General features: G+C 46.5%; 1 pseudogene; it reads left to right on the top strand.

The window, feature by feature from the left end:
* The first annotated feature begins 21,584 nt into the window (after positions 1 to 21,584).
* On the top strand, positions 21,585 to 47,347 carry LOC121270363 (annotated as a pseudogene).
* The last annotated feature ends 24,742 nt before the right edge of the window (positions 47,348 to 72,089 follow it).

Here is a 72,089-nt window from a genome sequence, read left to right as displayed (position 1 = left end):
CAGTGCAATCACATCCTTCCTATAATGTGGCGACCAGAACTGCACACAGTACTCCAGCTGTGGCCTCATCAAGGTTCTATACAACTCCAACATGATCTCCCTACTTTTGTAATCAATGCCTCGATTGATGAAGGCAAGTGTCCCATATGCCATTTTCACCACCCCACTAACATGCCCCTCCACCTTCAGAGATCTATGGACACTCATGCCAAGTCCCTTTCTTCCTCAGAATTTCTTGGTGTCATGCCATTCATTGAATATTTCCTTGTCAAATTACTCCTTCCAAAATGTATCACCTCACACCTTTCAGGGTTAAATTCCATCTGCCACTTATCTGCCCATTTGACCATCCCGTCTAGATCTTCCTGTAGCCCAAGACACTCAACCTCACTGTTAACCACCCGGCCAATCTTTGTGTCATCCGCAAGCTTACTAATCCTAACTCCCACATAGTCATCTATGTCATTTATATAAATGACAAATAATAGGGGACCGAGCACAGATCCCTGTGGTACGCCACTCGACACTGGCTTCCAGTCACTGCAGCATCCTTCTGTCATCACCCTCTGTCTCCTACAACTAAGCCAATTTTGAATCCACCTTATCAAATTACCCTGTATCATATGTGCATTTGCCCTCTTTATAAGTCTCCCATGTGGGACCTTGTCAGAGGTTTTGCTGAAATCCATATAAACTACATCAACCACACTACCCTCATCTACACACCTGGTTACCTCCTCAAAAAATTCAATCAAATTTGTTAGGCGTGACCTCCCTCTGACAAAGCCATGCTGACTATCCCTGATCAAACCTTGCCTCTCCAAGTGGAGATAGATTCTCTCCTTCAAAATTTTCTCCAGTAGTTTCCCTGCCACTGATGTGAGACTCACTGCTCTGTAATTCCCTGGCTTATCTTGACAATCCTTCTTAAATAGCGAAACAACATTAGCTGTTCTCCAGTCCTCTGGCACCTCCCCTGTGGCCAGAGAGGAATTAAAAAATTGCCCCAGAAACAAGACTAATGAAACTTTGCTGCATTCTCTTGAAGGTTAGTGTATCCTTCCATGGGTAAGTTGTCCAGAACTACACACATTACGACAGAAGCTTTTAGAATATGATTTGGTGTTTTTTTCTAGTTTCCTCTCCTATTCTATTTTCTCTTTCTTCATCAATTACTTGGTCATCATTTCCTGAATATTAAAATCCACCCAATCATCAGGCTTACCATTCTAACATTATAAGCCTCTTCCATGAATCTCATACCATCCTCAAATTCCCTTGTAGGAATTCTTTCTTCATGGGTGTTTTTATTCTTTAATGGAATGTATATACGGTGCAAATTTGAATTAATTCTTGAAATGTTTGCCATTGCTTATTCTCCATCAAATTATTCAATTTATTTTCCCAATTTATCATTAAAATTATTTGGCCATTTCATCTCATTGCTGTGTGTGGGATCTTGCTGTGCAAAAGTGGTCTCCTGCCTTTCCTACATTGCAACAGTGACAACACTTCAAAAAGTGCTTCATTGGTTGTAGTGTACTTTGGGATGTCTCGAGTTTGTGAAAGGAGCTCTGTAAATACAGATTACCATCAGAGGAGAGGAACTTTGGCTCAATCTGTAAGTTGGAATCATAGAATCATAAAACCTTACAGCACAAGGAGGCCACTCAGCCCATTGTGCCTGTGCTGGCTCTGTGAAAGAGCAGTTGTGTTTAGTCCCACACTTCTGCTTTTTGTCTGTAACCCTCTAAGTTCTTCCTCCTCAGTTAGCTCTCAACTCCCTTTGAAAATTATTTATGGAATCAGCTTCCACCATCTTATCAGCCAGAGTTTTCCAGATCCCAACAACTCTCTGACTGAAAACAATTCTCTTCACCTCCCTTCTCGATCTTTTGCCAATGATTTTAAGTCATGTTATTGACCCACTCACTGAAGGGATTAGTTTGTCTCTGTCTATCCTATCAAAGCTGCAGGATTGGAAGTCCCTCCAACCGGGAAATTTATGGAATAGAAAAATCCAAACCCATGGACATGTTTTGACCTCATGTTTTGAACTATAACATACAAAACCCAAGCTGCAGCCAATAGCACAGAGCTGGGCAGCCAGCGGCTAATTCGGACATTTCCTAAAATACAGTGGCTCATCAAAAGGATTCAGACATTGACTGATTGCTATCTTGGGACAATAGTACCAGGGAAATGCCATTACCTGTCATTGGCTAATGCGATTAAGAGACTGATTACCCTATACAATGGTACAAGGAACATGCCATCCACATAATACAATTAAGGAATTGGAACACAACTAAGGCCGGCATCATAGACAACGATTCTGGAATCTGGCCATTGTAACTATGAGTGGTTCCTCTCGAGGAGAGGAATGGGACATTCTAACCTTCATCAACCTAGGTGCTGTTACTGTACTGCTTCAAAACAGCAGGAGAATTGTTTAAACAGTATGAGAGCTGATCATATTCATCTGGGCTATTTTTCTATGGAATGACTGTATTGTTTTAACCAGCATGAGCTGATCATATTCATCAGGACTTTGCGTGAAATAAACTGAGGTGTTAATTACCAGATATTGAAGCAGCATGAACAACAGGGAATATGTTTGAGTTGAATCATTATAAAAAGAAGAGCATAGCGGAGTTGGGGGCTGCAGGTGGAAGAAGGGTCAGGACTGGTCATCTTGACTCAGGACCAACAATCAACATTAGACAGTCCAGCCGTGTTGGGTCCTGTAAGTGTTTCAGCCAAATGGTAGTGATATTGGACTGAGGATTTGTAAGGTTTTGGGATAAAGGTGTAATGTTTTTCTCTGTATTTTGTCAGATTTTAACGAGTCGCAGTGACTTCGTTGGGGCTCAAGGGGGTCAGCGGTCAACTCGCAGGATGGTTCAGCTGGGAATTGAAGGTGCTCATTTCAGCTAGTCACAGGAGGACTTGAACTGGGGTATTTGCTTCAATTTTGGGGAACTTTTGTAGAACGACGAATTAAAAACAGAAAATGCTGGAAAATCTCAGCAGGGTTGACTGGATCTGTGGAGAGAGAAACAGAGTAAACGTTTTGAGTCCATATGACTCTTCTTCAGAGCTTTTATTTGCTTTCATTTTGTAGAAGGTCTGTTTATTTTTTATGAGCTTGGGGTCTGTCAGTCAAACCCCAGGGTGTTTTATACTGGGGACAGGTTGTTTATTTTTCTGTAGTGGGGGGGTGGTTTCTATGTCATTTCAACTGATCTTTGAGGTATCTGTACTGGGGATATTAGTGGGTAAAATAAAGCAACAAATTTATGGTTGAGCCAAACCCTGTGTCTGTCTACTTTTGTTCTTTATAAATTGTAAAGTCCAACAACTGTTTGTAAGCAATGGGGGAGGTCAGGGGACAGGTGGTCTTTCATAAAATTGTACACCATCTATTAGTTCACCTCTGAACATTCACTGTTCCAACAACAACAACAACTTGTACTTATACAGCACCTTTAACATCGTAAAACATTCCACGGTGCTTCACAGGAACATTATTAAACAAATTTTAACACCAAGCCACATAAAGAGATATTAGTGTAGATGACCAAATGCTTGTTCAAACAGTTTTATGATTGCAAAAGTGTCTTAAAGGAAGGGAGAGAAGTGGAAAGGTTTAAGGAGGCAATTCTGGAGCTTCCAAAGAGAACAGTCCTAGCATTTCACACTTCTCCTCATAACTGAAGTCCCTCATCCCTGGTAACATCCTGGTAAAAACATCCTCTGCACCCTTTCTAAGGTATTCACATCTTCCCTCAGGTCTGGTGCTCAGAATTGTGTTTCTAGCATCATTTGGTTTCTAGTTGAATGAAGAATCTTCTGTTTTCAAAATCCTCTCTTGGTGTCTGTGTTCTGTTCCTGAAAACTCTGCATCCAAAGACCTGCCCCTCTCAGAATGACCATTTAACACAATGATTTTTTAATTCATTCATGCTATGTGGGCTTCTCTGGCTTGTACAGCATTTATTGCCCATCCCTAGTTGACCTTGAGAAGGTGGTGGTGAACTGTCTTCTTGAACGGCTGCAGTCCCGTGTGGTTTGGTACACCAGCAGTGCTGTTAGGAAGGGAGTTCCAGGATTTTGACCCAGCGACAATGAGGAACAGAGATATATTTCCATGCCAGGATGGTGAGTGACTTGGAGGGGAACTTCCAGGCGGTGGTGTTCCCATGTATCTGCTGTCCTTGTGCTTCTAGATGGTAGTGCTCATTGGGTTTGGAAAGTGCAGCCTAAAGAGCCTTGGTCAGTTGCTGCAGTGCATCTTGTAGATGGTTGACACTGCTGCTACTGTGTGTCGGTGGTGGAGGGAGTGAATGTTTGTGGATCTGGTGTCATTCAAGTGGGGCTGCTTTGGCCTGGATGGTGTTGAGCTTCTCGAATGTTGTTGGAGCTGCATTCATCCAGGCAAGTGGGGATCATTCCATCACACTTCTGACTTGTGCCTTGTAGATGGTGGACAGGATTTGGGGTGTCAGGAGGTGAGTTACTCGTTGCAGGATTCTCAGCCTCTGAGCTGCTTTTGGAGCCATAGTATTTATATGTCTAGTCCAGTTCAGTTTCTGGCCAACGGTAATTCCCAGGACGTTGATAGTGGGGGGATTCAGTGATGGTAATGCCATCGAATGCCAAGGGGCGATGGTTGGATTCTCTCTTGTTGGCGATGGTCATTGCCTGGCATTTACATGAATGTTAGTTGCCACTTATCAACACAAGTCTGAATGCTGTCCTGGTCTTGCTGCATTTGGACATGGACTGCTTCAGTATCTGAGGAGTCGCGAATGGTGCTGAACATTGTCTAATCAAAAGTGAACATCCCCACTTCTGATCTTATGATGGAAGGAAGGTCATTGATGAAGCAGCTGAAGATGGTTGGGCAATTTTCCACGTAGCCGGGTAGATGCTAGTGTTGTAACTGTACTGGAACAGCTTGGCTAATGGCATGGCAAGTTCTGGAGCACAAGCCTCTAGTACTATTGCCGGAATATTTTCAGGGCCCATAGCCTTTGCACTATCCAAAGTGCCTTCAGCCCTTTCTTGATGTTAGAAAAGTAATCGCATTGGCTGAAGACTGGCATCTGTGGTGCCCGGGACCTCAGGAGGAGGCCGAGAAGGATCACCCTCTCGGCACATCTGGCTGAAGATGGTGAGAGGTGTCTTTCCCAATTCCCACACAAATGTAATGTTTATTGTCTTGACCCTGTGACAACTTGTGCTCAATTTATGACCCAACTTCCATCCAGTTACCTCTGTTTTTCATTCATTCTTGACATGTGGACGCCGCTGGCAATGCCAGCATTTATTGTAGCTTGGCTGATGATGGGAAGGGTCCTTCCCATCAACTCCTTCCCTGTATGAACAGAAGCTCATTGAATCAGCACACTGCCTGTGAGATGACTGTGGTGGGGGAGAGGCCATCTCCCACTGCATTTACCAAGTAGGTCTGGAAAGAGATGCTGTGCTTTGTGTCAAGATTTACCCTGAGCAGATCTGTAACACAGGACTCGGTGTTCTACAGGCTGATCCGAGGGACAGACAGTGGGATAAACATCAACTGCTGCAGGTGGGCCATCAACTCGGTGAAAGACACTCTTTGGTCTGTCTGAAACCTGCTGGTTTTCCAGTGCACAGATCTGTCCAGGACCGAGTATTGCAGACTGGGACGTTCAGACTACGTGCTGAAGGAGGCATTAAATCTTGGGACATCTGCCACAAAATCTCAGTGGGAAGGGCCACAGTCTAAGGCACATCAGGCATAGTTTACCAAGGAGCTGGAACCCATGTAAACCCCCTCAGGCTGTACGAACAAGAGACAATGTTTGACATGAAATGTAAATACGAATGTCGTGAGATAATTCATGTCCTGTATGGAAAGAAACTGGTATGTCTGGTGCTTTTGGTGACGTCATATTTAAACTGTTATTTAATGTACTTTTACCAAATTTATTAATAAAGTATATTTTAGTCTCATTATCTTTCTCTCTCAGGGAGATATCTGTACACTGAATGGTGTCCCTCAGTCCTCCTCTCTCAGGGAGTTTCACACTGACTGGTGACCCTCAGTCCTCCTCTCTCAGGGAGTTTTACACTGACTGGTGTCCCTCAGTCCTCCTCTCTCAGGGAGTTTCACACTGACTGCTGTCTCTCAGTCCTCCTCTCTCAGGGAGTTTCACACTGACTGGTGTCCCTCAGTCCTCCTCTCTCAGGGAGTTTCACACTGACTGCTGTCCCTCAGTCCCCCTCTCTCAGGGAGTTTCACACTGACTGCTGTCCCTCAGTCCTCCTCTCTCAGGGAGTTTCACACTGACTGCTGTCCCTCAGTCCTCCTCTCTCAGGGAGTTTCACACTGACTGCTGTCCCTCAGTCCCCCTATCTCAGGGAGTTTCACACTGACTGCTGTCCCTCAGTCCTCCTCTCTCAGGGAGTTTCACACTGACTGCTGTCCCTCAGTCCTCCTCTCTCAGGGAGTTTCACACTGACTGGTGTCCCTCAGTCCCCCTCTCTCAGGGAGTTTCACACTGACTGCTGTCCCTCAGTCCTCCTCTCTCAGGGAGTTTCACACTGACTGGTGTCCCTCAGTCCTCCTCTCTCAGGGAGTTTCACACTGACTGGTGTCTCTCAGTCCTCCTCTCTCAGGGAGTTTCACACTGACTGGTGTCCCTCAGTCCTCCTCTCTCAGGGAGTTTCACACTGACTGGTGTCTCTCAGTCCTCCTCTCTCAGGGAGTTTCACACTGACTGGTGTCCCTCAGTCCTCCTCTCTCAGGGAGTTTCACACTGACTGGTGTCCCTCAGTCCTCCTCTCTCAGGGAGTTTCACACTGACTGGTGTCCCTCAGTCCCCCTCTCTCAGGGAGTTTCACACTGACTGCTGTCCCTCAGTCCTCCTCTCTCAGGGAGTTTCACACTGACTGGTGTCCCTCAGTCCTCCTCTCTCAGGGAGTTTCACACTGAATGGTGTCCCTCAGTCCCCCTCTCTCAGGGAGTTTCACACTGACTGGTGTCCCTCAGTCCTCCTCTCTCAGGGAGTTTCACACTGACTGCTGTCCCTCAGTCCTCCTCTCTCAGGGAGTTTCACACTGACTGGTGTCCCTCAGTCCTCCTCTCTCAGGGAGTTTCACACTGACTGGTGTCCCTCAGTCCCCCTCTCTCAGGGAGTTTCACACTGACTGGTGTCCCTCAGTCCCCCTCTCTCAGGGAGTATCACACTGACTGGTGTCCCTCAGTCCTCCTCTCTCAGGGAGTTTCACACTGACTGGTGCACCTCAGTCCCCCTCTCTCAGGGAGTTTCACACTGACTGCTGTCCCTCAGTCCTCCTCTCTCAGGGAGTTTCACACTGACTGCTGTCCCTCAGTCCTCCTCTCTCAGGGAGTTTCACACTGACTGGTGTCTCTCAGTCCTCCTCTCTCAGGGAGTTTCACACTGACTGGTGTCCCTCAGTCCTCCTCTCTCAGGGAGTTTCACACTGACTGGTGTCCCTCAGTCCTCCTCTCTCAGGGAGTTTCACACTGACTGGTGTCCCTCAGTCCCCCTCTCTCAGGGAGTTTCACACTGACTGCTGTCCCTCAGTCCTCCTCTCTCAGGGAGTTTCACACTGACTGGTGTCCCTCAGTCCTCCTCTCTCAGGGAGTTTCACACTGAATGGTGTCCCTCAGTCCCCCTCTCTCAGGGAGTTTCACACTGACTGGTGTCCCTCAGTCCTCCTCTCTCAGGGAGTTTCACACTGACTGCTGTCCCTCAGTCCTCCTCTCTCAGGGAGTTTCACACTGACTGGTGTCCCTCAGTCCTCCTCTCTCAGGGAGTTTCACACTGACTGGTGTCCCTCAGTCCCCCTCTCTCAGGGAGTTTCACACTGACTGGTGTCCCTCAGTCCCCCTCTCTCAGGGAGTATCACACTGACTGGTGTCCCTCAGTCCTCCTCTCTCAGGGAGTTTCACACTGACTGGTGCACCTCAGTCCCCCTCTCTCAGGGAGTTTCACACTGACTGCTGTCCCTCAGTCCTCCTCTCTCAGGGAGTTTCACACTGACTGCTGTCCCTCAGTCCTCCTCTCTCAGGGAGTTTTACACTGACTGGTGTCCCTCAGTCCCCCTCTCTCAGGGAGTTTCACACTGACTGGTGTCCCTCAGTCCTCCTCTCTCAGGGAGTTTCACACTGCCTGGTGTCCCTCAGTCCTCCTCTCTCAGGGAGTTTCACACTGACTGGTGTCCCTCAGTCCCCCTCTCTCAGGGAGTTTCACACTGACTGGTGTCCCTCAGTCCCCCTCTCTCAGGGAGTTTCACACTGACTGCTGTCCCTCAGTCCTCCTCTCTCAGGGAGTTTCACACTGACTGGTGTCCCTCAGTCCTCCTCTCTCAGGGAGTTTCGCATTGACTGGTGTCCCTCAGTCCTCCTCTCTCAGGGAGTTTCACACTGACTGGTGTCCCTCAGTCCCCCTCTCTCAGGGAGTTTCACACTGAAATGCTGTCCCTCAGTCCTCCTACTCTCAGGGAGTTTCACACTGACTGGTGTCCCTCAGTCCTCCTCTCTCAGGGAGTTTCACACTGACTGGTGTCCCTCAGTCCCCCTCTCTCAGGGAGTTTCACACTGACTGCTGTCCCTCAGTCCCCCTCTCTCAGGGAGTTTCACACTGACTCCTGTCCCTCAGTCCCCCTCTCTCAGGGAGTTTCATACTGACTGGTGTCCCTCAGTCCCCCTCTCTCAGGGAGTTTCACACTGACTGCTGTCCCTCAGTCCCCCTCTCTCAGGGAGTTTCACACTGACTGCTGTCCCTCAGTCCTCCTCTCTCAGGGAGTTTCACACTGACTGGAGTCCCTCAGTCCCCCTCTCTCAGGGAGTTTCACACTGACTGGTGTCCCTCAGTCCTCCTCTCTCAGGGAGTTTCACACTGACTGCTGTCTCTCAGTCCTCCTCTCTCAGGGAGTTTCACACTGACTGGTGTCCCTCAGTCCTCCTCTCTCAGGGAGTTTCACACTGACTGCTGTCCCTCAGTCCCCCTCTCTCAGGGAGTTTCACACTGACTGCTGTCCCTCAGTCCTCCTCTCTCAGGGAGTTTCACACTGACTGCTGTCCCTCAGTCCTCCTCTCTCAGGGAGTTTCACACTGACTGCTGTCCCTCAGTCCCCCTATCTCAGGGAGTTTCACACTGACTGCTGTCCCTCAGTCCTCCTCTCTCAGGGAGTTTCACACTGACTGCTGTCCCTCAGTCCTCCTCTCTCAGGGAGTTTCACACTGACTGGTGTCCCTCAGTCCCCCTCTCTCAGGGAGTTTCACACTGACTGCTGTCCCTCAGTCCTCCTCTCTCAGGGAGTTTCACACTGACTGGTGTCCCTCAGTCCTCCTCTCTCAGGGAGTTTCACACTGACTGGTGTCTCTCAGTCCTCCTCTCTCAGGGAGTTTCACACTGACTGGTGTCCCTCAGTCCTCCTCTCTCAGGGAGTTTCACACTGACTGGTGTCTCTCAGTCCTCCTCTCTCAGGGAGTTTCACACTGACTGGTGTCCCTCAGTCCTCCTCTCTCAGGGAGTTTCACACTGACTGGTGTCCCTCAGTCCTCCTCTCTCAGGGAGTTTCACACTGACTGCTGTCCCTCAGTCCTCCTCTCTCAGGGAGTTTCACACTGACTGCTGTCCCTCAGTCCCCCTATCTCAGGGAGTTTCACACTGACTGGAGTCCCTCAGTCCTCCTCTCTCAGGGAGTTTCACACTGACTGCTGTCCCTCAGTCCTCCTCTCTCAGGGAGTTTCACACTGACTGCTGTCCCTCAGTCCCCCTCTCTCAGGGAGTTTCACACTGACTGGTGTTCCTCAGTCCTCCTCTCTCAGGGAGTTTCACACTGACTGGTGTCCCACAGTAATCCTCTCTCAGGGAGTTTCACACTGACTGCTGTCCCTCAGTCCCCCTCTCTCAGGGAGTATCACACTGACTGGTGTCTCTCAGTCCTCCTCTCTCAGGGAGTTTCACACTGACTGGTGTCCCTCAGTCCTCCTCTCTCAGGGAGTTTCACACTGACTGGTGTCCCTAAGTCCTCCTCTCTCAGGGAGTTTCACACTGACTGGTGTCCCTCAGTCCTCCTCTCTCAGGGAGTTTCACACTGAATGGTGTCCCTCAGTCCCCCTCTCTCAGGGAGTTTCACACTGACTGCTGTCCCTCAGTCCTCCTCTCTCAGGGATTTTCACACTGACTGGTGTCCCTCAGTCCTCCTCTCTCAGGGAGTTTCACACTGACTGGTGTCCCTCAGTCCTCCTCTCGGAGTTTCACACTGACTGGTGTCCCTCAGTCCTCCTCTCTCAGGGAGTTTCACACTGACTGGTTTCCCTCAGTCCTCCTCTCTCAGGGAGTTTCACACTGACTGGTGTCCCTCAGTCCCCCTCTCTCAGGGAGTTTCACACTGACTGGTGTCCCTCAGTACCCCTCTCTCAGGGAGTTTCACACTGACTGGAGTCCCTCAGTCCCCCTCTCTCAGGGAGTTTCACACTGACTGCTGTCCCTCAGTCCTCCTCTCTCAGGGAGTTTCACACTGACTGCTGTCCCTCAGTCCTCCTCTCTCTGGGAGTTTCACACTGACTGCTGTCCCTCAGTCCCCCTATCTCAGGGAGTTTCACACTGACTGGAGTCCCTCAGTCCTCCTCTCTCAGGGAGTTTCACACTGACTGCTGTCCCTCAGTCCTCCTCTCTCAGGGAGTTTCACACTGACTGCTGTCCCTCAGTCCCCCTCTCTCAGGGAGTTTCACACTGACTGGTGTCCCTCAGTCCTCCTCTCTCAGGGAGTTTCACACTGACTGGTGTCCCTCAGTCCTCCTCTCTCAGGGAGTTTCACACTGACTGCTGTCGCTCAGTCCTCCTCTCTCAGGGAGTTTCACACTGACTGCTGTCCCTCAGTCCCCCTCTCTCAGGGAGTTTCACACTGACTGGTGTCCCTCAGTCCCCCTCTCTCAGGGAGTTTCACACTGACTGCTGTCCCTCAGTCCCCCTCTCTCAGGGAGTTTCACACTGACTGCTGTCCCTCAGTCCCCTCTCTCAGGGAGTTTCACACTGACTGCTGTCCCTCAGTCCTCCTCTCTCAGGGAGTTTCACACTGACTGCTGTCCCTCAGTCCTCCTCTCTCAGGGAGTTTCACACTGACTGGTGTCCCTCAGTCCCCCTCTCTCAGGGAGTTTCACACTGACTGGTGTCCCTCAGTCCTCCTCTCTCAGGGAGTTTCACACTGACTGCTGTCCTCAGTCCTCCTCTCTCAGGGAGTTTCACACTGACTGCTGTCCCTCAGTCCCCCTCTCTCAGGGAGTTTCACACTGACTGGTGTCCCTCAGTCCCCCTCTCTCAGGGAGTTTCACACTGACTGCTGTCCCTCAGTCCTCCTCTCTCAGGGAGTTTCACACTGACTGCTGTCCCTCAGTCCTCCTCTCTCAGGGAGTTTCACACTGACTGCTGTCCCTCAGTCCTCCTCTCTCAGGGAGTTTCACACTGACTGGTGTCCCTTAGTCCCCCTCTCTCAGGGACTTGCACACTGACTGGTGTCCGCTGAGTCCTCCTCTCTGAGGGAGTTTCACACTGACTGCTGTCCCTCAGTCCTCCTCTCTCAGGGAGTTTCACACTGACTGCTGTCCCTCAGTCCTCCTCTCTCAGGGAGTTTCACACTGACTGCTGTCCCTCAGTCCTCCTCTCTCAGGGAGTTTCACACTGACTGCTGTCCCTCAGTCCTCCTCTCTCAGGGAGTTTCACACTGACTGCTGTCCATCAATCCCCCTCTCTCAGGGAATTTCACACTGACTGCTGTCCCTCAGTCCTCCTCTCTCAGGGAGTTTCACACTGACTGCTGTCCCTCAGTCCTCCTCTCTCAGGGAGTTTCACACTGACTGCTGTCCCTCAGTCCTCCTCTCTCAGGGAGTTTCACACTGACTGGTGTCCCTCAGTCCTCCTCTCTCAGGGAGTTTCACACTGACTGGTGTCCCTCAGTCGTCCTCTCTCAGGGAGTTTCACACTGACTACTGTCCCTCAGTCCTCCTCTCTCAGGGAGTTTCACACTGACTGGTGTCCCTCAGTCCTCCTCTCTCAGGGAGTTTCACACTGACTGGTGTCCCTCAGTCCTCCTCTCTCAGGGAGTTTCACACTGACTGGTGTCCCTCAGTCCGTCCTCTCTCAGGGAGTTTCACACTGACTACTGTCCCTCAGTCCTCCTCTCTCAGGGAGTTTCACACTGACTGGTGTCCCTCAGTCCTCCTCTCTCAGGGAGTTTCACACTGACTGCTGTCCCTCAGTCCTCCTCTCTCAGGGAGTTTCACACTGACTGCTGTCCCTCAGTCCTCCTCTCTCAGGGAGTTTCACACTGACTGCTGTCCCTCAGTCCTCCTCTCTCAGGGAGTTTCACACTGACTGCTGTCCCTCAGTCCTCCTCTCTCAGGGAGTTTCACACTGACTGCTGTCGCTCAGTCCTCCTCTCTCAGGGAGTTTCACACTGACTGCTGTCGCTCAGTCCTCCTCTCTCAGGGAGTTTCACACTGACTGGTGTCCCTCAGTCCGTCCTCTCTCAGGGAGTTTCACACTGACTGCTGTCCCTCAGTCCTCCTCTCTCAGGGAGTTTCACACTGACTGGTGTCCCACAGTCCTCCTCTCTCAGGGAGTTTCACAATGACTGCTGTCCCTCAGTCCTCCTCTCTCAGGGAGTTTCACACTGACTGGAGTCCCTCAGTCCCCTCTCTCAGGGAGTTTCACACTGACTGCTGTCCCTCAGTCCCCCTCTCTCAGGGAGTTTCACACTGACTGCTGTCCCTCAGTCCCCCTCTCTCAGGGAGTTTCACACTGACTGCTGTCCCTCAGTCCTCCTCTCTCAGGGAGTTTCACACTGACTGCTGTCCCTCAGTCCTCCTCTCTCAGGGAGTTTCACACTGACTGCTGTCCCTCAGTCCTCCTCTCTCAGGGAGTTTCACAGCTGACTGCTGTCCCTCAGTCCCCCTCTCTCAGGGAGTTTCACACTGACTGGTAACCCTCAGGCCTCCTCTCTCAGGGAGTTTCACACTGACTGCTGTCCCTCAGTCCCCCTCTCTCAGGGAGTTTCACACTGACTGCTGTCCCTCAGTCCTCCTCTCTCAGGGAGTTTCACACTGACTGCTGTCCCTCAGTCCTCCTCTCTCAGGGAGTTTCACACTGACTGCTGTCCCTCAGTCCTCCTCTCTCAGGGAGTTTCACACTGACTGGTGTCCCTCAGTCCTCCTCTCTCAGGGAGTTTCACGCTGACTGCTGTCCCTCAGTCCCCCTCTCTCAGGGAGTTTCACACTGACTGGTAACCCTCAGGCCTCCTCTCTCAGGGAGTTTCACACTGACTGCTGTCCCTCAGTCCCCCTCTCTCAGGGAGTTTCACACTGACTGCTGTCCCTCAGTCCTCCTCTCTCAGGGAGTTTCACACTGACTGCTGTCCCTCAGTCCTCCTCTCTCAGGGAGTTTCACACTGACTGGTGTCCCTCAGTCCTCCTCTCTCAGGGAGTTTCACACTGACTGGTGTCCCTCAGTCCTCCTCTCTCAGGGAGTTTCACACTGACTGGTGTCCCTCAGTCCTTCTCTCAGGGAGTTTCACACTGACTGCTGTCCCTCAGTCCTCCTCTCTCAGGGAGTTTCACACTGACTGCTGTCCCTCAGTCCTCCTCTCTCAGGGAGTTTCACACTGACTGCTGTCCCTCAGTCCCCCTATCTCAGGGAGTTTCACACTGACTGCTGTCCCTCAGTCCTCCTCTCTCAGGGAGTTTCACACTGACTGCTGTCCCTCAGTCCTCCTCTCTCAGGGAGTTTCACACTGACTGGTGTCCCTCAGTCCCCCTCTCTCAGGGAGTTTCACACTGACTGCTGTCCCTCAGTCCTCCTCTCTCAGGGAGTTTCACACTGACTGGTGTCCCTCAGTCCTCCTCTCTCAGGGAGTTTCACACTGACTGGTGTCTCTCAGTCCTCCTCTCTCAGGGAGTTTCACACTGACTGGTGTCCCTCAGTCCTCCTCTCTCAGGGAGTTTCACACTGACTGGTGTCTCTCAGTCCTCCTCTCTCAGGGAGTTTCACACTGACTGGTGTCCCTCAGTCCTCCTCTCTCAGGGAGTTTCACACTGACTGGTGTCCCTCAGTCCTCCTCTCTCAGGGAGTTTCACACTGACTGGTGTCCCTCAGTCCCCCTCTCTCAGGGAGTTTCACACTGACTGCTGTCCCTCAGTCCTCCTCTCTCAGGGAGTTTCACACTGACTGGTGTCCCTCAGTCCTCCTCTCTCAGGGAGTTTCACACTGAATGGTGTCCCTCAGTCCCCCTCTCTCAGGGAGTTTCACACTGACTGGTGTCCCTCAGTCCTCCTCTCTCAGGGAGTTTCACACTGACTGCTGTCCCTCAGTCCTCCTCTCTCAGGGAGTTTCACACTGACTGGTGTCCCTCAGTCCTCCTCTCTCAGGGAGTTTCACACTGACTGGTGTCCCTCAGTCCCCCTCTCTCAGGGAGTTTCACACTGACTGGTGTCCCTCAGTCCCCCTCTCTCAGGGAGTATCACACTGACTGGTGTCCCTCAGTCCTCCTCTCTCAGGGAGTTTCACACTGACTGGTGCACCTCAGTCCCCCTCTCTCAGGGAGTTTCACACTGACTGCTGTCCCTCAGTCCTCCTCTCTCAGGGAGTTTCACACTGACTGCTGTCCCTCAGTCCTCCTCTCTCAGGGAGTTTCACACTGACTGGTGTCTCTCAGTCCTCCTCTCTCAGGGAGTTTCACACTGACTGGTGTCCCTCAGTCCTCCTCTCTCAGGGAGTTTCACACTGACTGGTGTCCCTCAGTCCTCCTCTCTCAGGGAGTTTCACACTGACTGGTGTCCCTCAGTCCCCCTCTCTCAGGGAGTTTCACACTGACTGCTGTCCCTCAGTCCTCCTCTCTCAGGGAGTTTCACACTGACTGGTGTCCCTCAGTCCTCCTCTCTCAGGGAGTTTCACACTGAATGGTGTCCCTCAGTCCCCCTCTCTCAGGGAGTTTCACACTGACTGGTGTCCCTCAGTCCTCCTCTCTCAGGGAGTTTCACACTGACTGCTGTCCCTCAGTCCTCCTCTCTCAGGGAGTTTCACACTGACTGGTGTCCCTCAGTCCTCCTCTCTCAGGGAGTTTCACACTGACTGGTGTCCCTCAGTCCCCCTCTCTCAGGGAGTTTCACACTGACTGGTGTCCCTCAGTCCCCCTCTCTCAGGGAGTATCACACTGACTGGTGTCCCTCAGTCCTCCTCTCTCAGGGAGTTTCACACTGACTGGTGCACCTCAGTCCCCCTCTCTCAGGGAGTTTCACACTGACTGCTGTCCCTCAGTCCTCCTCTCTCAGGGAGTTTCACACTGACTGCTGTCCCTCAGTCCTCCTCTCTCAGGGAGTTTTACACTGACTGGTGTCCCTCAGTCCCCCTCTCTCAGGGAGTTTCACACTGACTGGTGTCCCTCAGTCCTCCTCTCTCAGGGAGTTTCACACTGCCTGGTGTCCCTCAGTCCTCCTCTCTCAGGGAGTTTCACACTGACTGGTGTCCCTCAGTCCCCCTCTCTCAGGGAGTTTCACACTGACTGGTGTCCCTCAGTCCCCCTCTCTCAGGGAGTTTCACACTGACTGCTGTCCCTCAGTCCTCCTCTCTCAGGGAGTTTCACACTGACTGGTGTCCCTCAGTCCTCCTCTCTCAGGGAGTTTCGCATTGACTGGTGTCCCTCAGTCCTCCTCTCTCAGGGAGTTTCACACTGACTGGTGTCCCTCAGTCCCCCTCTCTCAGGGAGTTTCACACTGAAATGCTGTCCCTCAGTCCTCCTACTCTCAGGGAGTTTCACACTGACTGGTGTCCCTCAGTCCTCCTCTCTCAGGGAGTTTCACACTGACTGGTGTCCCTCAGTCCCCCTCTCTCAGGGAGTTTCACACTGACTGCTGTCCCTCAGTCCCCCTCTCTCAGGGAGTTTCACACTGACTGCCTGTCCCTCAGTCCCCCTCTCTCAGGGAGTTTCATACTGACTGGTGTCCCTCAGTCCCCCTCTCTCAGGGAGTTTCACACTGACTGCTGTCCCTCAGTCCCCCTCTCTCAGGGAGTTTCACACTGACTGCTGTCCCTCAGTCCTCCTCTCTCAGGGAGTTTCACACTGACTGGAGTCCCTCAGTCCCCCTCTCTCAGGGAGTTTCACACTGACTGGTGTCCCTCAGTCCTCCTCTCTCAGGGAGTTTCACACTGACTGGTGTCCCTCAGTCCTCCTCTCTCAGGGAGTTTCACACTGACTGGTGACCCTCAGTCCTCCTCTCTCAGGGAGTTTCACACTGACTGCTGTCCCTCAGTCCCCCTCTCTCAGGGAGTTTCACACTGACTGCTGTCCCTCAGTCTTCCTCTCTCAGGGAGTTTCACACTGACTGCTGTCCCTCAGTCCCCCTCTCTCAGGGAGTTTCACACTGACTGGTGTCCCTCAGTCCCCCTATCTCAGGGAGTTTCACACTGACTGCTGTCCCTCAGTCCTCTTCTCTCAGGGAGTTTCACACTGACTGCTGTCCCTCAGTCCTCCTCTCTCAGGGAGTTTCACACTGACTGGTGTCCCTCAGTCCCCCTCTCTCAGGGAGTTTCACACTGACTGCTGTCCCTCAGTCCTCCTCTCTCAGGGAGTTTCACACTGACTGGTGTCCCTCAGTCCTCCTCTCTCAGGGAGTTTCACACTGACTGGTGTCTCTCAGTCCTCCTCTCTCAGGGAGTTTCACACTGACTGGTGTCCCTCAGTCCTCCTCTCTCAGGGAGTTTCACACTGACTGGTGTCTCTCAGTCCTCCTCTCTCAGGGAGTTTCACACTGACTGGTGTCCCTCAGTCCTCCTCTCTCAGGGAGTTTCACACTGACTGGTGTCCCTCAGTCCTCCTCTCTCAGGGAGTTTCACACTGACTGCTGTCCCTCAGTCCTCCTCTCTCAGGGAGTTTCACACTGACTGCTGTCCCTCAGTCCCCCTATCTCAGGGAGTTTCACACTGACTGGAGTCCCTCAGTCCTCCTCTCTCAGGGAGTTTCACACTGACTGCTGTCCCTCAGTCCTCCTCTCTCAGGGAGTTTCACACTGACTGCTGTCCCTCAGTCCCCCTCTCTCAGGGAGTTTCACACTGACTGGTGTTCCTCAGTCCTCCTCTCTCAGGGAGTTTCACACTGACTGGTGTCCCTCAGTAATCCTCTCTCAGGGAGTTTCACACTGACTGCTGTCCCTCAGTCCCCCTCTCTCAGGGAGTATCACACTGACTGGTGTCCCTCAGTCCTCCTCTCGGAGTTTCACACTGACTGGTGTCCCTCAGTCCTCCTCTCTCAGGGAGTTTCACACTGACTGGTTTCCCTCAGTCCTCCTCTCTCAGGGAGTTTCACACTGACTGGTGTCCCTCAGTCCCCCTCTCTCAGGGAGTTTCACACTGACTGGTGTCCCTCAGTACCCCTCTCTCAGGGAGTTTCACACTGACTGGAGTCCCTCAGTCCCCCTCTCTCAGGGAGTTTCACACTGACTGCTGTCCCTCAGTCCTCCTCTCTCAGGGAGTTTCACACTGACTGCTGTCCCTCAGTCCTCCTCTCTCTGGGAGTTTCACACTGACTGCTGTCCCTCAGTCCCCCTATCTCAGGGAGTTTCACACTGACTGGAGTCCCTCAGTCCTCCTCTCTCAGGGAGTTTCACACTGACTGCTGTCCCTCAGTCCTCCTCTCTCAGGGAGTTTCACACTGACTGCTGTCCCTCAGTCCCCCTCTCTCAGGGAGTTTCACACTGACTGGTGTCCCTCAGTCCTCCTCTCTCAGGGAGTTTCACACTGACTGGTGTCCCTCAGTCCTCCTCTCTCAGGGAGTTTCACACTGACTGCTGTCGCTCAGTCCTCCTCTCTCAGGGAGTTTCACACTGACTGCTGTCCCTCAGTCCCCCTCTCTCAGGGAGTTTCACACTGACTGGTGTCCCTCAGTCCCCCACTCTCAGGGAGTTTCACACTGACTGCTGTCCCTCAGTCCCCCTCTCTCAGGGAGTTTCACACTGACTGCTGTCCCTCAGACCCCTCTCTCTGGGAGTTTCACACTGACTGCTGTCCCTCAGTCCTCCTCTCTCAGGGAGTTTCACACTGACTGCTGTCCCTCAGTCCTCCTCTCTCAGGGAGTTTCACACTGACTGGTGTCCCTCAGTCCCCCTCTCTCAAAGAGTTTCACACTGACTGGTGTCCCTCAGTCCTCCTCTCTCAGGGAGTTTCACACTGACTGCTGTCGCTCAGTCCTCCTCTCTCAGGGAGTTTCAAACTGACTGCTGTCCCTCAGTCCCCCTCTCTCAGGGAGTTTCACACTGACTGGTGTCCCTCAGTCCCCCTCTCTCAGGGAGTTTCACACTGACTGCTGTCCCTCAGTCCTCCTCTCTCAGGGAGTTTCACACTGACTGCTGTCCCTCAGTCCTCCTCTCTCAGGGAGTTTCACACTGACTGCTGTCCCTCAGTCCTCCTCTCTCAGGGAGTTTCACACTGACTGGTGTCCCTTAGTCCTCCTCTCTCAGGGAGTTTCACACTGACTGGTGTCGCTGAGTCCTCCTCTCTGAGGGAGTTTCACACTGACTGCTGTCCCTCAGTCCTCCTCTCTCAGGGAGTTTCACACTGACTGCTGTCCCTCAGTCCTCCTCTCTCAGGGAGTTTCACACTGACTGCTGTCCCTCAGTCCTCCTCTCTCAGGGAGTTTCACACTGACTGCTGTCCCTCAGTCCTCCTCTCTCAGGGAGTTTCACACTGACTGCTGTCCATCAATCCCCCTCTCTCAGGGAATTTCACACTGACTGCTGTCCCTCAGTCCTCCTCTCTCAGGGAGTTTCACACTGACTGCTGTCCCTCAGTCCTCCTCTCTCAGGGAGTTTCACACTGACTGCTGTCCCTCAGTCCTCCTCTCTCAGGGAGTTTCACACTGACTGGTGTCCCTCAGTCCTCCTCTCTCAGGGAGTTTCACACTGACTGGTGTCCCTCAGTCGTCCTCTCTCAGGGAGTTTCACACTGACTACTGTCCCTCAGTCCTCCTCTCTCAGGGAGTTTCACACTGACTGGTGTCCCTCAGTCCTCCTCTCTCAGGGAGTTTCACACTGACTGGTGTCCCTCAGTCCTCCTCTCTCAGGGAGTTTCACACTGACTGGTGTCCCTCAGTCGTCCTCTCTCAGGGAGTTTCACACTGACTACTGTCCCTCAGTCCTCCTCTCTCAGGGAGTTTCACACTGACTGGTGTCCCTCAGTCCTCCTCTCTCAGGGAGTTTCACACTGACTGCTGTCCCTCAGTCCTCCTCTCTCAGGGAGTTTCACACTGACTGCTGTCCCTCAGTCCTCCTCTCTCAGGGAGTTTCACACTGACTGCTGTCCCTCAGTCCTCCTCTCTCAGGGAGTTTCACACTGACTGCTGTCCCTCAGTCCTCCTCTCTCAGGGAGTTTCACACTGACTGCTGTCGCTCAGTCCTCCTCTCTCAGGGAGTTTCACACTGACTGCTGTCGCTCAGTCCTCCTCTCTCAGGGAGTTTCACACTGACTGGTGTCCCTCAGTCGTCCTCTCTCAGGGAGTTTCACACTGACTGCTGTCCCTCAGTCCTCCTCTCTCAGGGAGTTTCACACTGACTGGTGTCCCACAGTCCTCCTCTCTCAGGGAGTTTCACAATGACTGCTGTCCCTCAGTCCTCCTCTCTCAGGGAGTTTCACACTGACTGGTGTCCCTCAGTCCCCCTCTCTCAGGGAGTTTCACACTGACTGCTGTCCCTCAGTCCCCCTCTCTCAGGGAGTTTCACACTGACTGCTGTCCCTCAGTCCCCCTCTCTCAGGGAGTTTCACACTGACTGCTGTCCCTCAGTCCTCCTCTCTCAGGGAGTTTCACACTGACTGCTGTCCCTCAGTCCTCCTCTCTCAGGGAGTTTCACACTGACTGCTGTCCCTCAGTCCTCCTCTCTCAGGGAGTTTCACGCTGACTGCTGTCCCTCAGTCCCCCTCTCTCAGGGAGTTTCACACTGACTGGTAACCCTCAGGCCTCCTCTCTCAGGGAGTTTCACACTGACTGCTGTCCCTCAGTCCCCCTCTCTCAGGGAGTTTCACACTGACTGCTGTCCCTCAGTCCTCCTCTCTCAGGGAGTTTCACACTGACTGCTGTCCCTCAGTCCTCCTCTCTCAGGGAGTTTCACACTGACTGCTGTCCCTCAGTCCTCCTCTCTCAGGGAGTTTCACACTGACTGGTGTCCCTCAGTCCTCCTCTCTCAGGGAGTTTCACTCTGACTGCTGTCCCTCAGTCCCCCTCTCTCAGGGAGTTTCACACTGACTGGTAACCCTCAGGCCTCCTCTCTCAGGGAGTTTCACACTGACTGCTGTCCCTCAGTCCCCCTCTCTCAGGGAGTTTCACACTGACTGCTGTCCCTCAGTCCTCCTCTCTCAGGGAGTTTCACACTGACTGCTGTCCCTCAGTCCTCCTCTCTCAGGGAGTTTCACACTGACTGGTGTCCCTCAGTCCTCCTCTCTCAGGGAGTTTCACACTGACTGGTGTCCCTCAGTCCTCCTCTCTCAGGGAGTTTCACACTGACTGGTGTCCCTCAGTCCTTCTCTCAGGGAGTTTCACACTGACTGCTGTCCCTCAGTCCCCCTCTCTCAGGGAGTTTCACACTGACTGGTGTCCCTCAGTCCTCCTCTCTCAGGGAGTTTCACACTGACTGGTGTCCCTCAGTCCTCCTCTCTCAGGGAGTTTCACACTGACTGGTGTCCCTCATTCCCCTCTCTCAGGGAGTTTCACACTGACTGCTCTCCCTCAGTCCCCCTCTCTCAGGGATTTTCACACTGACTGGTGTCCCTCAGTCCTCCTCTCTCAGGGAGTTTCACACTGACTGGTGTCCCTCAGTCCTCCTCTCTCAGGGAGTTTTACACTGACTGCTGTCCCTCAGTCCCCCTCTCTCAGGGAGTTTCACACTGACTGCTGTCCCTCAGTCCTCCTCTCTCAGGGAGTTTCACACTGACTGCTGTCCCTCAGTCCTCCTCTCTCAGGGAGTTTCACACTGACTGGTGTCCCTCAGTCCCCCTCTCTCAGGGAGTTTCACACTGACTGCTGTCCCTCAGTCCTCCTCTCTCAGGGAGTTTCACACTGACTGGTGTCCCTCAGTCCTCCTCTCTCAGGGAGTTTCACACTGACTGGTGTCCCTCAGTTCTCCTCTCTCAGGGAGTTTCACACTGACTGGTGTCCCTCAGTCCTCCTCTCTCAGGGAGTTTCACACTGACTGGTGTCCCTCAGTCCCCCTCTCTCAGGGAGTTTCACACTGACTGCTGTCCCTCAGTCCTCCTCTCTCAGGGAGTTTCACACTGACTACTGTCTCAGTTTATCTGTTGTACACAAACTGTTTACCTTTGAGATAAATGACCAGGACAAAGTGTGACTGGATCTTTAATTTATTAATGAAGCTGATCCTCCGCCTGTTGAATAACTAAATAACTTGTAGAGAATTGAAATCTGTGCTGGAGGCGGGGACAGGAAGCTGAGCTTCTGGTTTCAGTGGGTGGGGCTGCTGTTTAAACTGTGGGACCTCACTCACTCCACTTCCCTATTTAAACAGCACTGACTCCAGATCCAAACACAGGCGCCCTGAAGCAGCCGATTTCTGGAGTGTCTGAGTCTGTGTCTGAAAACACAGGGCGATGGGGTTTGCTCCTTATCTCTGTGTCCTTCTGCTCTGTCTGACAGGTGAGAGGTCCCGTGGCTTTATCCCCACACAGTGCGGCTGCTTATTCAGAGTCTCTTTTACCCTCTCTTTGTCCAATGGGTTTACTGACTTCTTTTTCTCTTTTATTAACAGGTGTCTGGTCCGCTGTCGTGCTGACCCAGCCCAAGTCAGCTGTGAAAAAGCCGGGGGAGTCTGTCAGGCTGTCCTGTACAGTGAGTGGATTCAGTCTCAGCAGCTACAGGATGCACTGGGTGAAACAGGTCCCTGGGAAAGGGCTGGAATGGTTACTTAGTTACCATCAAGGATATAGCACTTACTACGCGCCTGGAGTTCAGGGTCGAATCACGTTTTCAACTCAATCTTCCACAACCTCCATTGATATTCCTAATCTGAGAGCGGACGACACCGCCACCTATTACTGTGCGAGGGACACAGTGAGAGGAAGCAGGGCTGAACTGGAACAAAAACTCAGTGAGAGAATCTGCAGTCAGGGGAATGAGTGAAAGGGGAGGAATGATCGCTCACCCTCAGTTATCAGCACAGCTTTATTCCCATCCTGATTGTGTTGGGATCTGCCTTCCCCCGGAAATGGGGATGGGACCATTCGCTGGGGATTCCTGGGCTGGAGATGTGATGGGAAACCTGGGAGCCGACAGAAACTCGAGCTCGGGACACGTTTAAAAAAATCTCTATAAACTGTAGCACCGCATCCCAAACCATCGTCAGTGTGAATCCGAGAGCAGGATTGCTCACTTGTAGCAGTGTCAGTGTGGTTTAAATGTGAAGTGACTGGGCTCAGTGACAGTGAAAGGGGAGGAGGTTAATGTTCGGGTGTGGATCACAGTGTCTATACTGGGTGGCACAGTGAGAGAGATGGGGGATCCCTCCATTCAAAAACCTGTCACAGGAAAACTATTTAAACTGGACCCTTTGGGCGATATCACCGACCTTTACCTCCAGACCTGTGGATATAAATCAGATCCAGATTAAATAATCTGGCTGTGTGAACAACTTTCTTTGAAGATGTTATTTGAAAGACAGAAACAAGAGTGAGTAACAGCTGTCGGGTGAAGAGGTCATTGTCAAGTTTGACATTTGTTCCCCTTCCCTCGTTTCCCTGAGAAGATGATGGTAACTGAGAGCCTCAATGACCCCTTCAGAGGGCAGGTAAGAGTCAACCACATTGAGTGTGGGACTGGAGTCACCTATAGACTAGACCGGATTTCCTTTCATTCAGGACAAGGGTGAACCAGTTGGTTTTTTTCTGACAATCCAACAGCTTCATGGTCACTTTTACTAATCCCAGCATTTTCCCCAAATTTTAAAGCAAAATTCCCAGATTCCCACAGAGGGATTGAACTTGGGATTCCCTGGAATATTAAACCCAGGTCTTCAGATCACTGATCCAGTAATAGAACCACTGAAATATCACATCCCAAACCATCGTCAGCGTGAATCCGAAAGCAGGATTGCTCACTTGTAGCAGTGTCAGTGTGGTTTAAATGTGAAGTGACTGGGCTCAGTGACAGTGAAAGGGGAGGAGGTTAATGTACGGGTGTGGATCACAGTGTCTATACTGGAGTGACACAGTGAGAGAGATGGGGGATCCCTCCATTCAAAAACCTGTCACAGGAAAACTATTTAAACTGGACATTTTGGGCGATATCACCGACCTTTACCTCCAGACCCGTGGATATAAATCAGATCCTGATTAAATAATCTGGCTGTGTGAACAACTTTCTTTGAAGATATTATTTGAAAGGTGAAAGAACAGTGAGTAACAGAGAGAGGATGAAGAACAATGAAAACTCCTTGTGGATTATCTCATCTTCCTGTAAAGTCCTGGAAAACCCTGAGTTTGACACCTGGTGCATGGGGGACACACGGACACAGACTGAGGAGTTAATAAAACTACTAGCTGCTTGTTTGGGACAGTTTATTTCAGGTTGGATCTTATACCCATGGTTTATGATCTGGGGTGAAGCACTGTGATATGGAACCACAGCAGTAGAGAGCTTGACACAAACTCCCTCGCTACAAATGACCATGTGTATCAGAATCTGTGTCCATGGATTCCACATTCGTGTTTCCCAGAGTGAAATATTAAAACACTGACTCGGGTTGTTGGAGGAAAATGTTGATTTCAGGGCACATAAAAGACAAAAAGGAGGCGATTTTGTTTGTTGGTAATGTGCAGGAGCTGGTGCTCGTGCACAAGAAAACTGCAAAAATGCTTCATTTATTCATACATTTGGAATAGGTTTAGGATGGAATTTCAGATTGAGATACAGGAAATGCTGTTCCAGGTTAAAACACAGTTTATGTTTACATTACCCTGAGATTATTACATATCGTGGACAAGTTCAATTATTGTATTGGGTGAACGAGGAGATGAAGCACAGTGACTATCTTGATTACTGGGGGAGTGGAACGTTGGTGAAAGTGATTTCAGGTAAGACAAATTTCTCAATTCCTTCCTTATCTGATATTTATTTTCTTTAATTTTTGTTTTTAGTGAATTTGGTAATTCAAGTGCAGTGTCTGATTCACCTGAAATCAGTGAGATATTTAGAACAATTACATGATCCTATCTGAGAGAGATGGATTTCTGTAGAGTCAAGAATATACCCAGTATTTTGAGCTGAAATCTGATAACTGGATTTACTCTCAAGGGTTAAGATTTAGCGCCACAGAATTGATTCTCAGAATCTAGTAAAGATTCCAGCATCTGTTTAATATGTTCTGCTTGATCCAGATTATAGTTTTCAGGACACTTGTTATGTTGGGGCAGGTTTGGTGATTTTGGACTTTAGGATATTTACAAGCAGGTTAGGATTTTGTTATAATCTGAGTTAAAACACATCATCCGATGGTGCTGAGATTTAATAGCTGGTGTCACAGTTGTTTAAAATTTTAGTTTTTACAGTTCAACCATTGCTAGAACAGTTTTTAGGTGTAAAAAGAATAAGTTTCATGTTTCACTTGATAATCTAGTGATCACAGAGGGCAAATGGTTTACACAGAGTGAGAAATATGGATTTGTGTTTATTAAAAATGCCTCTTCCCAACAAGCTTGGGAAATGTCCAGGCAGACAGGGAACAGATTGGATGTGGAATAAGATTGCGTCTCATTGAGACAGAATTTGATTTGTGCTTTAATAATAATTGTTTAACGATCGGTGATGTACGAGCTCTCAATAGAGAGTTTAAATCATCTGTCCCCTCTGAAAGCTCAGCTCCAACTGAACCCACACTGAAGGATTGAGAACAGGAAGGGTTTCTGTGTGATTGAAATTTTGTTCCTTGACAACAACTGTAATGGATCTGGTAATTGATAATTTGTTGGCATCAAATTTTTCCCATCACTATTTCCATCTTTACAATTATTGGATGAAAACATTAGTTGAAGCAAATTCATACAAATATATTAACTCATGGTGATATTTAATTATTGAGTTAAGTACAATGGGCAGGAATAAGATTTCTTACTGCACATTCGTGGAAAAAGGTTTAACATTCAGTTTGTTCTGATTGCCCTTTTTTAGTAGAGACAGTATCCCAAATTAAAGTTAGGCGTGCAGTTAACAAGAACCTTTTTCAGATGCAGATTCATGGTCCATTTGGAGTTAAGGAGCTGAAATTCTCCCATTTGCTATTCGTCAAGTATTTTTCTGAATTTGATCGAAATTAATTTGCTGTTTCAAAAATTATTAATTAAATTAACAAAAGGCCAATGATGGCTTCAATATGTCCCCCAGATGAACTTTTTGCAATACCTTTGTAGATGAATTTTGCAAAAAGCGCACAGTAAACTTTCCTGATGGTATTAGCACAATACAGAGGGATGACTAAAGTTCAGGAAACCAGGATGTTGATGCAGTTGTGGTAAAGATGAGGAATGATAAAGGCAAGAAGTCACTTGTGGGAGTGGTGTACAGGCCCCCTAACAGTAGCCACATGGAGGACGGCTTATAAAGGAAGAAATAACGGGAGCTTTTCAGAAAGATACAGAGATAATCAAGGGGATTTTAATCAACTTATAGACTGCAAAAATCAGATGGGAAAAGGTAGCCCAGATGAGGAGTTCAGATAATGTTTTCAGGATAGTTTCTTAGAACAGCACGTTCTGGAGCCAACCAGAGAGCAGGCTATACTGGACCTTGTACTGAGCAACGAGATAGGATTAATTGATGACCTCATGGTGAAGGCACCCCTATGTAGCAGCGATCATAATGTGATTGAATTTTACATTCACTTTGAGGGAGACAAGAGTGAGTCTAAGGCTAGTATAATAAACTTAAATAAAGGCAATTATGAGGGCACAAAAGCAGAGCTAGCTAAAATGAACTGGAGAATTAAGTTAAGGGATTGGTCAACAGAGAAGCTGTGCAGATATTTAAAGAATACACAGAATAGATACTTTCCAACGAGAAAGAAAAAAATCCAAAGGGAAGGCCCACCATCCGTGGTTAATTAAAACAATTAAAGATAGCATGAAACTTAAAGCAAAAGCATATAATTGTGCAAGGATGGGTGACAGGTCGGAAGATTGAATAGAATATAAAAACCAGCAGAAAATGACTAACAGATTAATAAGGGGAGAAAAATTAAGCACGAGAGAAAGTTAGCTAGAAATATAAAAACTGACAGGAAGAGTTTCTACAGATATATGATAAAGAAAAGTTAAATAAGCGAGTGTTGGTCCTATAGAGAGTGAGTCTGGGGAATTAATAATGGAAAATAAAGAGATGGCAGATGAATTGAACAGGTATTTTGCATCGGTCTTCACTATAGAGGATAAAAGTAACATCCCAGCAATAACTGTCAATCAGGAAATGCAAGGGAGGGGGGAACTCAAGAAAATTACAATCACAGGAAGCAGCACTTAGCAAATTGTTGGAGCTGCAGGCTGACAAGTCCCCGGCTCCTCATGGACTTCATCCTAGGGCCTTAAAAGAAGTGGCTAGTGAGATTGTTGATGCATTGGTTTTAATCTTCCAAATTTTGCTAGAATCTGGGAAGGTTCCATGAGATTGGAAAATAGCTAATAGCTCCTTATTCAAAAAAGGAGGGAGACAGAAAGCAGGAAACTACAGGCCAGTTAGCTGAACATCTGTCATAGGGAAAATGTTAGAAGTTATTATTAAAGATCGTTTAGCAGGGCATTTAGATAAATTCAAGGTAATCAGGCAGAGTCAACATTGTTTTGTGAGAGGGAAATCATGTTTAACCGAACTGTTGGAGTTCTTTGAAGAAGTAACATATGCTGTGGATAAAGGGAAGCATGTGGATGTACTGTACTTAGATTTCCAGAAGACATTTGATAAGGTGCCACATCAAAGGTTATTGTGGAAAATAAAAGCTGAATATATTGGCATGGATAGAAGACTGGTTAGCTAACAGGAAACAGGGAATAGACATAAATGGGTCATTATCTGGTTGGCACGATGTAACAAGTGGTGTGCCACAGGCATCAATGCTGGTGCCTCAACTTTTACAATCTACATGAATGAGTTCGAGGAAGAATTTGCCAACGGCACAAAGATGGGTAGGAAAGTAAGTTGTGAAGAGGACATAAGGAGACTACAAAGGGATACAGATAGGTTAAATGAGTGAGCAAAGATCTGGCAAATGGAGTATCATGTGGGAAAATGTGCAAGTGTCCATTTTGGCAGAAAGAATATAAAAGAAGCAAGTTATCTACATGGTGAGAGATTGCAGAACACTAAGATGCAGAGGGATCTGGGTGTCCGAGTGCATGAACCACAAAAGATTAGTATGCAGTCACAGCAAGTAATTAGGAAAGGTAATAGAATGTTATCATTTATTGCAAAGGAAATTGAATACAAAAGTAGGGAGGTTATGCTTCAGTTATACAGGGCACTGGTGAGACCACATCTGGAATGCTGTGTACAGTATTGGTCTCCTTGTTGAAGGAGGGATGTAAATGCATTGGAAGCAGTTCAGAGAAGGTGTACGAGACTAATACCTGGGTTAGGCAGTTTTCCTTTGAGGAAAGTTTGGACGGGCCACGCTTGTATCCACTAGAGTTTGGAAGAGTAAGAGGTGACTTGATTGAAACATATAAGATCCTGAGGGGTCTTGACAGGGTGGATGCAAAAACAATATGTCTCCTCCTATCGGAGAATCTAGAAATGGGGTCACTGTTTAAAAATAAGAAGTCTCCCATTTAAGACAGAGGTGAGGGGAAATTTTTGCTCTCCATTGGTAGTGAGTTTTTGGAACAGTCTTCCTCAAAAGGCAGCGGAATGAGAGTCTTTGAATCTTTTTAACGCAGAGCTAGGTAGATTCTTGATAAGTAATGAGGTGAAAGGTTATCAGCGGCAGGTGAAAATTGGAGTTGAGGTGACAATCAGATCAGACATAATCATACTGAATGGCAGAGCAGGAATGAGTGGCCAAGTGGCCTACTCCTGCTTCTAATTCCTATATTCATACGTACATAACATCTCCACTATCTGATAGATTGAGTGGGGTAAAATCTATTCAGATGGTGGTGCAAAACGGGGGTATTGGACTTGCCGCCTGTGATATCCAGTGCCTGATATTTAATTCCATTGACTGCTGTGGAACTGAATAACAGGCGCTGTTTATAATGAGCAGATGATCTGATAAATGCCCTTTTTGTGTCAGCGCCCCGAGATGAATTTCTAGCCTGGAGTGTTTGTCTCTAACACGGACTGTGCAGTGGGAATATCACTGCGCACAAACACTGAGGGAGGGTTGAATTTAACTTGAATAACATACCTCAATCAGCGTGAATCCAATTCGCATGCTTCTTTACCAGAAAGATGCTGATAACTGGACAGTCAAACAGTTCTTATGCCCAGGTGATTTTCAACATTGTTTTTTCCAGTGGTTATTGATCAGCATCTTGTCTGAATTTACTCACTGGGTTCCCCTTTGTTTCTTCATTTCCTTCTTGTCTATTAACCACCTTCTTTCCCTCTTTCTTTCTCTCTTTCTTATCTTTCATTCTTCAGGTTCTTTGTTTTTAGACTTTTGCTCTCTCCCCATTATTTCTTCATCTCTTTTCTATCGTGCTCTCTCTCTTCCATCGTCCTGCCACTCCCTCCCTCCCTCTCTCTCTCCCTTTGTGTCCTACAAGTTCACCATTGAACAGATATTTAATTGTCTAGGATTATGGAGGGTTGAGTTTGTTTTCTTCATGGAGAAAGAGGTTTTTTAAATTCAGAATGACATTGAGAAGTTAAGTGGAGGATTTAAGGGAGCAAATTAAAAGCGGAATTATTTCACACATTACTGACCAGTCAGTCTGATGGCTGTGGTGGGGACATTTTTAGAAACTGTTATCCAGGATAAAATTTAATGAAGCATCATGTACACGGTGAGTTCCTGTGATCCGGAAAACACTGCTCTGGGCCCTGACAATATTCCAGCAATAGTACTGAAGACTTGTGCTCCAGAACTTGCCGTATCCCTAGCCGAGCTGTTCCAGTACAGCTACAGCACTGGCATCTACCCGGCTATGTGGAAAGTTGCCCAGTTATGTCCTGTACACAAAAAGCAGGACAAATCCAACCAAACCAATTACCGCCCCATCAGTCTACACACGATTATCAGGAAAGCAATGGAGGGGGTAATCAGCAGAGCTATTAAGCAGCACTTGCTTAGCAATAACCTGCTCACTGATGCCCAGTTTGGGTTCTGCCAGGGCCACTCAGCTCCTGACCACATTACAGGCTTGGGTCAAACATGGGCAAAAGAGCTGAACTCCCGAGATGAGGTGAGAGTGACTGCCCTTGATATCAAGGCAGCATTTGACCGAGTGTGGCATCAATGAGCTTAAAAAACAAACTGGAGTCAATGGGAATCAGGGGGGAAAACTCTCCTCTGGTTGGACTCACCTGGCACAAAGGAGGATGGTCCTGGTTGTTGGAGGTCAGTCATCTCAGCTCCAGGACATCACTTCAGGAGTTCCTCCGGTTAGTGTCCTGGGCCCAGCCATCTTCAGCTGCTTCAACGATGACCTTCCATCATAAGGTCAGAAGTGGGGATGTTCGCTGATGATTGAACAATGTTCAGCACCATTCGTGACTCCTCAGATACTGAAGCAGCCCATGTCCAAAAGCAACAAGACCTGGACAATGTGCAGGCGTGGGCTGATAAGTGGCAAGTAACATTCGTGCCAAACAAGTGTCAGGCAATGACTATCTCTAACAAGAGAGAATCCAACCATCACCCCCTTAATGTTCAATGGCATTACCATCACTGAATCCCCCACTTTCAACATCCTGGGGGTTACCATTGACCAGAAACTGAACTGGACTAGCCATATAAATACTGGCTACAAGAGAAGGGCAGAGGGTAGGAATTGTGTGACGCACAACTGACCTCCTGACTCCCCAAAGCCTGTCCACCATCGACAAGACACAAGTCAGGAGTCCGATGGAATGCTCCGCTCTTGCCTGGATGACTGCAGCTCCCACAACACTCAAGAAGCTTGACACCATCCAGGACAAAACAGCCCCACTTAATTAGCACCACATCCGCAAACATTCAGTCCCTCCACCACCGATGTACAGTAGCAGCAGTATGTACCATCTACAAGATGTACTGCAGGAATTCACCAAGGCTCCATAGACAGCACCTTCCAAACCAACAACCACTACCACCTAGGGGGAGATGGGCAGCAGATAGATGGGGACACCAGTACTTGGAAGCTTCATTCCAAGTAACTCACCATCCTGACTTGGAAATATATTGCTGTTCCTTCACTGTCGCTGGGTCAAAATCCTGGAACTCCCTCCCTAACAGCACTGTGGGTGTACCTACACCACATGAACAGCAGCGCTTCAAGAAGACAGCTCACCACAACCTTCTCAAGGACAACTAGGGATAGGCAATAAATGCTGGCCCAACCAGTGAAGCCCATATCCTGTGAATGAATAAAAAAAATGGCAGAATAAGTAGAATCCACGGGAACTTACGAAAAGGGAACCGGAGAAATAGATGAAGGGAAATTGCCACAACTCTATATATCTCTTTCCGTCATGTTTTTTCTCAATTGAAAAGAAAGCTGCTTCACCTCCCTTCCTACATCTAAACACCTGCAACATGCTGCCAAAGAGAAGCAGAGACAATCATTTTAATAGGAATTGGAAGAGCACTTGAGGGAAATATACTTGCAGGTCTATGGGGATAGAGTGGGGGGTTTGTTTGCTCTACAGGGAGCAGGCATGGGTTCAATGGACCAAATGACTTCTTTCTGTGCTGCAATGAATCTTTGATGCTAAAACAGTTTATAGGGCTATTGGGAAAGAGCAATGGAGTGGGATTAATTGGTCAGCTCTATGAGAGAGCAGTAAAAGGGAAAAGGGCCGGATGTCTCACATTGAACTGCATCATGTATGACAGTGAAATTAATTTTTGGCGATATTGTAAATTGACACAATCTGACGGATTTAGTTTTCCATCAACATCAGTTTGGAAAGTTCCCTGTACACTATCCCATCAAACACTCCCAGCTCAGGTCCAGCACAGGATTGGATACAGAGTAAAGCTCCCTCTACACTGTCCCCATCAAACACTCCCAGGACAGGTACAGCACGGGGTTAGATACAGAGTAAAGCTCTCTCTACACTGTCCCCATAAACCAGTCCCAGGACAGGTACAGCACGGGGTTAGTTACAGAGTAAAGTTCCCTCTACATTGTCCCCATCAAACACTCCCAGGGCAGGTACAGCACGGGGTTAGTTACAGAGTAAAGTTCCCTCTACATTGTCCCCATCAAACACTCCCAGGGCAGATACAGCACGGGGTTAGATACAGAGTAAAGCTCCCTCTACACTGTCCCCATCAAACACTCCCAGGGCAGGTACAGCACGGGGTTAGATACAGAGTAAAGTTCTGTCTACACTGTCAACATCAAACACTCCCAGGACAGATACAGCACGGGGTTAGATACAGAGTAAATCTCCCTCTACACTGTCCCCATCAAACACTCCCAGCACAGGTACAGCACGGGGTTAGACACAGAGTAAATCTCCCTCTACACTGTCCCCATCAAACACTCCCAGGACAGGTACAGCACGGGGTTAGATACAGAGTAAATCTCCCTCTACACTGTCCCCATCAAACACTCCCAGCACAGGTACAGCACGGGGTTAGATACAGAGTAAATCTCCCTCTACACTGTCCCCATCAAACACTCCCAGGACAGGTACAGCACGGGGTTAGATACAGAGTAAATCTCCCTCTACACTGTCCCCATCAAACACTCCCAGCACAGGTACAGCACGGGGTTAGATACAGAGTAAAACTCCCTCTACACTGTGCCCATCAAACACTCCCAGCACAGGTACAGCACGGGGTTAGATACAGAGTAAAGCTCCCTCTACACCATCCCCATCAAACACTCCCAGGAAAGGTACAGCACGGGGTTAGATACAGAGTAAAGCTCCCTCTACACTGTCCCCATCAAACACTCCCAGGACAGGTACAGCATGGGGTTAGATACAGAGTAAATCTCCCTCTACACTGTCCCATCAAACACTCCCAGGACAGGTACAGCACGGGGTTAGATACAGAGTAAAACTCCCCCTACAGTGTCCCCATCAAACCCTCCCAGGACAGGTACAGCACGGGGTTAGATACAGAGTAAAGCTGCCTCTACACCGTCCACATCAAACACTCCCAGCACAGGTACAGCACGGGGTAGATACAGAGTAAAGCTCCCTCTACACTGTCCCCATCAAACACTCCCAGGACAGGTACAGCACGGGGTTAGATACAGAGTAAAGCTCCCTCTACACTGTCTGCATCAAACACTCCAAGGGCAGGTACAGCACAGGGTTAGATACAGAGTAAATCCCTCAACACTGTCCCCATCAAATACTCCCAGGACAGGTACAGCACGGGGTTAGATACAGAGTAAAGTTCCCTCTACACTGTCCGCATCAAACACTCCAAGGGCAGGTACAGCACGGGGTTAGATACAGAGTAAATCTCTCAACACTGTCCCCATCAAATACTCCCAGGACAGGTACAGCACGGGGTTAGATACAGAGTAAAGTTCCCTCTACACTGTCCCCATGAAACACTCCCAGGACAGGTACAGCACGGGTTAGGTACAGAGTAAATCTCCCTCTACACTGTCCCCATCAAACACTTCCAGGACAGGTACAGCACGGGGTTAGATACAGAGTAAATCTCTCTACATTGTCCCCATCAAACACTCCAAGGGCAGGTACAGCACGGGACTGGATACAGAATAAAGCACCCTTCACACTGTCCATAGATTTAGTGGGGTCAGTTTGTCATGGCAGGTTTGAACTCACAGCCTCTGACACATGACTGGTTGTATAAATAGCAGGATATCTCCAGAAGCATGTGACTGTATTAGGACAGTCTAAACCTGGACTGTGCTGGGACTAGTGTTCCAGCGAGCTGCATAACTAAGGCGATTATGAGGGCATGAAAGCAGAGCTAGCTAAAGTGAACTGGCGGATTATGTTAAGGGATAGGTCCACAGAGAAACAGTGGCAGATATTTAAAGAATACACAGAATAGACACTTTCCAATGAGAAAGAAAAATTCCAAAAGGAAGAACCACCATCCGTGGTTAACTAATAAAGTTAAAGATAGTATCAAACTTAAAGAAAAAGCATATATTTGAGCAAGGACAGAAGATTGGACAGAATATATAAAAAAGCAAAGAATGACTAAAAGATTGATAAGGCAGGAAAAAGTAGAATATGAGAGAAAGCTAACTAGAAGCATAAAGACAGTAAGAGTTTCCATAGATATTTAAAACAGAAAAAAGAGTTCACAAAGTGAGCATTGGTCCTGTAGAAAGTCAGTCTGGGGAATTAATAAGGGAAAATAAGGAGATGACAAATGAATTGAACAGGTACATTGCACCGGTCTTCACTATAGAGGATACAAGCAACATCCCAGAAATGACTGTAAAGCAGGAAGTGGAAGGAAGGGAGGAACTCAAGGAAATTACAATCACCAGGGAAGTGGCACATAGAAAATTGTTGGAACTGCGGACTGCCAAGTCCTCACGTCCTGATGGACTTCATCCTAGGGTTTTGAAAGAAGTGGCTAGTGAGTTAGTTGATGTGTTGGTTTTAACTTTCCATATTTTCCATCAGATTTAAAAATAGCGAATGGAAATCCTTTGTTCAAAAAGGGAGAGAGACGGAAAGCTGAAAACGACAGACCAGTCATAAGGGAAATGTTAGAAGCTATGGTTAAAGACGTAATAGCAGGGGACTTAGATAAATTCAAGTTAATCAGGCAGAGCCAGAATAGTTTTGTGAAAGGGAAATCGGGTTTAATGAATTTCTTGGCGTTATTTGAAGAAGTAACATTTTCTGTGGATAAAGAAGGCATTCGATAAGGTGCCACATCAAATGTTCTTGTGGAAAATAAAAGCTCATGGTGTAGGGGGTAACATATTGGCATGGACAGAAGGGTGGCAAGCTAACAAGAAACAGATGGGAGGTAAAATGGGTCATTTTCTGTTTGGCAAGATGTAGCAAGTGGTGTGCCTCAGGGATCAATGCTGGGGCCTCAACATTTTACAATTTATACAAATAACTTGGATGAAGAGACCGAAGATATGGTTGCTAAATTTGCTGATGATACAAAGGTAGGTAAGTAAATTGTGAAGAGGCTACAAAGAGATAGAGATAGGAAAATGGGTTGGCAAAGGTCCGGCAAATGGAGTATAATGTGGGCAAATGTGAAATTGTTCATTTTGGCAGGAAAAAAAAAAGAAGCATATTATCTAAATGCTGAGAGGTTGCAGAGCTGTGAGATGCAGAGGGATCTGGGGGTACTGGTACATGAATCACAAATGGTTAGTATGCAGTTATTAGGAAAGCTAATAGAATGTTTTTGTTTATTGTGAGAGGAAATAAATATAAAAGTAGGTTATGCTTCGGTTATACAGGGCACTGGTGAGACCACATCTGGAATGCTGTGTACAGTTTTAGTCCCCTTATTTGAGGAAGGATGTCAATACATTGGAAGCCGTTCAAAGAAGATTTCCTAGATTAGTACCTGGAATGGGCAGATTATCTTATGAAGAAAGGTGTGACAAACTAGGCTTGTATCCACTGGAGTTTAGAAAAGCAAGAGATGACTTGATTGAAACATGTAATCTCCTGAGGAGTCTTGACACGTTGCATGTGGAGAGGGTGTTTCCTCTTGTGGGAGAACCTAGATCTAGGCATCATTGTTTAAAAATAAGGGGTCACCCATTTAAGACAGAGATGAGGAGAAATATTTTCACTCAGAGGATCATGAGTCTTTGGAACTCTCTTCCTTGAAAGGTGGTGCAAGCAGAGTCTTTGAATGTCTTTAAGGCAGAGCTGGACAGATTCTTGATAAGCAAGGGGGGGGGTGAAAGGTCATCGGGGGTGACAGAAGGTTACAGTCAGATCAGCTATGATCTTATTGAATGGCGGAGCAGGCTTGAAGGGCCAAGCGGCCTACTCTTGCTCCTAATTCGTATGTTCGTACATACTGGAATGCATTTGTTTACTGGGCTTATCCGTGTACATCTACTGACATTTCAGATGTCCAGGTCAGACCATCAGTTTACATCTCCAGCTCTCCCTGTGACACAAGCTCCAGCCAAGGTGAGATCAGCCTCCTCTGTTTGGTCAAGGACTTTCAGTCCGAGAGCATCAGTCAGACATGGTCCAGTAACAACAGAGACATCACTACTGGAATCAAGAAATATCCGACAATCTTGGAGAAAAATATCTACACAATGAGCAGTGTGCTCAAAGTCTCTGCGTCAGACTGGAATGCCAATCGGGTCTACCACTGCAAAGCGGGCTACGAGCCAAACAAAATGGTGGAAGCTTCCAAACAAAAACCTGAACCTAAACGTAAGTACAGGTTATTATTTACCACTTAAAACTGCACTGGTGTCAGGGGATAAAAGCAGAAAAGGAACCTTCAGCAAACAGAGGTTGTTGCAAACAGAACCCAAATTAATTCTTAAATACATCGATCCCTGTACACCAGCAGTGCTGCTGGTAACCAAAGAAAGAACAATCCGAATGAATTCTTATACCCATATACTCGATCTCTGTACACCAGCAGTGCTGCTGGTAACCAAACAAAGAACAGTCCAAATGAATTCTTATACCCATATACTCGATCCCTGTACGCTAGTACTGCTGCTGGTAACCAAACAAAGAACAATCCAAATGAATTCTTATACCCATATACTCGATCCCCGTACACCAGCAGTGCTGCTGGTAACCAAACAAAGAACAGTCCGAATGAATTCTTATACCCATATACTCGATCCCTGTACGCTAGTACTGCTGCTGGGAACCAAACAAAGAACAATCCGAATGAATTCTTATATGCATATACTCGATCCCTGTACACCAGCAGTGCTGCTGGTAACCAAACAAAGAACAATCCGAATGAATCCTTACACCCATATACTCGATCCCTGTACACCAGCAGTGCTGCTGGTAACCAAAGCACCATGAGAAATCACACCAAACTGGAGAATGATGGGGAAACAGTGATACCACATGCCCATATTTGATTCTGTGGAAGTCAGTGAAGGGGAATATTGGGGGGAGTTTATAACAGGTGACCGATGCCATAATGTTTGTACTGCGTTCTAACCCAGGCCCAATTTTTGAGCCTCCCCAACCTCTCTACCCCACCTTGCAATATGGTGCTGATTTATAAAATCTTACAGGGCAGAAGAAGGCCATTCAGCCCATCGCATCTGTGCCAGCATTATCAGAGATTACCAAATTAGTTCCACGCTCCTGCTCTTTCCCCATAGCCCTGCAAATTTTCCCTATTCCAAGTAATTATCCAATTCCCTTTTGAAAATTACTATTGAATTTATTTTCAACACTTCCTTTCAGGAGGTGCATTCCAGATGCAAACTAATTAGCTGTGTTTACAAAGAAAAACTTCCTCGTGCCCACCTGGGTTTATTCTATCAACTATCTTAAATCTGTCACTACCAATCCTCCTGCCAATGGAAACAGTTTCTCTCCATCTACTCCAATGCATGGATACATGAACTGGTATAGGCCAGTCAGCTCCTTCAGTCTGCTCCATCATTCAATTAAGATCATGACTGATCTGCACCTCAACTTCCATTTGCTTTGCTCCATATCCCTGAAGAATGAGATGCTCCGCTTGGCAGAGCCTAGGTTTCCTGCCAGCTCTCCCAATCCCAGCATTCTTCAATAGTCACAATTGTTCTCATCATGTGAACATGCTTATGGGCAAATCACCATCATTATGGAAGGGGCTGTTACTGTGACGGTTGCTTTCGGTGTTGAGCGAATTGAGTGCACCTTGACTGTGGCCAAAATAATCATGTAATCTGAAATATTGCAATATTCTACAGCTCAATCTCCCAATCTCATCTCACTTGTTCCATCCCCGGAGACTGTCTACAATCAAACGACTGCCGTCCTGGGATGTGTGATATCCGGATTCTATCCTGACAGCGTACAGGTTTCCTGGATGAAAGACAAAGATGTCCAAGGTGTTGTTCTCCCATCCATAGAAGGGAAATAAGAAAACCTTCGAAACAGTCACTTACCTGACTGTTCCTGTAGCGGATTGGAAGAATGGGGATATCTACACTTGTGAAGTGTCCCATCCATCTTCAGGCTTCAACGACAGGATTCAGATGAGATACCAGAAGGGTAAGTGGTGTCTGAGGAGGGAAAAAGAATACATCATCAGTAATTCAGACTTGTATTAATGCGCTAATGCTCACCCTGAATCCATGAATCGCTGTCGCAAATGTCAACCCTGTTGGGAAAGGTGAATGTTCAGTATTTTGTGTTTTGTTATTGAAGCTACCCTTAAGGGGAGTAATTTTAACCTAACGCAGCAAGCAGTGAAACTGCTGGAATTGGGTCAGCTGCCTGTTTACACCCTCATTCAATGTGACTCTCTGTGACTAGAAATGAAAATGGTACAGGCTGTGAAATGGTCCATCACATACATCCCATCTGATACCAACCTATCTATTACCATCCACGGTTGAAATCGCCTCCTAACTTTTCCTTTTCTACTCCCTCCCAAGTGCTGTTTTAAGAAAGAAATCTTTCCAATTTTGCATTTGAAGGAATTGCATGGATCTGCTTCACAGTCTCCTGAACCTGTTCCAGAGATTGATCAATCCATTGCTGCATTAATTTTGAATTGAATCCCCTACCCTTCCCCCTTCAAGCACAAGTCATTTCCCCTGATCTTCCTATTCTGGACAAGGTGAACCAGCTTTTCATTGTCCACCTGATCAGGTTCCTTTAGGATCCTACAAAGACAGGACTGAGCAGAGTTTTGAGGCCGTGTGAAGTTCCCACTTACCCAGCACAGAGTAGGGGAGGTGAAAATGTATAACACTTAAATCTGCAACTCTTCCAGTTCCAGGTGGAAAGGCATGTCGTCCAGTTCCATGTTCTCCTTGTTCTTGTTCTGACTGTATGCCGAAGTTTCTCTACCAGACTAACCTCAATGTGACCCTCAAAAATGGTGATCAGCTCCAATATGACTGCTACCAACAAAAATGTGAAATAAAGTGATGAGTTTGTGAATGGAATTGGCCGTTGAATTTTATTACAAACCATCTGGCAGGTTCAAAACTATCCCAGGGTATCCGTCAGAATGAAAGTGTGAATACTGCAAGAGGTTACAGCCCTAGTTTGGGTTCCCCCAGACAACCCACTCCTGATCTAAATGGTCATTTTTTTGTGACCTGCGCTGGGTCAGAGTGAATAGGGACCTGACCCCACCAACTGACATTTGTCTCTCAAGTCTGACTCAAGTTGGAAAGGATTAGAAGCCTGTTTGTCACCCAGAGAGGCCGGGAGGTTGGGAGGTGCTGGAGTGGGACTCATTGATCCAGTGAAATGGCCGGATTGGCCCCCTTCAATGATCCTGAGGCAAGTTGGTGATTCAGCACACAAGGATTTAACTGGTGCCCTGAATGGGCTGGTCTGCTTTAGATGAAATTCTGGGTTGCAGAAATAGAAAGAGTTCCCATCACTCTCCCAATCTGGATACTCATCTCAGTCAATGTCAGGAGCTCAATGTTCACAGGAATCCCAGTCGGGGAAGTGTTTTCTCAAAATTCCGCAAAAAGGGTAAATGGAATTAAACACCTCCTGCCCAATAATGTTATTATTTTACAGGGATAAGGGGACTGTTCCCAACCCTATGAGGTTTTATCTTGGGAGATCAACGTGAAAAACACCTAGACTTAATCATTAATATATTGAGCAATCCCAATCTGGAAGGAAATTGATCAAGGTTTTGTTTAAAAGGCAAGAGAGAGAGAAACAGAATAAATAACCTAATAAAAGACACATTCCTATTAGACAGACACTGAACATCAGCTGAAACTGCAGCCGGAAGAGTTAATGTGTGGTGTTCATGACAGGTTTTGATATGGACACAGATGGAGTAATCCAGTCTCTATGTAAGTGTTAACATTACATCGAGAGAGAAATATTATTGTGGATCAAAGCAGTTGTGATTCACGCAGTGAATGTGTATGCGCATGTGTGTGTCTGTGTGTATATGCGTGTGTGTCTGTGTTTACAGTGTACAGAACACGCAGTGAGCTGCGGGATATCTGAAGAGATTGTGATCCGTGGGAGTTGAGCACAAAGGAGAAAATGTGAAGAATGCAATCAATCATTCCTTTCCCAAGCTAGTAAACTCCGGAATGAAATGAGGGGAAGTCCGTGTTATGCAGAAATGATCCCCAACTTGCAGGAAGAGGGGACTTCTGTTACTCCCCTGATTCATGGGAGTTGCTCTCCCAATGCCAAACTAACCTTCTTTGACAGGGAATGATCACCAATGATAACTTGAATTGATATAAAGACTTTAATGTAGTAAAACATCCCAAGGTGCTTCACAGGACCAAAGCCAAAGCAAAACTGATGCTGAGCCTCCAGGAGGAGATCTTGTGGCCAAAATCTTGGCAAAATAGAGAGGTTTTAAGCAGCATCTCAAATGAGGAGAGAGGTGGCAGGTGGCTGAGGTTTAGGCAGTGAATTCCAGGCATTAGGGCCTAGACGGCTGAAGACACAGACACCAATGCAGGGGGAAAGGAAGATAAGGATGTACAAGTGTCTAGAGTTGTGCAGAGTTTCTGGGCGGCTGTAGGGCTGGAGAAGGTTACAGAGATAGGGAGAGGTGAAGCCATGAACATTAGGATAAGAATTTTAAAACTGATGTGATCCAGGCTGGCTCCAATGAGAGGAAGAAAAGTAAAGAAAGGCTCACATTTACATGTCATCTTTCGTGACCACAGGACATGCCAAAATGAAGTACTTTTGAAGTGCAGCCACTGTTGTAAAGTTGGAAACACAGCAGCCAATTTACATGCAGCAAGTTCCCACAAAGAGTAATGTGACAATAACCAGGGAACCTGATTTGTGATGTTGAGTGAGGGATATATACTGATCAGGGTATTGGAACGAGCTTCCCTGATGTCCTTCTTTTACACCGACCTAAGGCGGCATTTGGCGCCTCATTTTCAATTCTCATCCAAAAGGCAGTGCTCTGACAGTGCAGCACTCCCTCAGTATAGCACTGGGGCATCAGCTTTGAGTTTTGTGGGACATGAATCCACAACGTTCTGATTCGGAGGTGAGTGTGCTACCAACTGAGCTGCAGCTAAAAGAAATGGGTCCTTCGTTCATTCAGTGTGCTCAATGTCAAAACTCATTCCACAGCCCCACGCAGTGAAAAAGCACTTACTGAATTGTTCCTTTTGCTAAGCAGTTTGTATCTCTGTTTCACTCCATTTCACAAGCCAGAGATTGCATTGTTACTAACATTGTCGCATCTAAAAGCCACTCACCCCACAACTCAACTGCAGTCCTCACTGTGGATCTCTTGGTCACGGTAAGGGCAGACAGATTCAAAAGGGGATCCAGTGGGTTCTTGGTTGTCCTACGATGTTTTCTCAGTCAAAATTTGCAAACTGAGAATTGCAAAACAATTTTTTAAACAACCCTGGGATTTTCCAATGTTCAACTTGTTAAAAAATTTAGGTGAGGTGTCGCATGATCGATTAGCAGCTCCAGGTGAAACACATTAAACTGGGTTCCGATTGAAGGCCACAAGTGGCTGATACTAAATAATGCCCATTCTTCTGATTTGTATAATTTCCACTTCCCAGAAATATCTGTCTTTATCCAAAGTCCACTTATGGAAGAGGTTTGGATCAACAAGACAGCTACCCTGGTGTGTACAGTGGTCTGTTCCAATCCAAGCCAAGTCCGCATCACCTGGAACATGAACGGGCAGGAGCGAAGTAAAGGGGTTTCAACCCAGCAACAGAGAGAGGAAGGAACCCAATACATCGTCACCAGCCGACTCCGAACCACTGCGGAGGAATGGGACAGCGGGGTGGAGTTCGTGTGCTCTGCTCAAAGTGGTTCCTCATCCTCACCCATTTCAAAACGGGTAAAGAGCGTAAAAGGTGGGCGAGAGATCAGAAATTACATCACTAACTTTGTTCACTTTCAGGGAAGGAATTTAACAGCTTCTTGGTTTTGCCTGTCTATTCCAGTCGAGCCAAAAAGTCCCAAGGTCAGGCTGCTGCCTCCCCCAGCCCAAGAGATCAAGAATCAGAGCACAGCCACACTCGAGTGTGTGATCACTGGATTCTACCCGGAGCTCTTACACGTCTCCTGGCAGAAAGATGGTGCTCCGATCTCCAACAACACCCATGCTGGACTCACCGCTCTGGAACAGGCAGGGACTTTCAATGTCAGGCACTACCTGACTGTGAGTGCAGAGGAGTGGAGGACAGGATCAGCCTTCAGCTGTACAGTGTCTCATCCACTTTCCAACTTCGTCATCAGCAAGGAGGTGAAGAATGTCCCAGGTAAGGTCCTGGGCCTGATTCTAATATTGACATCATGGTCTTCTCATATAAATTCTCTTGGGGCCAGGCAAATTCAACCCTCACAACGTAGGTGTGGTGATGTAGTTATTACCTAGGTGGACGAGTAATCTAGAGGACAAGTAAAGAAAGAACGATTGTGCATCCTGCCCCCTTCAAACAGAGGCCATACCCACTGATTTTACTGTTCTGGACAAGGTAAAAACAGCTTGTCAGTGTCTACATGATCTAGTTCTTTTAGGATCTTTAGAAGACAGGACAGAGCAGAGGCCAGGGGCTGCATGGAGCTCCCACTTCCCCAGTGGAGGGGAGGTGAAAATGCATAACACTTAGATCCGCAGCTCTTCCAGTTCTGAATCGCGTTGATCCAGTAAAAGAAGGGTGTCCCATTTCAATGATGCTGGTCCTGAGGCAAACCGCTGAGACCGGCTGCAGGGTTCCATCTGGCTCCTGTACAATCCGGTAGGTTCTAGGTGGGAATCCATGGCAGCAGAAGTGATAAACTCTTCCGTTCACCCATCTCAAGTTAATGAAAGATAGGGTCTTGTCAGACACTGGCCGGGGTTTTCTGGCTCCGCTGCAGTGGGTCCCTCTGCAGCAGATGCGGTGAGCCACCCAAATGGACATTGGAAAATCCCACACCCTGTGTACAGGACATCATCCGAAACTGCAGCCGGAGGAGTTGGTTCTCGAAGCTCATGAAAGGATTTGATCCTGATGCAGTAATTGTCATCCTTCCCATCACACCCAAGTGTGTACTGTTCATTATCTCGAGGGAGAAGAGTTGTGATTCGCACAGTGAATGTGTGTTTGTGCGGGTGAATAGTGTTCAGAACACGCAGTGAGCTGCGGGATATCTGAAGTGACGATGGTCTTTTGGGAAACTGCTGGCAACGGGGAAAACTTATGAAGTACTCGGTAAAACATTTGCTTTTTATCTAGTCTCTTGGACATGAAACTGGAGATGGGATGTAAACGTTTTGCATAAATTATCCCCGAGGTCCAGCAAAAGGGCCCTTCTGTCACTACATCTGATTTGTGGCTTGCTCTGCCACTGCAAAATAATCATCTTTCTTCACAGAGACTTATCTACAATAACCTGCTTTTATATATCGCTTTTAGTGTGGACAGAGGTCTGAAGTTCTGCATTGGAGAGTAATCGGACAGAAATTGATAAAGAACCAAAGGAGGAGGCGGGGGCAGAGGTCGTTTTTATGGAGCGTCTTAAAGGAGGAGAGAGGGTTGGCCATGTAATTGTGATTCAGGGATAGACTTACACAGAGCAGGGTCTAGATGGCTGATGGACAGCTGCTACTGTTAGGGCGAAGGGAGTGTGGGGTGTACAAGAGGTTAATGTTGGTGGAAAGCAGCATTTTCAGACGGTTATTGGGCTGGCAAATGTGACAGAGATATGGAGAGGCAAGGCCAGCGAGATGTCAACACTAGGATAAGGATTTTGAAATGGAGGCAATCCGAGGCTGTCTCCAAAAAGGGCACCTCATTGATTCAATCTGCTCAATGTCACAAATCAACCATACAACAGCGGGGAGGTGGAGGGGCTGTAAGTAAATAAGCCTTTATTCAATTGTTTCCATTGCTAAGCGATCTGCATCTGCCTCACTCCATTTAACAAACTGAGCTTTGCAATTGATTCACAGCGTCACATCTAAATGTTGCTCAGTCCCAGAATGCAATTGCACTCCTCACTGTGGGTCTATTGGTCACAGGCACAACAAACAAATTCAAAATGGATACGGCAGGTTCTTAGTGCTCTGATTATGTTTTCTCAATCATAACATGCGAGTCAAGAATTGCTAGACATTGCTAAAGCGACCCTTGGATTTTCTAAAGGCTCAGTTTGCTGCAAATTTCAATGCTGTGTATTTCACCCAGTATCAACTCAAGAGATTAAAAGAGGTGGCAGTTTAAAGTCACTTCTGTGTCAACCTATCATCCACCATCATCAATAGGGAGAGACCACCCTAAAATTCTGAAGCCTGCCAACACCAAATAATGTCAATCCTTCTGAAGTTTTCACTTTCCGCTTCCCAGAAATGTCAGTTTTTATCCAAAATCCTTCTGTTGAAGAGGTTTGGATCAACAAGACAGCTACCCTGGTGTGTGCAGTGGTCTGTTCAGATCCGAGCCAAGTCCGCATCACATGGAACATGAACGGGCAGGAGCGAAGTAAAGGGGTTTCAACCCAGCGACAGAGAGAGGAAGGAACCCAACACATCGTCACCAGCCGACTCCGAACCACTGCGGAGGAATGGGACAGCGGGGTGGAGTTCGTGTGCTCTGCGCAAAGTGGTTCCTCATCCTCACCCATTTCAAAACGGGCAAAGAGTGTAAAAGGTGGGTGAGAGATCAGAAATTATATCACTAACTTTGTTCACTTTCAGGGAGGGAATTTAACAGCTTCTTGGTTTTGCCTGTCTATTCCAGTTGAGCCAAAAAGTCCCAAGGTCAGATTGCTGTTTCAACCAACTGAAGAGATCAAGGGTAAGAGCACAGCCACACTCGAGTGTGTGATCACTGGATTCTACCCGGACCTCATAAATGTCACCTGGGAGAAAGATGGTGCTCTGATCTCCTCCAAGGCCCACGCTGGACTCACTGCTCTGGAACAGGCCGGGACATTCTGCGTCAGGCACTACCTGACTGTGAGTGCAGAGGATTGGAGGAAAGGCTCAATCTTCACCTGTGCAGTGTCTCATCCACCCTCCAACTTCAACACCAGTGAGACGGTGAAGAATTTCCAAGGTATGTGGTTATGTAGTGACTATGTGAGTGGAGCAGTATTCTAGAGGTCTGGACAAAGAAAGAGACAATAGCATTAATGTTGTAGCTTTCACATCCTCAGGATGTGCCCCACAGCCAAAAGAGTACTTTTGTTGAGGTGTAGTCACTGTTTCAATGCAAAGAAAGTGTCAACTAATTTGCATAATGCAAGGCCCGATAAACTGCATTATGATGAAGACCAGGTAATCTGTTAAATTTTGGCCCCTCTCCCCCTTTTTTTCCAAAATGGCGACAATGTGATCTCTTTGGTTGACCTGAGAAGGGGTCGTGGCTTATTGTCTCTTACTGAAAGACGGCATACCCAACAGTGCCGCATTCCCTCAGTATCGGCATGGGGTTTGTCATTCTTGATTTTGTGCTCGAGTTTCCGTAGTGGGTGGTGAACGCACAACCATCGCATGTAGAGGAGCTTGCCCTACCACCGTGCCAAGGTTGACAGGTACAATCACTAATGCAGACAACTGAGGTCAAATCTGAGACAGCTTGAGAATTTGAATTCAGTTGCAGAAAGTAAAAATTGGTAATAAGACGTTAGAATCAGTAAAGTGACCTTGAAGGCGTTAGATTGTCATTAAAAACCCAACAGGTTTGTTCATCTTCCTTGAGGGAAGGATACCTGCTGTCCTTACCCTGTCTGGCCCAGATGTGGCAACAGGCACACACCAATGTGGCTGATTCAGCGCTGCCCTCTGAAAGAGCCGAACAAGCCACTATTGTACATGTGGCGATGTGCATGAAATGACAGCCTTGCAAGACATGTCCACATCCCATGAGGGAATCATGAAATAACAATGATGATTTTTCTCCCAGATGAATGTTTGGACACTGGGATCTCAGTCACCTTAAGGAAGCCTCCTTTTGAAGAGATCTGGAGGAACAGGACAGCGACAGTACTTTGCGAGGTACTTCACAGTGATTTAGAGGGAGTCAGGGTAACCTGGCAGGCGGATGGAATCAAGAGAGAAGATGGAGTGAAGACTCAGGGTCCCAAGAGGAATGGAGACAAAGACATGATCTTCAGCAGACTGACGGTCCCTGCTGCAGAGTGGGAGAGTGGGGTAGAGTATTTGTGTTTGGTGGAGGACAAGAGTTTGCCAACGCCTGAGAAAAGGTCAATCAGGAAAGCCCAAGGTACGTGTGGATGAAACTGTGGGTCTGGTCTGAGTAAATGAAGTGATTTATGACCATCAAGTGGTAAACTATCTAGTATGGGGTGTCAGACCGTGTTAATGGCCCAGAGGTATGCGAACCCTGCTAAGAAATGGATCAGATAAAACCTCAAATCTCCACAATGGCCTCACTCCAAACCACACAAGTCCTTGTGGGATGGGTTCACAGTGAGGGGTGATAGATGGAGAGGAATTAGCAGCTATCACAACATTAGGAAGTGCCTGAAACAAGCCAGCTATTGGAGCGATGAGAGAGGTCCGTCTGAGGTGTAGGTTGAAGATGAGCAAGTCCATTAAGAGGAAAGGGAGATGGAGCAGACACCACAAGACAAGATTAATTCCTGAAGCCTACCTCTTTACAACAGTAAGCAGGGGCTGGGAAGTGGATCTCTGGTATTTCTAAGAGAATCATGTAGCACAGGAGGCCATTTGGTCCATCATGCCTGTGCCAGCTCTTTGCAAGAGTTATTCAATTATCTCACACCCAATCTGCTCTTTCCCAATAGGCTTAAAATTTTCTCCTTTCCAAGCATATGTCCAATTCCCTTGTGAAAGTTGCTATTTTACTGTTTCCACCACCCTCCTTCAGACAGTGCATTTCAGATAATCATAACGCACAGAGCAAAAAAAAATTCTCATCTTCCCACTGGTTCATTTACCAACTCCTCTTTAATATCTGCCCTCTGTTTACTGACTCTCCTGCCAGTGAAATCCCTCATGATTGTAAGGGTTTTGATTAATATGATCATTTTAAGGTCAGCACATCCCTATTAACCATCCGAACACTCTTCCGGCAGATTCCCAGTGGTTCATTGCCTCCCGAAGTTTAAAATCAGCAAGATTGATGATCCTGCCCCTTGCACCCTATCCCAGCAATGGCCAGAAAGAGGTCATTGCCTTTAGTTTCTGATAGAGGAGGTGTCCCTGGGGACGCAGAAGTTGCCCAGATTTATGTTAAGAGCAGAACGTGTCGAGATGAGGGGGATGAGCCGGGGCTCAGTCTAACCTACATTGTCTCTGTTTCCAGTTGACATTAAGACTCACCCTCAAGTCTACCTCCTTCCCCCTTCGCAAGAGGAGATGGAGAAAGACCACACCGCGACCCTGGTTTGCCTGGTCACTGGATTCTCCCCTGCAGAGATCTACCTGGCCTGGAAGGCCAATGACACCCTTCTGAAGTCAGGATTTGTGAACCAGCCGGTGACCGAGGATGGCAGAAGCGGCTGGAACTCAGGCAGTCGGTTGACAGTCTCTGCAGACGAGTGGAACAGCGGCACCACTTACTCCTGTGTGGTGGGACACGAGTCAGTCACAACAAACCTGTTCAGGAGCATCAATAAATCTCACAGCAAACCCACCCTGGTCAATGTGTCACTTGTTCTAACTGATGGCTTCAAATCCTGTTCATAGCATCTAACGATTCAATCACCCACTTACATAATCCCTGTAAATGGATGGTTAAGACAAACAGAGGATTGTCATGGTTGCTATGAAATCTCGCTTTTTGTCGCAGATCACTAGAAAATGTGAACAAAATCTGACCTTGTTCAATACCTGAGGAAGAAATTATTTAAATTCAACCATCTGATCCTACAACAAACATCGTTCTCTCCAAATGTCTGAAGTCCTCAGTTTGTTTTCAAACATATTTTGTGCTGCATTTGATCAAGTGTGAAACCTGTGTGAGATCCCAAGAAGGGTTCATTGTATGTGGCAAAATGTCAATGTACTGATCCAATTTCAATAAACATAATGTGAAAAGGTTTCAGTTTTGAGTGTTCATTGTTGTTGTGCTTCGGGAGACAGTAAATGAGTATCTTCGAACATGATGTACGGTGAGTGTAACATGCTTTTGAGGAACAGGGGTCCTTGGACCTATGGTTTCCAATGCTCCCACCATTGGGCTTACCTCGCCTCCTATCTGGGTTTATTGTGGACTAATTGATAAGACATTGGTTGCTATGATTAGTGCACAACTCCATTATCATTGTATCATATGATCATCAGGATGGCTTTGGTCTTTCTTGGTTTACCAATTCCAATTTGTGCACAGTAATTCCCACCATATGAACTGTGATAATGACCAGATCATCTAGTTTTAGGTGTTTGGGTTGAGGGATAAATGTTGGCTGGCTCAGAACATTGCAGAGTACTCCCCTGCTCTTCTTCCAATTGTGCTGTGGGACCATTTACAAGTTTACATCAACCTCAATGCCATTGTTTAATGCCTCATTTGAAAGGTGGCATCTTCTACAGTGCAGCACTTTCTCAGTCCTGCATTGGAGTGTCGGCCTGAATTATGCACTCAAATGTCTGGAGTGGAACTTGAACCCACAATTTTCTGATCCGGAGGCGAGATTGCGATGCACAAAACCACATCACAGTAATCCATGAATCGCAGACTTTCAGATCCCATTTGGTGTCTCACTCGCTCACATCACCACTCACAAGAATTTGTGCCATTGAGCAGATGTTGTACCTGGTGACTACACAAGTTCATTTAATGCTGCCTCAGGAAATGTTAGGTTGATTAAAATGTTATAGAAGCAGAGATTCAAAAAGAAATAAATATTTGAAGTTACTAAGAATCTCACCTTGGCGATGGGGATAATCTCAGGGTGCTTCACAATCGGATTAGAGTGTTTTTGGAGCCAAGGAGTTGGAAACTTGAGTTTGAGATGGTAGATTGGATAATACGATAGTGAAATGGGGAAACAACTGGGGTGACTGAAGGACTGAAGTTTTGGAAACACTTTTAGCATCATCTGTTGTTTGTTTGTGCATATTTGAGAGAAACAGTAAGTGTTACAGACAGAGATACTGAGAGTGACAGTGAAGCAGAAACAAGGGGACAGAATCTCTGAGGGATAGAGGAAAGGCAGTGAGAGAGGGAGAAAGACAAAGACAAAGTGGGAGACAGGACTAGGAAGTGACAGGTCAAGAGAGAAAGACTTTTTAATTATTCACAGCTCCCAGTGCTTCTCCGCTGTGATCTTCTCCCTCGCTATTATCTTCAAACTGAGACATTGTGGACCTTGATGAAATGCCCAGTGTCATCTTTATCAGCCCCAATTTCTCTTTGTTTCAGTTGACCTTCCAAATGTGATAGGAGAGGAAGGAAAGGAAGAAGTGGAAGGTTTGGAAGGAGACGACAACGCACTGACAGTTGCTGCCTTCGCCATTCTGTTTATTCTAAGTTTCCTCTACAGCACCTTTGTTACTGTTGTCAAGGTAACCAGACTTTAACTATCAAATGAACAACAACGTACCCATACTGTAAAGTCACGATTTAGCTTCAATTTATCACCACATCTTATTATCTGACTCTGAGATTCCAGCTATCAGACTGGGTGCAGACGGACAGCGCAGTGGGCAACCTTTCAAAGCCACTGGCACCTTGAAGATTTTCGCTTTACCTGATCTGAGGGTCTTGATTCACCCCAGAAGAAGGTCAGATTCCCTGTCCTTTAGGCCCCATGTCCCAGAATAAGCTCAGACAACCTGTCCTTAAGGCCCATGTCCCAAAATAGAGTCAGACCACTTCTCCATAAGGCCCTATCTCCCAGAATAGGGTCAGACCACCTCTTCTTTAGACCCGATGTCCCAGAATAGAGTCGGACAACCTCTCCTTAAGGCCGCATGTCACAGAATAGGAACAGACCATCTCTCCTTCAGCATCCACCTCTAAGAATAAGATTGGACCACTTGTCCTTTAGGCCCCCCATCTCCAAAAACAAGGACAGTTTGTTCTGTTGGATTACGCTACATTTAACCTTGGGAAACACAAGACAATGACTACAACCCTGAACAACAGAATCCTCAATAATCATGGCCCCGAGCACAAGGAAGAACTCATCCTTCAGGGCCCATCTCGCAGAATAAGGACAGACCCCTTTTGCTTTTGGGTCCATTTCCCAGAATAAGTTCAAATCTCCTGTCCTTTAGGGTCCATTTCCTAATAGGCAGACAGACCACCTGGCTTTTTGGGTTATACCACCTGATAGACTATGGCACACACAAGTATCTTACTGTACTGTTTATATTACAGGTTCAGCAGTGACCAGCAGATACATGCGGCTCACATTCAGACTTACACAAGATGTGAATTGTCCAGAAATATCCCTGTGATGTTGGGAATGGAGCTTTCCATCGCACACTGGAAAATACTCAGCTACTGCACTGCAACAGCTCATTCTGGGAGATAAAACTTCAAATGGACTGGGGAAGATTGGGAAGGGGAATTGGGATGGGAGGGGTGCATTAGGAAGGTGAGAGGGGAGTGGGAATGGGGAGCAGGGGAGATGGGAATGGGAAAGTCAGGGAGGGGGAGTCAGGAGCGAGTGCAAGTATGGGAAGGAGGGATGGGCTAATTCTCTGGGTCTTGAGCAAAATATTCTCAAAACAAATGTTCAGATTACTGCCTGCAGCTTTTTCAAAAGTGTTTTGTATGTGGCAAAATGTCAACGTGCTGATCCAATTTCAATAAACATAATGTGAAAAGGTTTCAGTTTTGAGTGCTCATTGTTGTTGTGTTTCGAGAGATAGTAAATGAGTATCTTCGAACATGATGTGCGGTGAGTGTAACACGCTGGTGAGGAACAGGGGTCCTTGGACCTATGGTTTCCAATGCTCCCACCATTGGGCTTACCTCACCTCCTGTCTGGGTTTATTGTGGACTAATTGATAAGAGACTGGTTGCTATGATTATTGCACAACTCCATTATCATTGTATCATACGAACATCAGGATGGCTTTGGTCTTTCTTGGTTTACCAATTCCAATTTGCGCACAGTAATTCCCACCATACGAACTGTGATAATGACCAGATCATCTGGTTTTAGGTGTTTTGGTTGAGGGATGAATGTTGGCTGGCTCAGAACATTGCAGAGTACTCCCCTGCTCTTCTTCCAATTGTGCTGTGGGACCATTTACAAGTTTACATCAACCTGAGGGCCATCATTTAATGCCTGATTTGAAAGGCGGTACCTCCTACACAGCAGCACTTTCTCAGTCCTGCATTGGAATGTCAGCCTGAATTATGCACTCAAGTATCTGGAGTGGAACTTGAGCCCACAATTTTCTGATCTGGAGGCGAGATTGCGATGCACAAAACCACATCACGGTAATCCATGAATTGCAGACTTTCTGATCCCATTTTGGTGACTCACTCGCTCACATCACCACTCACATGAATTTGTGCCATTGAGCAGTTGTTGTACCTGGTGACTACATAAGTTCATTTAATGCTGCCTCAGGAACTATTAGATTGATTAAAATGTTATAGAAGCAGAGCATCAAAAAGAAATAAATATTTGAAGTCATTAAAAATCTCACCCTGGCGATGGGGATAATCTCAGGGCGCTTCACAATCAATGGTTTGTTTGCGGATTAGAGTGTTTTTGGAGCCAAGGAGTCAGAAACTTGTGTTTGAGCTGGTAGATTGGATAATACGATAGAGAAATGGAGAAACAACTGGAGTGACTGAAGGACTGAAGTTTTGGAAACAGTTTTAGCATCATCTGTTGTTTGTTTGTGCACATTTGAGAGAAACAGTAAGTGTTACAGACAGAGAAACTGAGAGTGACAGTGAAGCAGAAACAAGGGGACAGAATCTCTGAGGGATAGAGGAAAGGCAGTGAGAGAGGGAGAAAGACAAAGACAAAGTGGGAGACAGGACCAGGAAGTGACAGGTCAAGAGAGAAAGACTTTTTAATTATTCACAGCTCCCAGTGCTTCTCCGCTGTGATCTCCTCCCTCGCTATTATCTTCAAACTGAGACATTGTGGACCTTGATGAAATGCCCAGTGTCATCTTTATCAGCCCCAATTTCTCTTTGTTTCAGTTGACCCTCCAAATGTGATAGGAGAGGAAGGAAAGGAAGAAGTGGAATGTTTGGAAGGAGACGACAACGCACTGACAGTTGCTGCCTTCGCCATTCTGTTTATTCTAAGTTTCCTCTACAGCACCTTTGTTACTGTTGTCAAGGTAACCAGACTTTAACTATCAAATGAACAACAACCTACCCATACTGTAAAGTCACGATTTATCTTCAATTTATCGCCACATCTTATTATCTGACTCTGAGATTCCAGCTATCAGACTGGGTGCAAACGGACAGCGCAGTGGGCAACCTTTCACAGCCACTGGCACCTTGAAGATTTTCTCTTTACCTGATCTGAGGGTCTTGATTCACCCCAGAAGAAGGTCAGATTCCCTGTCCTTTAGGCCCCATGTCCCAGAATACGGACAGACCACCTCTCCATAAGGCCCCATGTCCCAGAATACGGTCAGACCACCTCTCCATAAGGCCCCATGTCCCAGAATATGGTCAGACCACCTCTCCATAAGGCCCCATGCCCCAGAATACGGTCAGACCACCTCTCCATAAGGCCCCATGTCCCAGAACACGGAGAGACCACCTCTCCTTTAGGCCCCATGTCCCAGAACACGGACAGACCACCTCTCCTTTAGGCCCCATGTCCCAGAACTCGGATAGACCACCTCTCCTTTAGGCCCCATGTCCCAGAAAACGGTCAGACCACCTCTCCATAAAGCCCCATGTCCCAGAATATGGTCAGACCACCTCTCCTTGAGGCTCCATGTCTCAGAATACGGTCAGACCACCTCTCCATAAGGCCCCATGTCCCAGAACACGGTCAGACCACCTCTCCATAAGGCCCCATGTCCCAGAATAAGAACATAAGAAATAGGAACACGAGTAGACCATTCGGCCCATTGAAGCTGCTGCGCCATTCAATAAGATCATGGCTGATCTTCTTGTGTTTCGATTTCCACATTCTGATCTAACCCCAATAACCTTTGATGCCCTTGCCTAACAAGAATCTATCTACTTCTGTCTTAAAAATATTCAATGGCCCCGCCTCCACCACCTACTGAGGCAGAGAATTCCAAAGTCGCACAACCATCCAAGAAAAAATTTCTCCTTATCTCTGCCCAAAAAGGTTGACCCCTACTGTTAAAACAGTGCCCCCCTGTTCAGGTCTCACCCACAAGAGGAAACATCCTTTCCACATGCACCTTGTCAAGGCTGTTCAGGATCTTGTATACTTCAATCAAATCACCCCTCACTCTTCTAAACTCCAGTGGAAACAAGCCCAGTCTGTCCAACCTTTCCCCGTAGGACGGCCCACTCATTCCCCACGTCCCAGAATGAGGTCAGACAACCTGTCCTTTAGGGTCCATCTCCCAGCATAGGGTCAGACCACCTCTTCTTTAGATCCCATGTCCCAGAATAGGGTCAGACCACCTCTCCTTTATACCCCATGTCCCAGAATAGAGTCGGACAACCTCTCCTTAAGGCCGCATGTCACAGAATAGGAACAGACCACCTCTCCTTCAGCATCCACCTCTAAGAATAAGATTGGACCACTTGTCCTTTAGGCCCCTGTCTCCAAGAACAAGGGCAGTTTGTTCTGTTGGGTTACACGACATTTAACCTTGGGAAACACAAGACAGTAACTATGACCCTGAACAACAGCATCCTCAATAATCACGGTCTGAAGCACAAAGAAGAACTCATTTTGCAGGCCTCATCTCCCAGAATAAGGACAGACCCCTTTTGCTTTAGGGTCCATCTCCCAGAATAAGGACAAATCCCCTGTCCTTTAGGGTCCATTTCCTAATAGACAGACAGACTACCTGGCTTTTTGGGTTATACCACCTAATATATGATCGGCACACAAATGTATCTTACTCTGCTGTTTATATTACAGGTGCAGCAGTGACCAGCAGGTACATGAGGCTCACATTCAGACTTACAGATGTGAATTGTCCAGAGATATCCCTGTGATGTTGGGAATGGAGCTTTCCATCGCACACTGGAAAATACTCAGCTACTGCACTGCAACAGCTCATTCTGGGAGATAAAACTTCAAATGGACTGGGGAAGATTGGGAAGGGGAATTGGGATGGGAGGGGTGAGCTTGGAAGAAGAGAGGGGAGCGGGAATAACGAGCAGGGGAGATGGGAATGGGGGAGTCGGGAAAGGGGAGTCAGGAGGGAGTATGAGTATGGGAAGGAGGGAAGAGATGATTCTCTGGGTTTTGTCTAAAGTATTCTTAAAAAAAATGTTCAGATTACTGCCTGCAGCTTTTTCAAAAATGTTTTCACTGATATTAAAGATTTGGTCTGAAATTAAATCAATAAAAAATGAAAACATGAAATGAAATAAGTGGTTGTGTGAAGAGATGGATAGAACTGAGGGAGACTGAGTGCACTCATTGGGCAAATATACCGTGGACCAGATATCGGAGGATATTCCCAGCCCCATGTATGAGTGCATCCCCCCAGTTACTGGGGAATATACCCAAGGGCAGATATTGGAGGATATTCCCAGCCCCATGTATGAGTGAATCCCCCCAGTTACTGGGGAATATAACCAGGGACCAGATATTGGAGGATATTCCCAGCCCCATGTATGAGTGAATCCCCCCAGTTACTGGGGAATATACCCAAGGGCAGATATTGGAGGATATTCCCAGCCCCATGTATGAGTGAATCCCCCCAGTTACTGGGGTATATAACCAGGTACCAGATATTGGAGGATATTCCCAGACCCATGTATGAGTGAATCCCCCCAGTTACTGGGGAATATAACCAGGGACCAGATATTGGAGGATATTCCCAGCCCCATGTATGAGTGAATCCCCCCAGTTACTGGGCAATATACCCAAGGGCAGATATTGGAGTATATTCCCAGCCCCATGTATGAGTGAGTTCCCCAGTTACTGGGGAATATACCCAAGGGCAGATATTGGAGGATATTCCCAGCCCCATGTATGAGTGAATCCCCCAGTTACTGGGGAATATACCCAAGGGCAGATATTGGAGTATATTCCCAGCTCCATGTATGAGTAAATCCCCCAGTTACTGGACAATATAACCAGGGACCAGATATTGGAGGATATTCCCAGCCCCATGTATGAGTGAATCCCCCCAGTTACTGGGGAATATAACTAGGGACCAGATATTGGAGGATATTCCCAGCCCCATGTATGAGTGAATCCCCCCAGTTACTGGGGAATATACCCAAGGGCAGATATTGGAGGATATTCCCAGCCCCATGTATGAGTGAATCCCCCCAGTTACTGGGGTATATAACCAGGTACCAGATATTGGAGGATATTCCCAGCCCCATGTATGAGTGATTCCCCTAGTTACTGGGGAATATAACCAGGGACCAGATATTGAAGGATATTCCCAGCCCCATGTATGAGTGAATCCCCCCAGTTACTGGGGAATATACCCAAGGGCAGATATTGGAGTATATTCCCAGCCCCATGTATGAGTGAATTCCCCAGTTACTGGGGAATATACCCAAGGGCAGATATTGGAGTATATTCCCAGCTCCATGTATAAGTAAATCCCCCCAGTTACTGGGGAATATACCCACAGAACCAGACATTGATTCCCAGTCCCATGTATCTCCAAGTTATTGAGGAATACACACCTAAGACCAGATATTGAAGGAGTTTCCCAGTCTGCTGAATGAATATCGCCCAATCACATTCACTAGGGAAACAGGAGGAGATGGTGCCAGAGTGGTAGTCACTGGATTAGTAATCCAAGAGTCAGGCTAATTCTCTAGGGACATGGGTTCAAATCCCACCATGTCAGCTGGTGGAATTTAAATTCAATTAATAAAATCAGGGATTCAAAGCTCATCTCAGTAATGGTGACCATGAAACTATCATTGATTGTTGTAAAAACCCATCTGGTTCACTGATGTCCTTCAGGGAAGGAAATCTGCTGTCCTTACCTGATCTGGTCTACATCAGACTCCAGACCCACAGCAATGTGGTTGGCTCTTAGCTGCCCTCTGAAATGGCCTAGCAAGCCACATTCAAGGCTAATTAGGGATGGGCAACATACATTATGGAATCCCCCTAGTAGGGCCATTGGGAAGAAAATTCCAGGATCAGGTATTGGAGGGATACATCCCAGGAACAGATATCTTAAAATAATCACAGCCCCATGCATGAGGGAATACCCTTCCCCCATATGGTCATGGGTGGAGAACATCCCTGGACCTGATATTGAGGGAGATTGCCAGCCCCATGTATGAGGAAATTCCCCCAGACAGTCAATGGGGAAATACAGCTCAAGACCACAGACTGGGTGAATAAACCCAAGGGCTAGACACGAGTCACAGATACACCCTAAGGCCAAATATTGGGGGGGGGGGGGAAATCACCAGACCACAAAGAGTGTGCAAATAGCCCACCTGTATGTCATAGGGAGAATATCCTCCAGCAAACTGATATTATGAGACTGAACCACAGGGGGGACAGATATTAGAGAATGCAACCCAGGTCCAGATAATGGGGAAATTTTTCAGAAAAATGGATGAAATAATTTCCCGCCAAGCTTGTTCATTGGTTGGGTCGGGGGGGGGGGGGGGTGGTGGGGATAGGCTCCAGAAACAGGTAAGGTGGAGGAAGGGATCCCAGATCCATGTGCAAGGAAATCCCGCAAGTTCAAAGAAGTGGGGAGTGCACCCAAGAGCCATAGGTTGTCGGGAAGGTTGGGAATTCCCAGTTCTGTGAATGAGTCAAATGTCTTTTTGTGGAAATGCACCTCAAGACCAGATACTAGGGGGAGATTTTCAGTACCCTGTAAAAGGGATTCCTCATGACAAAGAGTGTGGGCTCGTACCTGTGTAAAGTATATAGGGGAAGATTCTCAGTCACGGCTACGAGGGAATCTGCCCAGTACAAACAGTGGGGGCATGCACCTAAGGACCAAATATTGGGGAATTGGAACTTAGGACCAAATATTGGAGGAGATTTTCAGATCCACATATAACAGAACACCCAAGTACAGTCACTGGGCAATACAACCCAGGACCTGAAATTGGGGGCAAGAAACCCAGTCACACGTATGTGGGAACTTCCCTGATTACATTCATCAGACGATTACAGCCCAGGATCAGATATTGGGGGAATACAAATCCAGGCCAAGTATTGAAAGAGACTCTCAGTCTGATGTGTGAGAGGATTCCTCACCAAGCACACTCATTTGGATATATGCATAAGAGGCAGATATTAGGAGAATATACCCAAGGATCACATATTGGAGGAGATTCACCATTCTCCCAGCGATTTCTCCCCCAGTCACATTCATTTTGGTCAAATACACCTCAGGCCAAGATATTGGGGTAAGGTCAGGGGGTGAAACCGGAGTCCCTTGTAGAGGGAACTCCCCCCAGTGCAGTCATTTCGTAAATACAGAAACAGGCATTGGACACTACTCCCAGAAACAGAAATTGAGGGAGATTCTAGTTACTTCTATGAGGAAATCCCTCATACAATCATAGGGAGAGCACACAACCATCCATTGGGGTTACAACATGGTCACAGTGCAGTCATTGAGGGAAATACAACCTCTGGCCAGAATTAGGGGAGGTGCTAAGTCGCAAAATTGCAGGAATACTCAGTCGGTATCGTCATAGGGGGAATACATCCCATGAACAGACATTGGGGGAATATGCCCAGGAAACTATAATGGGAGAGTTACACACCAGGTGCAGAGAAGGTGGGAGGGTCCCAGTCCCATATGGGAGCAAATTTTCGCTAAAGCACATTTGTAGGTGGAATCGACTCCAGGAACAGGAGTGTGCTGCTTTCCAGTCCCATATATGAGGGAGTCTCCTCCAGTACAAAAAATGGGCAAGTGCATCCAACGACATAAGAATATAAGAACTAGGAGCAGGAGTAGGCAATTCAACCCCTCGAGCCTGCCCCACCATTCAACACAATCATGGCTGATCTAATTTTGGCCTCAACTCCAATTTCCCACCCTCTTTCAACCTTTCAACCCGTTACTAATTAAAAATCTGTCTATCTCCTCCTTAAATTTATTCAGTGGCCCAGCATCCACTGCACTCTGAGGTAGTGAATTCAACAGATTCACAACCCTTTGAGAAAAGTAATTCCTCCTCACCTCTGATTTAAATCTACCGCCCCTTAGCCTAAAACTATGGTCTCTCATTCTAGAATGCCCCACAAGGGGAAACATCTGCTCCACCTCTACTTTGTCTATCCCCTTTAGCATCTTATATACCTCAATTAGATCTCCTCTCATCCTTCTAAACTTTAGCGGGTACAGGCCTAAACTGCTCAATCTCTCCTCATAAGACAAGCCCCGCATCTCTGGAATCAATCTAGTGAACCCCCTCTGAACCACCTCCAATGCAACTACATCCTTCCTCAAGCAAGGGGACCAAAACTGTGCACAGTGCTCCAGGTGCGGTCTCACCAATGCTTTACACAGTTGCAACAACACTTCCCTATTTTTATACTCTATTCCTTTAGCAATAAATGCCAAAATCCCATCTGCCTTCCTTATTACCTGCTGTATCTGCATACTAGCTTTCGGCGATTCATGCACGAGGACACCCAGATCCCTCTGCACTGAATCATTCTGAAGTTTCTCTCCTCTTAAATAATAAGTTGCCTTTTTATTCTTCCGACCAAAATGAATAACTCCATCTGCCAAATTTTGGCCCATTCACCTAAACTGCCCATATCCATTTGTAAGTTTCTTATTTCTTCCTTGCAACTTACTTTCCCACCTACTTTGGTGTCATCTCCAAATTTAGCTATAGTACCTTCTATCCCTGAATCTAAGTCATTAATATAGATTGTAAATAGTTGGTGCCCAAGGACCGAACCCTGCGGCACCCCACTAGTTACAGCTTGCCATCCAGAAAAAGACCTATTTATCCCGACTCTCTGCTTTCTATTGGTTAGCCAGTCTTCTATCCAAGCTAATATATTACCCCCTAACTCCCGTTTGATCTTACCTTGCGTGTTAATTTTTTGTGTGGCACCTTATCAAAGGCCTACTGGAAGTCCAGGTATGTTACATCTATAGGTTCCCCATTATCCACTTTGCTTGTCATATCTTCAAAGAACTCTAGCAAATTAGTCAAACACAATTTACTCTTCATAGATCCATGCTGACTCTGATGGATTGCATTTTGACATTCCAAATGCCCCATTACTACTTCCTTAATAATGGATTCCAACAATTTCCCAATGGCAGATGTTAAACTAACTGGTCTAGAGTTTCCTACTTTCTGCCTCCCCCACTTTTTGAATAAGGGCGTTATATTAGCATTTTTCCAATCCACTGGAACCTTTCCAGAATCCAGGCAACTTTGAAATACTATAGCCAGTGCATCCACTATCTCTGCTGCCACTTCCTTTAAGACCCTGGGATGTAGGCCATCAGGTCCTGGGGACTTCTCAACCTTTAATTCCAATAATTTTCTCAGTATTTTTTCTCTAATGATGGTGATTGTTCTCAGTTCCTCCTTCTCTATACCTTCTGCACTATCTGTTACTATTAGGGAGGTACGAGTGTACTCCACCAAGAAAACTGAGGCAAAATATTGATTCAGCATCTCTGCCCTTTTTCCGTTCCCCACTATTAACTCCCCAGTCTCATCCTCCAAGGGACCAACATTCACTTTAGGTACTCTCTTTGCTTTTACATGCTTGTGGAAGCTTTTGCTATCAGTTTTTACATTTTGCGCTAGCTTTCTTTCATAATTTACCTTTGCTCTTTTTATTTTTTTTTCAGTAACCCTTTGTTGATCTTTAAAAGTTTCCCAATCTTCCAGCCTGCCACTGATTTTGCAAGTTGGTATGCCTTAGTTTTTAGCTTTATGTTATCTTTATCTTCCTCGCTTAGCCATGGATGCATTTTCCTCCTCTTACCATCTTTATTGCTCTTTGGAATATATTTTACTTGGGAGGAATTGAATATCTCTTTAAATATCTGTCACTGTTCATCAACTATTCTACCTTGCAGTCTTCCTGCCCAGTCCACTAGGGCCAAATCTGCCCTCATATCTTTGCAGTTACCTGTGTTTAACTCGAGAACACGAGTGTGGGACTCACATTTCTCACTCTCAAAATGAACTTGAAATTCCAGCATGCTATGATCACTCTTCCCTAGGGGATCCTTTACTATGAGATCATTAATTAATCCCATCTTATAACGCAAAACCAAATCCAGAATATCCTGCTCCCTAGTTGGTTCCATATTGTTCCAAGTAACAAACTCTAATACACTCTATGAACTCTCCCACAAGGCTACCCTTGCCAATTTGATTAGTCCAATCTATATGCATACTAAAATCACCCATGATTATTGCCTTGCCTTTCTTACATGCTCCCAGTATTTCCTGGTTTATACGGTGACCTACTGCTGAACTACTGTTTGAGGTCCTATAGATAACTCCCATCAGGGACTTCTTTCCCTTGCTATTTCTTATTTCTATCCAGACTGACTCTACGTCTTGCTCTCTAGTGCCTATATCATTCCTCACGATAGCACTGATCTCTTCCTTTGCTAACAAAGCTACACCACCTCCAATTCCTTCCAGCCAATCCTTCCGAAACACTGAGTACCCTTGGATATTCAACTCTCAAGCCTGTTCTCCCTATAACCACGTCTCAGTAATCGCCACCAAATCACACCTAGTTATCTCTATTTGCACTGTTAACTCATTAGTTTCATTCCAAATGCTACACGCATTCAGATACAAAGCCTTTAAATTTGCCCGATTGTCAACGTTCCCTACTCTTATATGTACAACCCGAGTTATGCGAGTCGCCAGGACACTTGTCCCAGCATGATTCAAGTGGAGACCGTCTGAACAGAATAGCTCCCTCTTTCCCCAGTACTGGTGCCAATGTCCCATGAATTTGAACCCACACCAATCTTTGAGCCATGCATTTACCTTTTCAATCTTATTGACCCTGTGCCAATTAGCTCGTGGCTCAGGTAGTAATCCAGAGATTATTGCCTTTTTGGTTCTGCTTTTTAATTTAGCCCCTAGCTGCTCGTATTCTCTCAGCAGAAACTCTTTCCTCGTTCTACCTGTATCGTTGGTACCTATGTGGACCACGACAACTGGATCCTTCCCCTCCCACAACAATTTCCTCTGCAGCCAAGGTGAGATAACCTTAACCCTGATACCAGTAGGCAACACAGCCTTCGGGACTCTCGATTCTGGCTACAGACAACAGTATCTATTCCCCTAACTATATTATCCCCAATTGTCACCAAGCACAAAGGGAGATGGTTACAGTTGGTCGAGGTTAATCATCTCAGTCCGAGGATATTGTTGCAAGAGTTCCTCAGGACACTGTTGCACACTGAACTAACTTCTGCCACTTCATTAATGATCTCCCCTTCATCCGAAGGTCAGAAGTGGCCTGGCCGCTGATGTTTGCACAAGGTTCAGCACCATTCACGACTTCTCAGATATCGAAGCAGCCCATACCCATATGCAGCAAGTCCTGGACAACATGGGGAGGTGATGGTATAGTGGTATTGTCACTGAGCTGGTAATCCAAAAACCCAGTGTAATGCTTGGGGAACATGGGCTCGAAGCCCACCATGACAAATGGTGGAATTTGAACTCATTAAAAGTCTGATGATGACCATGAAACCATTGTTGTTAAAATCCCATCTGGTTCAGGGAAGAAAATCTGCTGCCTTTACACGGTCTGGACTACATGTGACTCCAGACCCACAACAATCTGGTTGATTCTGAAATGTCCTCTGAGCAAGGGTAAGTTGGGATGGGTAATAAATGGTGACTTGGCCAGTGATGCTCAATCCCATGGCTGAATAAAAAAATGACATTTGGGCTGATGGGCAGAAAGTAACATTTGTACCATCCTAGTGACAGTCAATGACCATTGCCAACAAAGAGATTCACCTCCTGAATTCAGTTCTTTTGTCCATGTTTGGGCCAAGGCTGTAATGAGGCGAGGAGATGAGTAGCCTGGTAGAACCCAAACTGAGTGTCATCGAGCAGGTTAATGCTGAGTGAGTGCCGCTTGATAGCAATGTCGATAACCCCTTCCGACAAATTGCTGATAATCGAAAGTAGACTGATGGTGCGGCAACTGGCCAATTGGATTTGTTCTGCTTTTTGGACAGAGTATACCTGGGCAATTTTTCCATATTTCTGGGTGGATGCCAGTGTTGTAGATGTACTGGAATAGCTTGGCTAAGGGTGCAGCTAGTTCTGGAGCACAGGTCTTCAGTATTACTGCTGGAATATTGTCAGGGCCCACAACTTTTGCAGTATCATGTGCCTCCTTTGCCTCCTGCCTTTGGTTGATGACACATGGAGTGAATTGAATTGGCTAAAGACTGGCATCTGTGATGCTGGAGGCCTCAGGAAGAGGCAGAGATGGATCATCCACTCAGCCGGCACTTATGGCTGAAGATTGGAGCAAGTTCTTCAGCCTTATCTTTTGTACTGAGGTGCTGGAGTCCCCCATCATTGAGGAGGAGATATTTGTGGAGCCTCCTCCTCCTGTTAGTTGTTTAGTTGTCCACCACCATTCATGACTGGATGTGGCAGGACTGCAGAGCTTAGATCAGATCCTTTGGTTGTGGGATTGTTTGCCCTGTCTGCCACTTGCTGTTTAGCTGTTTGGTATGCACATCGTCCTGATTTGTAACTTCACCAGGTTGTCACCTCATTTTTAGTTATGCCTGGTGCTGCTCCTGGTATGCACTCCTGAACTCTTCATTGAACCAGGGTCGATTCCCCAACTTGATGGTAATGGTCGAGTGGGGGATATGCCGGACCAGGAGGTTACAGATTGTGGTTATGAGCTTAATTCTGCTGCTGCTGATGTTCCACAGTACCTTACGGATGCCCAGTTTTAAGATGCTAGATCTGTTTGAAATCTATTCCCCTGTAGCCCGGTAGTGGTGCCACACAACATCGGATAGAAAGAATCCTGAATGTGAAGATGGGGCTTCTCCACAACAGCTGTGCAGCAGTCACTCTGACCAATACTGTCATGAACAGATGTACCTGTGACAGGTAGATTAGTTAGAATGAGGTCAAGTAGGTTTTTCCCTCTTGTTGCTTCCTTGACCGTCTGACACAGGCCCAGTCTAGCAGTTATGTCCTTTAGGACTCGGTCTGCTTGATCAATCGTGGTGCTATCTAGCCATTCTTGGTGGTGGACATTGAAGTCCCCCAACCAGTGTACATTCTGTGCCCACTCCACTCTCAGTTCTTCTTCCAAGTGGTGTTCAACATGGAGAAATACTGATTCATCAGCTGAGGTGGGGTGGGGGGGAGGGGGTGCAGTATGTGGTAATCAGCAGGTTTCCTTGCCAATCTTTGACCTGATGCCATGAGACTTCTTGGGGTCTAGTGTTGAAGTTGAGAACTCCCTGGCCAACTCCCTCCCCACTGAATACCACTGTTCCGCCACCTCTAGTCTGTTCACACAATTAACCTTAACCAATTCTCTGCTCATACCTATGTAACTTGTTTTGTTTAAGTTTAAGATTTTTGTTTGTAATTGGAATATGTCACTTTCAAACTTAACATAGAGTTGAGTGTGTTATGGTCACTATTTCCCAATGGGCCTTTGTCGAGGTCATTCCTAATTAACCCTGCTTCATTACACAATAGTATATTCACAACTGCTTTACCCCTAGTTGGTTCCACTGTGTAATACTCCAAGGGACTGTCATGAAAGCATTCTATAAACTCATCTTCTGGACCATTCTTGCCAAATTGATTCTCCTAGTTTATATGAAGATTCAAGACCCCCATAATTATGACATTTGCTTTGATACAGGCGCCAGTAATTCCTTGTTCAATGCTCTGCCCAATGGTATAACTCCTGTTAGGTTGCCTATAAAGTACTGCCAAAGGTGTTTTCTGACTCTTGCAATTCTTAATTTCCACCCATACTGATTCAATTTCATGACCTTCAGGGACCAGATCCTTTCTCACTTATGTCCTTATGTCATTCTTTGCTGTAAGGGTTACCCCACCTCCTTTTCAACCCTGTCCGTCTTTCTAAAATATTTATTTCCCGACCTTGACCACCTGCAACCATGGGCAGCATTATCTGTTCAGCGTGCTGAGGCGGGCCCTGCATGCTGACAGGTAAAATGACGCATGGTGATGTCGGGAATGCGTCCTGACATCACCGTTCATCCTCCCGATCTTGCGTTCAGTGGGCGCGCACCAGAGCCAGCTGCGCACCCGCCGAACTGTCAAAGGCCTATTAAGGTCATTAATTAACCGCTTAACCAATTTAACAGGGCTGCCCGTCAAGCCATAAGGTTGCTGGGCAGGTGAAGAGCCCAGCCAGCCTCAGGCGAAGAGCCCAGCCAGCCTTTGTGTTTTTCATGAAAGCTCATCCACGGGCAGGATGAGATTTAATGAAGGGTTTATGAAAATAATAAATATTTTTAAAACATTTCATAAACATGTCCCAGCTCATGTGACCCTGCCACATGAGGGGACATGTGTAAATGGTTTTTAACCTTCTTTAACTTAAACTTTGAGGCTGAACTGAATCTCCCTGAGGTAGCTCTGTGCCTCAGGGAGATTTTGGCGCACTTTCACGCGCATGCATGAAAGAGCGCGGGCCCTGACTCTCCCTCCTCCCCTCACCCGCACAGGTAGTGCTGAGCGCTACTGGGTGCGCATAACGCTGGGCTGGACTTATTTGGCCTGCCCACGTAAAATGGCTGTGCGCAGCCAATCACGGGCGCCCACTCCTGACTGACCCACCCGACAGGGAGAAAATTCTCCCCACGTTTCTGTAATGGAATTTAGATCTAAATCATTTACCTCCATTTGTGCCACTAATTCATCTACCTTGTTGCAGGTGCTTTGTGCATTCATATAAAGAAACTCTAATTTCATTTTGTTACTTTTATTCCTTACAATGACGTTATTTGCTGGTGAACATTTTTTGGTTAAAATCTTTATGCAGGTGAAGTGAACGCAGATGAGAGATATAAAGGGGTTTTGTCTAAAGGAAAGATAACCCCTTTTTCATCAAATGTTGCAGCTAAATGTTGCAAGTGTCTCACGTGTCAGTGCAGACTCGATGGGCCGAAGGGCCTCTTCTGCACTGTGTGATTCTGTGATTGTGTGTAAACCCATAACTATATTAAGGGACACAGGAGCTACTCAAACTCTTTTGCTGGAGAAGGACCTAATTTTCCCTCCAGAGAGTTCAAAGAAAGCTAAAGTATTGTTAAACGGGATAAGTGGAGAATATGTCCCAGTTCCATTCTACAAAGTACAACTGGAGTGATTTGTTGTCTGGATTGGTTGTTGTAGGAGTGGGTAAGAAATTACCCATGGATGGAGTTGATTCTGGGGAATGATTTGGGAGGAGTGAAGGTTATAGCTTCACACATAATTACATAAAGTGCGAGAGAAGCTAAAGAGACAGAGCAGTTACAAGAACAGGTTCCTGGTATTTTCCCATCATGTGCGGTGACCAGGGAAATAGCTAAACAAAGCCCATCACCAGATGTCAAAGTAATACCACGACCAGATGTTAGAGTAGCTGAAACTTTCTTTAAGGATGAGGATAATTCAAATGAAGTGTTTGGCATGTCTTCATTAATTGATGCTAAGAAAGCAGATCCAGTGTTAAACAAGTTAGCACAGTCAGCTCACACTGAAGTTGAGGCTGAAGGAGTTCCAGAGTGCTTTAACATTAAAAACGGAGTTCTGATCAGGAATGGGAGACATCCTCAAAGACCTGTGGATTGAGGATTGGACAGTAATTTATCAGATAGTGGTACCGCCCAAATATTGTAAGGAGATATTGTGAGCAGCACCTGAAATCCCGATAGCAGGACATGTAGGAATATGGAAAGCCCAAGCATCGATAAATAGGCATTTTAACTGGCCAAGGCTTCATAAGGATGTGGTGCAATTTTGTCAAAGATGTGTCATACATGTCAGGTAGTAGGTAAACCTCAACAAGCAATCAAACTAGCACCTTTAAAATCTATACCAGCTTTTGAAGAACCATTCAGTCAGCTTCCAGTAGATTGCACAGGACCTTTAACCGAAATGAAAGCACAACATCAATATACCCTTGCAATCATGGATATGACAACCTGATGTCCAGAAGCTATTCCTTTAAGGATAATTACAGCTAAGGTGGTAGTGGGAAAGTTAACTCAGTTTTTCACACATTATGGCCTACCAACTGAAATACAATCTGACCAAGGTTCTAACTCCATGTCTAAAATTTTCCAGGAAAATAATCAGCAATTTGGATGTCAAACAATTAAAGTATACTGCCTATCACCTACAGACACAGGGAACTTTAGAGAGATACCATCACACTATCAAAACCATGTTTAAGGCCTATTGCCATGAAAGGATTGGGACAAAGGATTAGATTTGTTATTATTTGTTACCAGAGATTCTCCAAATGAATCTACTGGATTTAGTCCAATTGAATTGCTCTATGGTCATGGAATAAGAGATCTATTAAAAGTGATTGAGGAAAAGTTCCTAAATCAGAAAGGTGAAATCTCCACATTGGATTACGTGTCCATGTTTCTAGAAAGTCTCACAGGAGCACGTAAAGTAGTACGAGAGCATTTAAAAGTTTCCCAAGCCAAAAGGAAAGAATGGGCAGACAAACATGCTACAACTAGAACGTTCCAAGCAGGAGATGAAGTATTGGTATTATTACCTTTGCAGGGTGAAACCCTGAAAGCAAAATTCAGTGGTCCCTAGAAGATGGCTCGGAGAGTTAGTAAAGTGACTTTTCTGATAGATACTCCTGAGCATAGGAAGAAGGAACGGTTATGTCACATAAACATGTTGAAGCAATATCATCGCAGAGAAGATGATAAGACAGAGCAAGTATGCCGGGTGGCTGGAGTATTGGAGAATGACAGAGACAGTAAGGGTAATGTAGAAGGAGAAGTAGACAGGACCCTAGGCGAACCTCCTACAATTTGACTAGCCAATACGACAATACTGGGACAGTTAGGCACTGTGTTTTCATATTTAGACGAAAGATCAAAGAAAGATCCAATAAGTTTCTTAGGAGTTAAAGGGGAATTTGTAGGGACAGAGAAGCTGGTGGGGTACTTTTCCAAGAAGCTTAGTCAACATCAGAGGAAGTACTCTACAGTAGAAAAAGAAACACTAGCATTGTTGTTGTCTCTTCAACACTTTGAAGTTTATGTCCAACAAGATAACAGAGAAATGCTAATCCACAATGACTATAATCCGCTGGTGTTCACTGAAAAGTTTAAAACTTGAAATGCGAGACTGTTTAGATGAAGTTGATTGTTTCAACCATTCAATGTAAGGACTGTTCACATTACCGGTAAAGATAATGTGATCGCGGATGCATTTTCCAGGGTGTAAAATGCTAAAATAAACTAAGGGCAGGATTTTCCTGTCGTCGAGCGTAGGGCAGGGCCCGGTGGTGACGCGTAAAATGAGGCGCGCTGACATCAGGCGGAACTCCAGACGTCATCTCGCCCCGTTTAAATTTTCCAGTAGGCGGGAGCACAGCGAAATCAGCTGCGTGCCCGCCGACTTGTCAATGGCCAATTGACTAAATGGCTAATTAATGGACCTGACTGTCCAACCTTCAGGTTGGCGGGAAGACCAGGAGTCTTGGCGGGAATTAGAAAAAGCATGAAGCCTCATCCACAGGCGGGATGAGGTTTCATGCAGGTTTTAAAAAATGTTATTAAAGTTTTTGTAAAGATTATGGGCATGTGACAGTGTCACATGAGAGGACAATTCAGGATATTTTTTTTCTCTATTTTTAATATTTGTCACAGAACAGCCGATCTCCCTGAGGGAGCACATAGTGCTTCTGTGCAAACGTCGCGCTGGGTGGGCCTTAATTGGCCTCCCCACGTAAAAAGGCGCTGCGCCCCCGATCGGGGTGCCATTCGGAAGTGTGTCTGTGTGCGCCCGCCATTCAACTGCGCCCCCGAGGGGGGGGAATCCTGCCCTAAACGGGGAAGGAATGGTGAAGATTGTATAAAATTGTATAAGGGGGAGGAAGTTTGAATGAAAGTAAGTCTCATGTTTTGTTGTTCATGTGTCACATACCTTGTGATGAAATGCATTTTATAGAAAGATGTTTCATCTCTTTTAAGGGAGGAGGCATGTAAGGGCCATATCTTTTATCTCTGTTTGACTGTTAAAAGAACATATCTTTTTATTTTTTGTTGGACTGTGAGTTAAAATTATAATTAAAGGACATGACCACCGGCACAGAATGAGAGATATATACAATGTTGCAGTCCTGGAACTGAGTGTGCAATGAAAGACAGGATGGTGTCAGATAGGAGTCCTGGACCAAGGGAACATCCTGACAACTGCAATTTAATTGGCTCCTGACTAGGTGACCAGGTTTTGTGTGAAGTTAGCGCAGCAGAATAGCTTCTAGCCTGAAAGGAACAAGACCTAAAACCTCCTTCTCCTATGTATGGAAGGTTCCAGTAATTCCACAATAATAGTTAGCTGGTTTTTCTCCTCATTTCTCTATAACCTGCTCTCTTTGAAAACCTCTGTCAAGAGGCAAAGGGGAAAATCACTATTAGAGACATTGAAAAGCACGTTCTCAGCCCATGAATTAAATACTGAAATTGTTCTGAGTTCTGATGAAGAGTCATACGGACTCGAAACGTTAACTCTGTCTTGCTCTCCACTGACCTGTTGTCAGACCTGCTGAGCTTTTCCAGCTATTTTTGTTTTTATTTCAGATTTCCAGCATCCGCAGTATTTTGCTTTTAAATACTGAAATTGCTGGAAGACCACTTTGTGTCATCAACAAGAGCTGAAAGGAATTTGGAAGACATCGATCAAAATCAACCCATCCAAATCTGTACTCTGGATTGGTGCCATGGAACTGTCATATCCCACCCTTAAAATCCATCTTTTGTGTTTCTGATGGGTCTTGGACATGTGTGTGTGTGTGTGTGCGCGTGTGTATAGGGATTTCAGAAGGGGGTAGAGTTTAAGTTATCACGTTAGAGGTTAGCAGTTCATATTTCTTTCTTTGCCTACTAGTTAAAGACAATTTGTTCTATAAACAGTTAATTAATCACAGTTACTTCAGAAGTTTACAAACCTGGTGCTCGTATTCTGTGAACCTAAATTAAACAGTTCTGTAGAATTGGGGCAATCTGGTGGTTTGGTCAAACTTTTCACACTTGTTGCAGCTCGGGGAAGAGTGGGCTTGGTATTACAGTGCACTATCCCCAGTGAGTAGTGACAATCGCCAGGACTGTGGGAACCAGCTAAGGATCACAAGCCATAAAATTAATGGCTTTCACAGCTTGTGTAAACAGGGTGTTAGGGAGATAAGGAAACAGGCAGGGAGTTATTAGGCCCAAACAATTCTGAGGCCAAATGCTGAGGTAAGAGGGACCATCTGCAATAATGCACCTCACTCTTGATAAATTTAGGTGATGTATGTATTTGGGCAATACTGGTGGGTGATTGTGGGTTGTAGCACACAGTATTTTGCAACTTGAGAACTAAGCACAATAAAACTGTGATACAGACTTTGCATTGTGAAAGATCCTTGGGAAACCAAGATGATCTTTCGAACATATGCTTGAATAAAACCTTTACTTATTGGAAACTCACACACTTGAGTGGTCTCATCTTTTTACCACAACAATTGGTGTAGTTGGCAGGACCCTCGCAATATCGGTCATGGGCACCGGATTGAACGTTAACAGCAGAGGACGGGTGAATACGCTCATTTCACACTCATTAGATTGGGTGGCCGTGTTCGAGACGGGAAGCGAGTGGGCCGACTTGAGGATCTGAACCAGAGTATGGGTCTGTGACTGGAGCAACTAAGGACAGTGTGGCGCAACTTGACCAATGGCCATGCGGTAAAATGATAGTACAGACCGTTTCTTAGTGAGGGTTCTGAGAAAACTGGTGCAGTAAAACGGTATTGACCATTTCCTAGTGTCTGGTGTAGTGAGAAAACTGGTGTGTTAAAATGGTATCGATTGTTTCCCAGTGACTGGTGTAGTGAGAAAACTGGTGTGGTAAAATGGTATTGACCATTTCCTAGTGTCTGGTGTAGTGGGAAAACCGGTGTGGTATAATGGTATTAACCATTTCCTAGTGTCTGGTGTAGTGGGAAAACCGATGCGGTATAACGGTATTAACCATTTCCTAGTAGCTGGTGTAGTGGGAAAACAGGTGCGGTAAAATGGTATTAACCATTTCCTAGTGTCTGGTGTAGTGGGAAAACCGGTGCGGTATAACAGTATTAACCATTTCCTAGTGTCTGGTGTCGTGAGAAAACCGGTGCAGTATAACGGTATTAACCATTTCCTAGTGTCTGGTGTAGTGGGAAAACCGGTGCGGTATAACGGTATTAACCATTTCCTAGTGTCTGGTGTCGTGAGAAAACCGGTGCAGTATAACGGTATTAACCATTTCCTAGTGTCTGGTGTAGTGGGAAAACCGATGTGGTAAAACGGTATTGACCATTTCCTAGTGTCCGCTGTTGTGAGAAAACCGGTGCGGTATAATGGTATTAACCATTTCCTAGTGTCTGGTGTAGTGGGAAAACCGGTGCGGTATAATGGTGTTGACCATGTCCTAGTGTCCGGTGTCGTGAGAAAACCGGTGCGGTATAATGGTATTAACCATTTCCTAGTGTCTGGTGTAGTGGGAAAACTGGTGTGGTATAATGATGTTGACCATTTCCTAGTGTCCGGTGTCGTGAGAAAACCGGTGCGGTAAAACTGTATTAACCATTTCCTAGTGTCCGGTGTAGTGAGAAACCTGGTGCAGTAAAACGGAATTGACCATTTCCCAGTGTCCAGTGTAGTGAGAGAACCCTGGAACAGGGAGAAACTTGTCTCCTTGTGAGAAAGCAATAATAGTAGTCGGACTATAAACATAACATCAGCCATGCCAAACTAAAATTTAGAAGAGAGAGAGAGAGACAGTGAGAGAGAAAGAGAGAGAGAGAGACCTCTAGGGGATGTTGGTGTTGTGAGCTTCAGTCGTTTTAATTGTCCCTGTAACTCTTTTAGAGTCCCTGTAGGTGGACGGCTAGAAGATCCCTTTACCCCGCACTGCTACTTGACGTTTCGTTTAGAGTATGAACGTTTTAAGTTACTAAGACAAAGGTTATAAGAATGGAAGTATACGTATCTTTCTACATATGTGTGTTTGCACGCAATGCAGAATTTGTGTCTTAGCTTTAATATGTTTTCTTACCTTAATTGTCATTTGTGTGTGGAGTGCAGCGCTTTGAGTTAAAAGCCTCAGATTATGAATTGCATGAAAGGAAAGTATACTCAAACATTTAATTTAAGTTAGAAGGTTTGAGTTGAAATTTCTGGCCAAAAATCACAAGTCGAACATACCCTAAAGATACAACAGGGTTTTCCGCTGTTTGAGACAAACCAGCCTTTGCCCCACCCTCTTGCGACTAGCAGGGAGTTAACTCTTTCCACCAGCAGCTTCAGCTTTCAGGATGTTGAATTAATCCATTCTACCTCAAGCAGAATGGACCCTTCTACTTTTATTTAGAGATAAATAGAAATGTCACAAGATTTCTAGCAGCTTTAAGAATCTAAGAATTTATGTGTAGATTTTCAATGCCACAGCATAGCCATGGTTTAGAGGCTTTACTTTACTTTTTTAAAAAAATGGACTTCATCCATTCAGGCCAGGAGATCCAATACAAACACACTGACCAATGAGAATCAGACCTTTAGGAAGTTACTTTTGAAAAACTATGATGCCATCTAAGATAAAGAATATGTGTTGATAAACATGTGGGACTTTCAATCTGGATACAAATTCATACACATCAGAGAGGGGCAGTTTTTATTTTGATCGTGTAAATTACAATTCTTACAAAGTTTAAAAATTTGAGCTTTGGTTCCTGTAAAGGAAAAGGAATTCAAATGTTGCAAACTTCTGTGGTGAAGAAAAGGAGTTTTAAATGCACTTGTCAGTCTGTTCCCAAAATATACAGATAAGCCTGAATCCTTGATGAAGTTTGGCAGAAATCCAATTTTTGGCAGAGTGAAAGAAAGTAGCTCAACAATACTGCTATTTGAATCTGGGATAATTTTAAAATGAAGAAAAGGTCAGACACAAGCTAGTGGGTTACTTTTGAGAAAACAAAATGTTGTTTAAGGGGAAGAAGACAAAGAAGCAGAACAGGTTAATGTCTGAAATCAAATAGAAATGTGCGATTTCTGTTTTAAAAATAATACTTCATTGGAGTGTAAAGTCTCTCCAGACATCTCCCAGAACTCAGGCTGTAAACATTTTGAACATCAATCGCATTACCCCTACTGATGGTATAGGTTAAATTATATTTGGTGATGTGCCGCTGCAAGAGGTGCTGACACATCCCTCGGGTTCAAACAGCCAAGATGCCATTATGCCATTGCAAGAGGACTATGGATTGGGTAGGTGGAATGTAGTCCCGGGTCTGGGACTTGTATATTACTTGTGTCCCATTGTAACTTCCTGCTAGCACAACTTGAATAAACAATGACTACTGGTAGTGACCCTACCAGAATCCCAAACGCTCGGTTTCCTTATCCACTCTCTGCTCCCTCCTTTAGGTAGCTGCACAAACTGTCCTGCATGCAGACAGAATGAGATAAGATGGTAACTATTGCA

This window comes from Carcharodon carcharias, chromosome 27, assembly GCF_017639515.1.
Source record: "Carcharodon carcharias isolate sCarCar2 chromosome 27, sCarCar2.pri, whole genome shotgun sequence".
NCBI classification, from domain to species: Eukaryota; Metazoa; Chordata; class Chondrichthyes; order Lamniformes; family Lamnidae; genus Carcharodon; species Carcharodon carcharias.
Note: the sequence above shows the minus strand (reverse complement) of the source record. Positions and strands in the feature narration are given on the sequence as shown.